This window comes from Corythoichthys intestinalis, chromosome 15, assembly GCF_030265065.1.
Source record: "Corythoichthys intestinalis isolate RoL2023-P3 chromosome 15, ASM3026506v1, whole genome shotgun sequence".
NCBI classification, from domain to species: domain Eukaryota; kingdom Metazoa; phylum Chordata; class Actinopteri; order Syngnathiformes; family Syngnathidae; genus Corythoichthys; species Corythoichthys intestinalis.
In genome coordinates this window covers 40,500,656-40,559,222 of record NC_080409.1, presented here as the reverse complement: position 1 = coordinate 40,559,222, position 58,567 = coordinate 40,500,656, and the positions used below count along the sequence as shown (strand labels likewise).

Genomic DNA, 58,567 nt, shown 5'->3' with positions numbered 1-58,567 from the left:
TGGCCTAGCCAGTCTCTAGATCTCAACCCCATAGAAAATCTGTAGAGAGAGTTGAAAGTCCGTGTTGCCCAACGACAGCCCCAAAACATCACTGCTGTAGAGGAGATCTGCATGGAGGAATGGGCCAAAATACCAGCAACAGTGTGTGACAAGCTTGTGAAGAGTTACAGAAAATGTTTGGCCTCCGTTATTGCCAACAAAGAATACATCACAAAGTATTGAGATGAACTTTTGGTATTGACCAAATACTTATTTTCCACCATGATTTACAAATAAATTCTGTAAGAATCAAACAATGTGATTTTCTTTTTTTTTTTTTTTCACATTCTGTCTCTCATGGTTGAGGTTTACCCATGTTGAAAATTACAGGCCTCTCTAATATTTTCAAGTGGGAGAACTTGCACAATTAGTGGTTGACTAAGGTGACTTATCTGCCCCACTGTATTTTGTGGACTGACCAAAGTTGAATTGTTTGGGAGTAACACACAACGTCATGTGTGGAGGAAAAATGGAACAGCTCACCAACATCAACCCCTCATCCTTACCGTGAAGCATGGTGGAGGGAGCATCATGATTTGGGGCTGTTTTGCTGCCTCAGGGCCTGGACAACTTGCAATCATTTATGGAAGAATGAATTCAAAATACTATCTGGAAAACCTGAGGCCATCTGTCAGACAGTTGAAGCTAAAAAGAGCATGGATGCTGCAACAAGACAATGATCCAAAACACAGAAGTAAATCAACTTCAGAATGGTTTCAGAAGAACAAAATATACGTTGTGGAGTGGGCAAGTCAAAGTCCAGACTTGAACCTCATTGAGATGCTGTGGCATGACCTAAAGACAGCGATTCGTGTCAGACATCCCAGGAATCTGACTGAACTACTGCAGTTTTGTAGAGAAAAATGGGCCGAGATTAGTCCTGATCAATGTGCCAGACTGATCTGCAGCTACAGAAGCAGCTACGAATTAAGCGTCTGGTTGAAGTTTTTCCTGAAAAAGTGGTGGGGGGCACAAAATATTAAATGTGATGGTTCACTTACTTATATTTCCCCCTTCTGTCATTGTTTGGATACTATCCTCATTAAAATATGAAAACCTATAAATGTTTGGCTGGTTTTAGTTAAAACAGACACTACTTTTTCATCTGTGTGATTTTGAGAAAGATCAGAGCACATTAGATGGTGATTTTATGCAAAAATGTGAGAAATTCCATAAGGTTCAGATACCTTTTCATACCACTGTAAATACGGTGATTGTTTTTTAGAATGTTATTGTTGGCTATACCCAGATTGTATTTCTGTTTTATTCATTTTAATATTATGTTATTATACACTACAGTTCAAAAGTTTGGGGCGCTTAGACCCCAAACTTTTGAACGTTAGTGTGTGTATATATATATACATATATATTTTTTTTATACATTTTATTCATTTGTAATGTCTCCAATTGACTGACAACCAGTTCAGCATGTGCCCCGCTTCCTGCCCGTAGTTAGCTGAGATCAGCACTTGCGTCCCTTTGACACTCGTGTGGAAAAGAGGCTCAGAAGATGAACAAATAATATTCAATTTCACTTATTCGTAAAAGTACATTAAAATATTTTAAAATGCCATATTGGTTAAGTCATTGGCTGCCACTAACAGCAATAGACGTCCAATCCATTTGTAGTTGGAGTGCTTGCATCATTCGCCTCCACCCTGTTTTTCTTTTAAATAAACATTTTGTCATACATTTCTAATGGTAATATAATTCCTTACTGTTTTTTTTTTTTAATTAGAATTTTAAAATATATATGGCGGAAAACACTCAGGTCACTTGAAGTTCCGCTCTGAGACCCCCAATTTGGCCAAATTTCAAAATTGTCCGATATGCATGTGTGATACATCATTGGAAAGCTTAAAATATTAATTTTCTGGGGAAAGAAAAATTTTGAACGAGATGGCTTTTTTTTTTTTTTAAACAAACAGCAAAACCCTATCTGGAGGTGAGAGCACGTGAGAGCAGAATTACAGACGCCATGACTTTAACGAGATATTATCGCGTACTTAACTTGTTTCGATCCCAAAACTCCATGAAACGTATCACCGAGTGTCAAGACACAGCTGCGAATGGCCACAGCTGGATTTTTGGGGGGATTTTATGGGTGAAACATGGTAATATAACAAGGATTGTGATGCAGAAATCGCAGACATCAAAGAGTGGTAGAGATATTCTTTTTCATATATTTACCCTTTTAAACTTTTTTTTTTTTTTTTAATTTCTCTTTGTTTGGATCGATTATTTATCATCTAACATGGGAGAAAATGCGACAATAACAAAAAAAAATACAATGAAGCGATAGTTATGAGGTAGATTATACGTGACTTTTTTACAGACACCAATTTTTTCATTGTGACGTAATTCGTTTAAAAGTTTAAAATATGCGAGTGAATAATTTTTTAAAGTCTTTTTTTTTTTTTTTTTTTTTTTTTTTTTAAACGAAATATTAGACACCAATTCATGATTCGAAGCTACTTAAAATCTTGGGGTGGCCAAAACTAAATGCCATAATTTCAGGTTTTCATTATATTATTGCAGTAAAAAGGTCAGGGGAAAACTATCCGAAAGACCTAAGGACACGGCTACTAATATACTTTGGTGTATTGTGTAATATTAGATGTTACTAATGATTTAATGTGCATAGTCCACAACTGTCCAGTCAACATTTTGAGTTCCACAACAATTCTGTTTTATGGTGTTATGTATATATTAGGCATAATGTGTACATTTAACTTCAATGTGCGAATGCACGCAGCAAAGCAAAACGCATAGACTCATTTATCTGTTCACTTGGCTGATATCCTGACATGTGATCAGCAGGGATAGTTAGCTCTGATTGGTTCAAATGTGCATATTTTTTGGAACAGCAAAAAAAAAAAAAAGTATTGAATTGATGCGACTGAGGGCTATGCAGCAGAAAATTGACTAAATCTTTAAGAGCAAGGAAAGAGTTGAGGAGGCTTTGCTCTTATTTATTTGCTCTGATGGGGAGGTTCAGAACATCTTAGCTGTCAATGTGCACTTTGGACTTATATTTGTTCATTTATGTTCGGCTACTTATTCATTTCCTGATGATTTAAAAAAGTCAATGTTTGCGCGATCTTCAAAATATATACCATTTCACTCTGCATAAAATGAGTCATTTGTACTTATTTTTCTGAATGCATGTTGCCTGAATCTTTATTATTAAAAAAATGTTTACATTAACTTCAATTTTAATATAGATCCTATGTTGTTAAGTAGTTTAAATTGAGATTTGACATTTAGTATGTGAGGAAATGTGGGAAAATAAAAATTAGGAGATGGAGGTTGGGGTTATTGCTGTTTTTTTTTGGGGGGGGGGGTTAACTTTTATTTTACAAATCATTGAAAAAATACCATTTTGAATGAAAATCAATTTTTGAATGCGTTATAGAAATAAGTGTGCCAAAACAGTTTTCTTTGCATTTCAGTAGTTTTAGGAGGTTTTAAACCCCTCTCCCAACAAAAGGAATAAATAAATGAATGAAATTTCTGGCTCCGTGGCGACATTCACGTCGGGGAGTTCCGGCAAGAAATTCTAGCCACTTCACCCCTGCATATATTATTTTAAGATGTAACTATTGTAATTTACTAATGTAACTTGAATTAATACATACAGTAAAGGGCTTCCTCTTAACTGTTTTCTGTTCCGTTAATCCGGTACTTCTCAAATAGTGGGGCGCGCCCCCCTGGGGGGGCGCAGAGCGATGCCAGGGGGGGCGCATGTGACCTCGGGGAACATGCTTTTTTTTTTTTTTCTGCCATACTGGAATAAAGTGTACTTGCGCATCCACTCAGTGGGTGGCAGTGGCGCTCTCATTTTCAGAGTGCGTGCAGTATTTTTGAACTAAGGAAGAGCACTCATTACACAGAAAACAAATATGAAGAGCAGTGCGCCGCCGCCATTTTCGAAAGCCGTTTTCCGACCGGACTCACTCACGCAGCGACCCACTGTCTTGTCCGGTTCTCACGCCGCCGCCCGATAAGTGCCATTTTCGGCTTGGGATCGTCACGACGACCGCCCTCACCTACGGTTCTACCTCGGCCGCCGAGAATTCGCTTTGTTCGTGCCGTTTGCCTTTTAGCTTTGACTTTTAATACTGTGGGTGATGAGGAAAGACTGTTTACTGTGTCTAAAAATAATTATAGCGGACCGCCAGAAGCCAAATCAATTAAGACGCCACTTAAAGACATTCGACCTCAATCTCATTGATAAGCCGCTTGATTGTTTTTCAGCGAAAACGTGCCGAATATTGCCAACAATCGTCCTACTTTGTCAGTGTTATATCAGTAAACCAGTGAGCATTGTTAGCATGCTCATTGCAAAATGACTCCACACCATTGCAAAGGAGGTAATACTGAGTGTGAGCAGCAAAAATAAAAACTGTCCTTCTGTCCAAGGATACTCTTTTTTTCCTTTATTCATTTTTGTTTTTTCGGTCAAATTTTTTGGCATATTGTCCTCATGAGTGAATGTTTGTAATCAATTTGAATTTGTTATTATTTACTGATTTTATTATTTTATTTTTCTGTATCAAATGGTCAAAAATGTACCTTGAGTGTATTTTTACAGTTTGAATGTGACTTTTTTTTAAAAAATTCAGGCAAATTGATGCACGTCAAGTCTTCTCTGTTACAAACAAAACAATGTTAATAAAGTTATACTTTATTATAAATTGATCTATGTTACTTTTTTTCTTTTTTAGAAAAAAAGGACACAATATTAGGCAGATGCGTATTTATAATAGTAATAATACAATACTACAGTAATAGACAATACTATTTACAGTGGCGGCAGAGAGTTTGGGGGGGCGCGAAACATTTACGTCTTGCTTGGGGGGGGCGTAGCAGAAAATAATTGAGAAGCACTGCGTTAATCTTTCATCCTCACATGCAAAGTCAGTAAACCGCTATGCCATTATCGATAAAGTTGTAGAGGGTTTATGGCGCCCTCGAGTGTCCGGGCGACGCAGCGCTTTTTGGACTCTCGGCCAGTGCTAACTCCCATCAAGTGCGTGAAGATGGCGGAGGGCGAATTGAACGTGGATAGCCTTATCTCTCGCCTTCTGGAAGGTGAGTAGAAACACACACCGAACTCTCACGAATTCGCCGCCCCGGCGCGTTTCGGTTTTCTCGCGGGCTTGTTCCCCAAACCACTGGAGCCGCCTGTTTTTACGTCGCCATAATAGCAGTGGGTGCTAGCTAGCTAGCCCGTGAGCTTGGCGCTATCTCTCGCATCACGGTGTTTATAAACAGTGGGCTGGTGAACGCCTACATTTAGCCGCAGTTGGTTTTGTCGTGTACTTGGCCTAACTTTACAACGACCAAGTCCACTTTCTTACCTATCACATTGGTAATACGACTAAAATGACGATGCTTCGACATGAGTAGGAGTGGCAAATACGTGTATGTGGAAACGTCCTCAAAACTCTCGAAACTGGTTTAGCTCGCCTTACTTTTCTTCCCGGAAAAGGCTCGTCGTTTACATTACACTTTTTTTTACACCAAGTAGCTAATATTTAGATGTCCAAATACCATCATCTGAATCAACATTAACTCCTTCTAGGAGGACGCTGCCAGTCTACCCCAGTTCCAATAAATTGGACGTTTTTTGCCGTCAATGGCAGCCACTGAGTTGAAACAGTGCTGCATGAGTATACAGTATATTTGAGTTGTGAGCGCATGAACCCTTTAACACCTTAGCCAATTTTGTCCGAATTTGCATGCCTTTGATGTTGCCTTTTATATTTCAAAGAAAAATTGTTCGCAATGGCCAAGTTTTGTCCATTTTTTTCAGGACACCATAACATTCATGTGTAGGGTGACCATATTTTGAATTCCGAAAAAGAGGACACTCAGCCCGGCCTCAAGATACTAGAATTTTACGCGAAGTTCACTCAAAGATGCCTATATCACTGCAATATATTTAAAGTGTGCCTCCTCACTCTGGGTGGAAAAATGCAGTTTGAAAAAAAAAATAATAATAATAATCATAATATATATAAAATGCAGACCCATGGAAATGTAGTCCAGTCAATACACATACACACAGTAGGCGATGTGCCAACTAAACATTTTTATAAATTACTATCACGACAATTGTCCTTGACGAATTGTTATTCCCATTCAATTGATATTCTCATTCCATTTTCTAGATTGCACACAAACAATAACTGAAATCAACTGACAAACTATTCAACCAGCATGTTTCCAAACGTAGCAGTTCAAAACTACGTTTACCATAATGCCTAGCGTGGTTTAGCTTACTGATGATTTAGCTGAGGCAAAAATCAAACTTTGCTATAAAAGTTTACAATCATCGGCAGCGCAACGATGCGACACCAAATGGGATTTTACAGTCAAAGCTCCGACAGAAGTCAACAGTTGCCATTATATACGTATTGATCGTAAAAAACTTAACCACTGGGCAGGCGTTGTGGCCAAATCGTCAAGCCAGTAGATGGCGGTAATGCCTCATGATAGGGGTAAACTGCCAACAAAAACAAGAAGGACTACTCCTTCCCTCCCTACTGCTAGGAGCCATGTCATCGCAGGCAGGCGCTGCCACCCAGCGGCCGGAGGGATTCTCTTCAAATTGGTCCCGTGAAAAATCATAAAAACCGGACATTTTTATGAATTTATAAAACCCGAAGATACTACGTAAAAGTAGGACTTGTCCGGGCAAAAGAGGACGTTTGGTCACCCTATTCATGTTCAAACTGATGTTTTCTTCACTGACCAATTATAATAAAATTTTAGGACCAAAAAAGGGGGGGAAAAAATCCCAAAATCTTTTTTTCTTTTTTTAAAAATTTGTAATGTTGATGCCAATTTGACAACCAAACACGCTCGACCAACCGTTTTGAAGCTTGATAATATTTATTCAACATGTTAGGATAAACATTCAACAGAAAAAAATAAGACTGAATAGTTTTATTTTTGACAATTCAACACAAACAGCATGTATGGTCATATGCGTTTTTGGCCTTTACACATACAATCCCTAGCAAAAAGTAGGGAATCACCAATCTCGGACGAGCACTCAGTCAGACATTTTATCATGTAGAACAAACTCTGATAAAAATAACACTAAAAGAAATGAATAAAAAACATTGTGGTGGTCAGTAAATGTTACTTTTATAGAGCAAGTGCAGGGAAATATACATGGAATCACTCCATTCTGAGGAAAAATATATGGAATCATGAGAAACAAAGCAAGAAACGATCAAAACTACGGCTGCAGCTATCGAATATTTTAGTAATCGAGTAATCGACTGAAAATTCTGTCGATTAATCGAGTAATCGTATAAAACAAATATATTTTTAGGTGAAGAGCAATTATAAACATACATGAGAAAACAAGACATTTCATCTAATCTTGAACCATTTTCAGTCAATCAATGTCTTTATTTTCGATGTATATTGTTGAAAACAGCCAACAATTGCATCTCAGGTGTAACTAGAATAAAAATAAAGACTAATTCACTGCTTTCATTCAAAAGACCTTTAGATCTTATATATATAAATGCTGTTACGCTTGATAACACACATCACTTAAAAGTTAAGATTTTTTTCCCCACGTGTTTCAAATGAATTTCTATTTGTGTCAAGCCATTTTAAAGTTCTAGTTAAGTTTTAAGTTAGTCCAAACTGTAAGTCCTGATAGGATTTTGAGTTCTCGCAGTGTTCAAAATAAATGTATGGTAGAGGCTGTATTGGAGCACATTAGGGACCAGTGCTACTTGGTGTTTTATCCAGCAATGACTACTGAGCTAAAATTGATAGTTAGCATTATTGAGTTTTTATTTTACACCCTCATCACTCCACAATGCAATGTTATGTTAAAGCCTGTATGTAAGAGCCACGCATCGAAAGTGGTCATAAATAATAGAAACCTAGCCCCCCGCAGGGCTAACGTTACGTGAGCTAGTGACAGTAATGTTAATCTTATTTATTAGCGCTTAGCGCTCTTTATTAGCGCTTAGCGCTCTACTGCTTTAAGATGACGGCTGCTTACTAACGCTGTCCAGACGCGGCCGAGTCTGTCATTTCGCATCTAGTTCAACAGACATGTGATCTCTATTAGACTCATCAGACGCTACCCGCTACCAACGTAGCATCATGCGGCTAGTATTTAGCAACGTCGGCGTCGTTTGTAGCGGCTGTCGGCAGCAAGTAAGTTTTTTGTTTTTTTTGTTCTTTTTTTTTTTCTTCTTCCTCTACGCACGTGGCATCAGCGCGTTGTCCCGCATTAAAAGTAGTCCGAGCAAAACGTGATGCTTAGAGCTGTCAAAATAAACGATTACTCGAGGTGAATAAAATTACTCGGATCAGTTTTTAAACTCGAGTTACTCAAGTTGCTCGAGTATTCGTTTCAGCTCTAATCAAAACACATCTCTGGTATTTAGTAGCACCACTTCTGGCTTCTATGACAGCTTGCCGTCTCTGAGGCATGGACTTGATGAGTATTCTTCATCAATTTGGTGCCAACTCTCTTTGGTCGCAGTTGCCAGATCATCCTTGCAGGTCAGAGCCTTGCTGTGGATAATTTTTTATGGTAAATGGTGTTATACTTATATAGCGCTTTTCCACCTTTCAAGGCACTCAAAGCGCTTTACACTATCTCGCCATCCACCTACTGGTGACGCAGATCAATTTCCACCACGGGTTTTCAATAGGGTTGAGATCTGGGCTATTTGCAGGCCATGACATTGACAGATGAGTCTTTCTCCAAGGAATGCTTTAACAGTTTTAGCTCTGTGGCATGATGCATTCATTGTCATCTTGGAAAATGACAAACATATTTTCAATTGAGGGGATAAGAAAGCTGTCTAAAATTTCAATGTAAACTTGTGCATTTATTGAAGATTTAACCAGTGCCATCTCCCCAGTGCCTTTTCCTGACATGCAGCCCCATATCATCAAGGACTGAGGGAATTTTCATGTTTTCTTCAGGCAGTCATCTTTTTAAATCTCATTGGAACAGCACCAAACAAAAGTTCCAGCATCATCACTAGGGATGGGAATCGAAATCCGATTCCAATTCCGAACCGGTTCCTAGTTTTTCGAGGCCTCGACATCTCGATGAAAAAGCCTTAACGATCCCTTTAACGATTCCTAAAGACGCATATTGCATCGTGACGTGTCTTGTTGTCCAGACGCATCAAACTAGCATGGCGCCAAGAACCACTCGCTCCAAAGTTTGGCTACACTTCACCAGGAAAGTGGGTGAAAATGAAAGGTTACGATGGTTTAGCACGAGCATTGCAGCTGTAAACATAACAATGACAGCACGTAGGTTGAAACGCTCGAAAATGTGTCTTCGCTTCATGAGGAAAAATTACAACAAAGCGACTTGCAGTCATTGCAAGATGGAGATAACTGCATTGGGAGGTAATACGACTGTACTGTCCTCACCGAGACGCTAAGGTTCAGTCCTGGCTATACAGCTAGCTAAACTCCCAAATGACGATGCAGAAGACGTTGGTATAATTTGCTGACTTTATTCAACCATCACTTGAAGAGCGAAACTAAAAATAGAAATGAAACAAATCAATTTCGTCCCCAATAACAAACAGGTTTGCATCAACGTAAATCAGAGATGATTAGCTGCTAATACAGTAATAACAAACGGTTAGCATGCGTTTGCTAGCATTAGCACATCGTTCAAACCACTACACAATTGGATTTAAGTGTCCGATCGCAAGTGGAAACACACAACAAAAACATAAAAGATGATCCATACAGGTGTTGCCTCTCTAGATATTTTACAAACAATAATTAACATTATTGTTGTATTAGGGATCAAGCCAATGATTGTGTTTTGCCTCTTGACTGACACTGTAGTTCTCCTTTAATCCACAGTAGGGCGTAATGCAGAGAGAAAGGAGAGTGGACACAGGCGTTCAGTTCGTTGCTCAGACTGGCTGTTTATTGGCATAAGCTTCAGCAACTCCTTCACAACAAACATAAATATCATATAGTGAAAATTTAACAAAAATAATATTCATATTTCTCAAAAAATGTTCATTTTTCACTAAAAGAAAAGTGCTTCAATCTGTATTAATGAGGCCCAATTCTCACACAGTTAAACAACAATGCAAAGAGAACTGGCATTCATTAATTCACAATGAAAATAGATATGCAAAATACACATAAAACTTACTCAGACTTTGCTCAAACTCTATTTAAACATTTTAGCAACTCGTTTAGCTCAACAAATACACTGGATGGCAATATTTAGTCACAATATACAAACTATGATGCTGGGAGTCATTATCAGGAGTCTTGTTTGTTGTGAAGACAACACTCAAATGAATGTAAATCACAATGGACCTGCACTAAACCGGAAACTACGGTGTCAGTCGAGGGAAAAAACACACTCATTGGCTTGATCTGTTATTAATTTAAAACTTGCCATTGACACCTTGTGGTTTATTTAAATCACTACCGAACATAGTTAAAGAGTGACACTGTCATGTACGGCAGCGTGGCCATGTGACGACACCGCACTGCTTGTCAACAACAATAACGAGCTACTAGTTTATTTTTTGATTCAAAATTTTACAAATTTTATTCAAACGAAAACATTAAGAGGGGTTTTAATATAACATTATTATAACTTGTACTAACATTTATCTTTTAAGAACTATATGTCTTTCTGTTCGTGGTACCCTTTAAGACACATGAAAATATTAACAAGACTACATTCTAAAGTTACAAATAAATTTGGAACAGGTTTATAAAAGATATACAATGTGAAAAAAGAAAGTATGATTAGTATCATCATTTTTATGTTCTTAATTGAGAGCCTTGCTGTTCCCAAATGTGACATTTACTCTTTTTTTTTTTTTTTTTTTTTTTTTTTCTGGGAGTGGACCAAGCTGCATTGGCATCGTATACAATGTCCTTGGCACACATTAATGTAATTTCTCAGTGTCACTGCTTTGATGAATGAACATTAACAGCAAAATTGGTATTGGTTGTCAGGAAGGACAGTTGTTTATATGGCAGGAATGTCAGCCGAGTTTGCGTGTGAGTCAGAATGCGCTTCACATAGAGAAATGAAATATTTGTATGACAATCACCTGAACTTAAGCCTGTCGCGATATGCAATGATTCAATTAATCGAACGGTAAATATAAATGAGGGCGGTAATTTTCCCGGCTGCAATTTATCGCTGCGTGCGAGTTTTCGCGTGTGCTGCGTGCACTAGGCACACGAGTGTGTGAGACTCCAGTTCCTTTCACAGATGTTTATTGGTCATCAACACACCGTAGAATTTAAGTTCAGACGTACAAAATAAGGAAACACATCTATATTAAACATTGTATAATGCTAGCACTGCTACATTGAGGCTAATGGAAAAAAGAAAATGCACTAACTACTTTAGCCTGCTATAAAACATTGGCAGTTATCTCCAAAACGCAAACTTGCGATTAAAAGGTCACACTTCAAACATGAAAACTCGCTGGTTTACAGCATTTGCAAATGATGCCGGAAAAAAGTCTATTACTGACACCACATGCATGATGAAAATAAAAGACATGTGCACCTTTTTTATTTTTAAACTGAGTGTAAGGGTTATCGGTTTAGCAAACGTACTTCCGGTGAACATTTCAAAATGAATGCACGCCATGTTCAACATGTTTATAAAGATTTCTGAAGTTAATCTCACATACGTCAGATTAGGGCTGGGCGATATGGCCTTAAGTACGTATCACGATAAATTGAGCAGATTTACCTCGATAACGATAAATGGCGATAAATTCGCCCAAGCAAACTGTTATATAATTTGAAAATTTGAATCAATGCATGGAATACAAATTAACAGTTTCTCATTAAATTTATTTACCAGCTTTCAATTTAACAATTGCACATGCAGTCTAAACATTAAGTATTAAAAAAAATCTTGTAAACAATAAGAATTCTTGTGTGAACATGTATAACAGCTTGTATGACTTGAAAAATATCATCACTTGAATTTCATTAAATTCATTCCGCATTGTTATACACTAGATAGTGGCATACGTTTAGATATTTAGAATAGATACAAATACGACACATCCACCCGCCACCCAGAAATTATACTTAATTAAAAAATAAAATGTTTCACAAACCTTTCCTTTCTTTTATTCGGCTCAATTATTTACATCTTGGAAATCCTTACAGTATGCAATAAATAATATTCCTGTTCCCAAGCACTGTGCTTACTGTAGTGTAATTTTTACAAAAAATAAACAATACATAGTTACTCCCCGTCATCTAGGACGAGCCACTTACAAGACTACCACTGTCGTGTATTACAAATACTGCTTTGAACACATCTTCACAGACAAAAGCAATGACACAGGCTTAAAGAGGTCAACTTTAATTGTGTAAATCACACTTAATAACGACACGATCTCCTGGTTGATATAGACGACATCCACTTAATTCTATTGAAGATATGTAATGCTGAGGCAATTTGTCAACTTTACTTTTAAAAAGAAACGTGCACTGTTTATCCAGTAGATGGGGCTCTTGCAGTGTGTCAAACAGTGATTCAATTTAGGGCAATTGGCTTAAAAGTGGTTCATTGTTTCAGAAAGCCTCGGTTTTTCCATCCCTATCTGGAACCCGTCAAGAGTTTACTTAATGTCGGGTGAAAGTTTGGCGAAGCTAACTTAAGCCCGACTTCATCCCGTTTACTTGTAGCGTTAGCCGCTAGCGTTAGCTGCTAGCGGTAGCTAACGCTAGCGGTAGCCTACCGGGCTTCTGTTTGATTGGCTTCCTGAAAACCATGTGACTCCAAACGTAAGCGCACTGTCTGCTTTCTTAAAGGGGAATGAACATAGCCGAACAACACAGAGTCAAAGCGGGATGAAAAGACTATATTTTCTTGTTTTATTAAATTACCGAATTTACCGACATGGTCAAAATTACGTCGGTCATCGTGAAGAATTTCGGTAACGGTAAATTTTCGGTTTACCGCCCTGCTCTACGTCAGATTCTACATTAAGAATAACTTTAAAATGACACACATCATGAAAAATCTGATCGGCAATGGATAATTCGGCTTCAAATTTGCTTACATGGTAGGGCTGGGCGATATGGCCTTAAACATGTATCACGATAATTTGAGCAGATTTATCTCGATAACGATAAATGACGATAAATTCGCCCAAGCGGACTGTTATATAATTTGAAAATCTGAATCAATGCATGAAATACAGATTAACTATTTCTTGTTGATTTATTTACCAGCATTCAATTTGATATACTGTATTTAACAATTGTACATGCAGTCTAAACATTAAGTTTATAAAAATGTATTTTAAGCAATAAGAATTCAAGTATGAACATTTATAACAGCGTGTATGACTTGAACAATGTACATTGTCAAAATCAATATGCCTGTGCAAACATGTAATTGTAACACAAATGACTTGCAGCTTGAACAGTACACTTCAAAAAGACAACTTATTGTTAATGGCTGCTGTGACATAATTATTAAATACAAGTGTTTACTTTATGGTTTAAGGGTTTTTTTCCCCCCAGTGCATTTTTTAATAAATGCACGCACAATAAAAATAGCTGGGGCCATTTCTCGGTCATTATAAGTTTTGCCGTTGGATTGTACTTTATGATGAATGCTTTACCATCACAAAAGCTATCAGGGGAATCACACACAGACAGATACAAAATAACGCCACATAGTAATTGCTAGATGCAGTCCGTGCCCAATCCACTCATTAAGTTCAGCCGTTTCGACAAGGTTAGAGCCGCTATCCGACTCCATAACGTTCATTTGTAGCGTTAGCCGCTAGCTAGCGTTAGCCTGGCTACCAGTAGAAAGCACTGAAAGCACCATCTCCGGAAATCGTGAGAACAAAGGCGGACAGCGGGTGAAAGCCCGTCTGGATGCCACCAAGAGTCTACTAAATGTCGGTTGAAAGTTTGGTGAACCTCCCTTAAGCCACACTCCATCACGTTTTGCTTGTAGCGTTAGCTGCTAGCGTTAGCTTACCGGGCTTTTGTTTGATTGGCTTCCTGATGATCACGTGACTCCTTACGGAAGCACATTCACTGCTTTCTTAAAGGGGAATGAACATAGACGAACAACACAGAATCAAAGCGGGATGAAAAGACTATATTTTCTTGTTTTATTAATTTACCGAATTTACCGACATGGTCAAAATTACGTCGGTCATCGTTAAGAATTTCGGTGACGGTAAATTTTCGGTTTACCGCCCTGCTCTACTACATGGGCACTTTATAGGACAAGATGACAGTCATTTTGAATAAATTCAACACTTTTGATGGGCTCTAATTGGCGGCTAACAAAAATTCATTCATATTCTGCACTTAGCTAGCTTTCAAATGACTCGTTATGCATTGTATGTTTTTTTTTATTATTTTTTTTATTTTTTTAAATATGATTCTTAATATAGTTTGTGTTTTATTTAAGAATGACAATTTATTGCATTTGAATGGGTGATTTATTAGGATGTATTGTCACTACAATAGTGGTTAAACTGGTCTAAAAATAATTGACAATAATATCGCATATCGGCAATAATTTATGAGACAATGTATCGGCCACTAAAATTTGTTATCGCGACAGGCCTCCTTGGACTTATACATTTGAATAAGAAATAGCAAGTCCATCCGTTTCTCCAAAGTTAAAATAATATGAACTAGGCTTGAACGATATTGGAAAAAACTATTGCTGCGATTTTTTGGGGGGGTTTGCGATATTATATTGCGATATTTAAAAAAAAAAATATATATATATATATATATATATATTTTTTTTTTTTTAAAGACATTTTCACTAGATGACTTGAATAGCTGTTTGGAAAGACTTTGGATGACTCACAATGACCACAGTGTACAGTGATCCCTCGTTTTTCGCTGTTCATGGGGACCAGAACCCGCCGCGATAAGTGAAAAACCGCGAAGTTGCGCACCCCGCCCCCCAAATTTTTATTTTTTTGTGTGTGTGCTCAATGTAGTTATTCAGATTTAGCATTGGAAAGAGAAAGCACTTCAAATGTAATAATTATGATCCGTTTTAAACATAACTGTCCAACCAAATCATTTTTGAACAAGAATAAAGTACTGTAGTAGAACAATGCTTGGCTTTATTAAATTCTTCTGTTTATCTACCTTAGCTGTGACTCTTGGTGGACATGTAGAAATTACCAACTCATGATCACTTCTGGCATTTAATTTATATGCCTCAAACGTCTCCACACACACACACACATTCATTCCAAAGCGGCTTCCTTGCAGAAACTGTTTAACAAGTTAAACGATGATTGACAGCTGCTGCGGTGTGATGTCCGCTTCTTTGGCAAGATCAAAGATACCAGCATCGTTAACTTTAATAAGCAAGTGTTGCAGTGACTGTGAGGTTCAAAGAGCTGGGAGAGGGAGGGTGTGAGGCTGTGTGCAGAGCAGAAAGCAGGGCATATGTGGATTTAAAAAAAAAAAAAAAAAAAGTATCGCATGTCCTTGCGATGGGACTATCGCACGCACACACACATCGGGATGGCGATGTTTAAACGATAGCTCGTTCAGGCTTAATATGAACTATTATCAAGTAACACAAACATTGTTAAGATTAACAATGTTAGTAGCTACTAAGGCTGCAACAACTAATGGATTAATAGATTAGTTGCCAACAAATTTAATAATTGATTATTGCTGGCAACTATGAGCAGTCCCGTTTGGGTCCTTGTTTGTGTGTAATGTGAGGCTGCGCGTGCGCCAGTGATAAGAGCAAGAAAGAGAGAGTTCACTGCTACACTCAGGTTGGGTTGCTGAATCAAAAATATTCAGAAGTGTCGAGAGTTAGATCCTCTTTTGAGTTGTTGGATCCAGTGTGCCTCTGTCAGAGGTGAGTAAATAAAGCCAATTGTATTGTTTGTATTCTTCGTTGATGAGACGTTACTACTTTGCCCGGAGCGCTAAGCTAGTTAGCGATTATGCTAATCAGTGTCTCAAGTGTCTGTCTGTATATTGTTTTGAAGAAGCAAATTAGCCCTTGAGTTTAACTTAGCATTTAATTGTATTTTGAAACAATGGAGTTAAAATAACTTTCTGTGCTCTCCAGTAAGGGGATGTCGCCCAGGCAAGATCGTGCAGATGACCGAAGCGGAGGTGCGGGGCCTGTGCATCAAATCCCGCGAGATCTTCCTCAGCCAGCCCATCCTCCTGGAACTCGAAGCGCCGCTGAAGATCTGCGGTCAGTATTCTGCCTCTCGCTTAGCCCGTTTTGTCCATTTTTTTTTTAAACACATAAATCCATTTTTCCGCGTACTAATAATGTTTTTTGTAGCACACGTTCAGAATCTCTGGGTTATGATTATATTAAGGGTCTCTCCCCACAAATAGCAAATGAGATTACTTCCATGTGAGAGTGTTGCTCAGGCAGAAAGCAGCATTGTGAGTCTTTGGCTGCGCCACTGGGGACCTCCCACTCTGTGTGTGTGCGTTAGTGTGTGTGCGTGTGCGCTATTTCTTGTACTGCAGCTCTGAGTTGTCTTATATAATCACCCTGCATCAAAGAACACCCACTTGGGTCACTCCCTGCATACGAAGCAATGCACACAACGTCGTTTCATTCCATACACCTAAAGGAGGCACGTCGTGCATTCCAGACAATTATTTGCTTTGCTTTGTGTCTTGTGGACGTCTCATCGGTCACGAGGAGAAACAACATTTACTTGAGACTACAAGAAGCCATGACAGTCGTTCAACTCCTGATCACATATTGATGCAGTTTAGCACAGGCTTTCTACTGACCATTTTATCGTCACAAAACAGCAGTTACAGCAGAGAAATCTGCGATACGGGTAACTCACGATTAGATCCTGCGACAAGATGTGGCCCACGATAATGATAATGTCACGATACACAATAGCGACGTTATTCGATATACGGTAAGAAATTTCTTCAACGATATATATGATCAAAAATGGAAAAAAAATATATTAAAGGAATACAGCTGTAGTTTTGTATTTATTCAATGGCAAAACTTGTACAATGTGCAAAGAAATGTCCATTTGCATAGTGTCTCACTCCACGTGTCTGGTAAATCTAAGCAATGCATAGCTGGACATTTTAATGTGTATTAACAATAATGTGTATGAACTAGGGATGGGAATTTGGACTAATTTCCCGGCCGACTAGTCTCAGATTTTATTTGCGAATAGTCGACTAGTCTATGAGCAAGAAAACTCATATATTAAATAAAAAGTTTTGTGTAATTATGAGCTATTTTAGCACAAACATGAAGGGCAAGTTGTTTAAAGTGCATGTGACACGAAAAAGCATGTTTATTTCATAATACACGCGGTATTTTATGCTCCTGAATGATATGGACCGCTTGGATGTGTTTGGAAGCGATCGCTATTTTTATTTAGTTTTTTGAATCCCGCGCCATGAAAATGAGTGACTTCCGGCTTCGGTCTTGCATTGAGGAGGAGGGTGCTGTGACGTGTACGTTAGAAGACATCCTCTTCACGCTACAGTGTACTGTTGTGTATGAGGACGAAGGATTAATACGTTTATTTTTCGCATCACGCCAGCCAAACGGCTGCAGAAAAATCTTTCTGTTTGAGGGAGAGGCGTATGCGCCATTTTGGAGTTTCAAAAGTTTCCCATTCACCGTGGATATTTACTGTGGGACCATTGGACTTACGAGGAAGTGAGTAAACATCTTGTTTTGTATTATGTCAAATACGAATACAGCGATTACAAAGTAAACACTACAAACTTCCTTTAAATAAAGGACTACTTACGTTTGATCATTGATAGGCATGTAAAAAGCTCTCCTAATGCTCATTAGCAGCAGCACGTTAGCTGCACAACAACCACAGCCACCCTCCTCCAGGGAACGAACTGTTAATTGCTCTCCGCCGGGCAGTTTGCTGATCCGCGAAGACAATCGACAACCGGGTCGTCATGTCAAATAATCCAGGCTAGTTATGTGTGATTTTTCGCTTCGAAGACTTTGAAACATCACTCGGTTCGGGTTAGCATGTCGGCTAGCTGTCACGCCTTCTGGTTTGTTTACATTCTCCGAAGCCGGGAAAGGGAAATGACATATGTCCGATTTAGGTGTCATAAAATATCGTTCGGGAGGTGCGACAGTAAAGGTGAAGTCGACCGTTTTGACCATTATGGAGTAATTTTACCATGTCGTCCTGAATAAATGCATTTTTATTACTTCATATTCCATTCAGCACAAGACTGTTATTTGTCATGACCATGCCATTTATTTAGCAATTGGGGAAAATACTTGGATAAAAAGAATATCCTGTAAAAATATAAGTAAAGAGACAGAAACAATGACATTTTGCCGCTCTCTTCGTCGCGTTTTCCTCGTTGTGAGTAGTTCCCCCTCGACGGGCTGACTGGTCCTTCTCAAGCCATTTATATAGCTATTGGGGAAAAATACTTGGATAAAAAGAATATCCTGTAAAAATATTGGAGTAGAGAGACTGAAACAATGACATTTTGCGGCTCTCTTCGTCGCGTTTTCCTCGTTCTGAATAATTCCCCTTCAATGGGCTGAATAGTAAAACCGATGAGCCCAGTCTACCGCTGACGTCATCCACCTGTTGGGGACGCTAAAGCCCTATAATGGTAGGCGTAGCTAACCGGCAGATTAAAAGACTAATTTCTCGTCATCTGTGCTTTGCTAAATTGTTGTATATAGTCGATTCGTCTCAAAATATGATTCTATTTCACATAATAATGCCATTTAAGACTTTTTTTCTCGTGTCGTATTCTATTGATGTCACAAAAACTGACTTGAGACACGAATTTCTAGAGATGACATGACTGTCAGCCCCCCCATTTACTGCTAAATGGACCTGAAGGGGTGCCATTCGTTTGTGATACGTTTGCGCTAGTTGTAAAGTTGGGACACCCCTCGGTTATTTAGCGAGTTGGTACGCTCCATCAGCTGCACTGGAGGGGCTGCACTTGACGTCATCACTCGAAATTATCTCTATACATATATTATCTTTATATCTATAAAACGACAGCAGCGCAAACAAAACTTTTTACAACACAAACGTAGCACAAACGATTGACATTGTTATTTTTAATATAAATTTCCATCTGATGGGGGGGGGGGGGGGCTAACTTCACGGAGGTGGTAGACTGATTGGCTGTTGTCATGTAGTTTTAAGCCATGCTTGATTGAAGAAATGCTCATAATTGATCACCAAACCCACCAAAAATTCTGTACAATTATCGATCACGATCACATTATTTTCCAGTCCAAGGTTTTGTAAAAAAAAAAAAAAAAAAAAAAAAAAACTCACACAGGCCATGTCTACACCTAGCAGGGTTTTTTCAAACCGAGGATCCTGCCCTAATACGTCCTGAAAAACTAATTACGTCTTCACAAGCACGTTTTACAAATAAAAAAGCTTTCACAGCCAACCGCATTAATCAGTTTTTAAGTACATTCATAACAATGCGTGAAAAATTGTTGTCCATAATATCCCCATCCTTCGCAAGTGTTCAATGTGAAGCACTGCAAGAGTTTGTAAACAAATGGAAGCAAAAAGCACCTGTCTAATAATTAAAGCGAAATGTAAATGATGTAAAGGTTGGTCTCGTGTGTGATGTAGGAACAAAGTTTTCACAGTTAAATCTTTGGTTATCAGTGTCCACATGATGGCGCCACAAACACAGAATTCGCATATCTTCACTTTGGACGGAGTTTTTAAGAACTAAGGCTCTCCGAAACGATTATTACTCCCCTATTAGTCTGCAGACTTTAACGATTAGTCGACTAGTCTAATTAAAAAAAAAAAAAAAATTAACTAGCAATTCAATTTATGTTGATGATTATTTATTTACAAAAACATTTTGGAACACTAAAATTCTTTATTAAAGTACAAATAAACACATAACTAACGATAATAAATCACAAACAATGAGGTCAAATGGTGATGGCATTAACTAGTGCAAAAGAAAGGAATGTAAACAGATTCAGAACACGGACTTCTTTTCCAACAGGATTCAAAACAATTCTTACTTTCTCTTTTTGTGGTTTGTCTATATTCTCATCATTAGAGTGTGCACCAGCAGAGTAGTTAAATAAATGTCACATATCACTGGAATGAAGTACGTGGAAAAAAACTCAATATTGCACGTTGATATGACGCTACGACAGAGCATTAAGGATAAATAAATAATTTTTTGAAAAAAAAGAATGAGATTAAAGTCGTAATATTGCTACGAGGGGAAAAAAGTTGCATTATGATGTAGGGGTAGTGTAGCTGTAAGCTTCTACGCACTTTACATTCATTTAAGTTTGCTGGGAGCTACGACGAAGCATTCGTAGAAATTCTTCTGTTGATTATAATTTGATGCAGATAAAGCTAAAATACTAAGGATTTCCTTATTTGTAAAACCGATTGTAAAACACAAGATGCTTTCGCTATTGTTGATTTTAATGAAGGTAGCAACGCGCTACGTAAAGTATGCAGCTGCTTATTCAGCTACATTAGCCTGACATTAGCCTGTAATGCTCTGTCGTATGGCCCACATAAGGGCAACTTCAATAAAAAAATGTCGTTATACGGACTAACGATCTGCCAGCCTGTTGTCTTCTGTCAGCTTCCATATCTGGGTGACGGCGCTTCAGGTGTTCATTCACGGCCGACGTGCTGCCATGGTATGCAAGCTTGGTTTACAGTGTACCCTCCTTTGTTTCGTTGAAATAAGTCCATGCTTTGGTCACTATGGTGCACTTTTTTGGCTTTGTGCCGCTTTCCCCGCTTGAATCCTGAGCGTCCGCCATTCTCAGCATTCCACGCATATATTTTTTTTAACACTTTATCAACTGTCAACAGGATGGTGTGGTCGTCTACGCATTTACGTCATCGAGGATGTCGACTGGTCGGGACAGCTCTTTTAAGAGCTCTCGTTTTCAATGCCCAAAATGTGCGTGTGCATGTGGATGATAGGCCAAACCGTAGAAAAAGTTCTTTTTTTTTGCCAAATGCCCTGCTACGTGTAGACATGGCCACAGACCACTACCTTTTCATTGACTCCTATCAACTGCCTTTGACGACGACAGACCCTCCAATCCCTTCCCTACCAACCGGAAATTCCGTCAGTGCTGTCAGTGGGAGCGATTGAGTTAAAGTGAAATGTTGTCAACAAAAAAACAGTCCAGTTGCCTTGATTCAACCCTGTGGATCTTTAGTCATAACTGCTCCTTGTTGTCACAGTTCTGCGGTCGTCTGCCACCATGGCATCCATTTGGCAGCAAAAGAAATGTCCACAAAGAGCACCGAGACATTCTTTACAACTTCTCCATTTATTCATTTATCCATGGCGTTTTGTTTGTGTTCAATACAAAAAAAGCAAAATTAAGACTCAGTAATGTCTCGTTTTGGTGCCAGAGGCAGTTTTCCCTCTAGTCACCGCTATATTATTGGACACTGTGTAAAAGTAGTAGTCACGCAAGTTGCAATTTTGACCATTCGGATCTGTATGGTCATGGCATAACCTGGCCTGTTATTAGTTTATTTTTTGGGTGGATTTGTGTCACGGTAGCATGATTTGATGGTTTGCCGGAAAGGCCCTGGCACATTTGTCAACCACAACTCAGCCTGTTATTACTGTGCTGACCTTCGGCGTAGAGCTCTTGGCCTGAATTAGAGCAGCTCTTACCCTGGGATGAAAAAGGAATCCGGGTTTGGCCTAGTGATTGACCAAAGGAACCCCTGTACAGATCTGTTTTTGTTTCCTCAAGAACCTGCACAGTGGCACCATCAGAATAAATGTAGCCAATAGACTGTATAGGCTGAAACGTGTCCTATAATGTCTTCAGGGGACATCCACGGACAGTACACGGATCTGCTGCGTCTCTTTGAGTACGGTGGCTTCCCCCCGGAGGCCAACTACCTGTTCCTCGGCGACTACGTGGACCGAGGCAAGCAGTCATTGGAGACCATCTGCCTGCTGCTTGCCTACAAGATCAAGTACCCGGAGAACTTCTTCCTGCTCAGGGGCAACCACGAGTGCGCCTCCATTAACCGCATCTACGGCTTCTATGACGAGTGTACGTTCTGATAAAACACCCGACCGTGTGCGAATACTTCTCACCGCACAATTAACATTTTGTATATTTTCTCCACAGGTAAGCGAAGGTTTAACATTAAGCTTTGGAAGACCTTCACAGACTGCTTTAACTGCCTGCCAATTGCTGCCATCATCGACGAGAAGATTTTTTGCTGCCATGGAGGTCGGTTAATTGTGGCCAAAACTAATGCCAGTAAAACTTGAAAAGAAACGTGAAAAATGTGGGTTTTTTTTGTTCGTACCTTCAAGGACTTTCACCAGACTTGCAGTCAATGGAGCAGATTCGTAGGATTATGAGGCCGACTGATGTGCCTGATACAGGTAGCCTGCAAGAACGTGAACACATTGGCTGCAAATGATGGTGATAGATGTCCAACCCATATGAAATGTTCAGTTCAAATTAGGGCTGCAGCTATCGATTATTTAGTAGTCAATTAATGTATCATCTAATTAGTTCACATAATCGAGTCATCGTATTAGGAACATTTAATCCCTGGCAGAATAAATTTTAGGAGATGTAAAACAAAGGCTTGCTAAGATTGCACTTTCAAAAGAGCATTAAATGCGAATAGAAAAACTATAATTAAAAAAATACCTGAGTTTAACCTCAAACTGTCGTTAAAAAAAAAGAGGATCCAAGTACAACAAGAGAACGATTGGCTAACTTGCATAGCAAAAGTCCGCTAGTTTACCGTAATTTCCAGACTATTGAGCGCCCCTGATTACAAGCCTCAGCCGCATGTGCCCACATAGTAACATGAGATATTTATGAAGAAATACACAGAGCTTTTTGTGTTTTAATAACATACTTTAACGAATCGAGTTATAAATATAGCACGTGATTTACGGGAGTAAGGGAGGTGCGGAAGAGCGAGAGACGTGCCTTTCTGTTGTCGTGGGGGTGTGTGCGCGTCGGCTGCTGCAGACAGCAGTTGTGTGTTGTTCCAGGAGTTTCCAAAATAAAGAATTGCAACCTAACTAAGCGGGTGACTCTTTGTCAACGTTACAATACCTTAACTTTTCTTTCCAAAGTGCGCCAGCAAAACAGCACTTAGCTGACTCCTCAAGCTCACTCCTGAGCGTGTGTCGTCCTCTTCGTCACGCAGCAGACCGGCTTTTCGAAACCCGTTGGTGATGGTGGATTTTTTTTACACTGCGCCATGCTGTCAGATTTGTGCAAAAGTTGCTCTTCGCGTGGGCTCACCACCTGTGGGAGGGGCCAAAGGGGTCGGGTGCGTAGAGAGTTGGGCGGCAGCCAAAGGCGGGGGCCTTGGCGGTCCAACCCCCAGCTGCAGAAGCTAATTCTTGGGACATGGAATGTCACCTCTCTGGCAGGGAAGGAGCCTGAGCTGGTGGGTGAGGCAGAGAAGTTCCGACTAGATATAGTCGGACTCTCCTCCACACACAGCTTGGTTTCTGGTACCAATCCTCTCGAGAGGGGTTGGACTCTCTTCCATTCTGGAGTTGCCCACGGTGAGAGGCGCCGAGCAGGTGTGGGCATACTTATTGCCCCCCGGCTTGGTGCCTGTACATTGGGGTTTACCCCCGTAGACGAGAGGGTAGCCTCCCTCCGCCTTCGGGTGGGGGGACGGGTTCTGACTGTTGTTTGCGCTTATGCACCGAACAGCAGCTCAGAATACCCACCCTTTTTGGAGTCCTTGGAGGGTGTGCTGGAGAGCGCCCCCTCTGGGGACTCCCTCGTTCTACTGGGGGACTTCAACGCTCATGTGGGCAATGACAGTGAGACCTGGAGGGGCGTGATTGGGAGGAACGGCCCCCCCGATCAGAACCCGAGTGGTGTTCTGTTATTGGACTTCTGTGCTCGTCACGGTTTGTCCATAACGAACACCATGTTCAAACATAGGGGTGTCCACATGTGCACTTGGCACCAGGACACCCTAGGCCGCAGTTCAATGATCGACTTTGTAATCGTGTCATCGGACTTGCGGCCACATGTTTTGGACACTCGGGTGAAGAGAGGGGCAGAGCTGTCAACTGATCACCACCTGGTGGTGTGTTGGCTCCGATGGTGGGGGAAGTTGCTGGCCAGACCTGGCAGGCCCAAACGTATTGTGAGGGTCTGCTGGGAACGTCTGGCAGAATCCCCTGTCAGAAAGAGTTTCAACACCCACCTCCGGCAGAACTTCTCCCTTGTCCCGGGGGAGGTGGGGGACATTGAGTCCGAGTGGGCCATGTTCCGCACCTCCATTGTTGAGGCGGCCGATCGGAGCTGTGGCCGTAAGGTGGTTGGTGCCTGTCGTGGCGGCAATCCCCGAACCCGCTGGTGGACACCAGCGGTAAGGGATGCCGTTAAGCTGAAGAAGGAGGCCTATCAGGCCTTTTTGGCCTGTGGGACTCCGGAGGCAGCTGACAGGTACCGGCTGGCCAAGCGGACTGTGGCTTCGGCGGTCGCCGAGGCAAAAACTCGGACATGGGAGGAGTTCGGCGAGGCCATGGAAAACGACTTCCGGACAGCTTCGAGGAAATTCTGGTCCACCATCCGGCGTCTGAGGAGAGGAAAGCAGTGCACCATTAACACTGTGTATAGTGAAGATGGTGTACTGCTGACCTCGACTCGGGACGTCGTGAGTAGGTGGGGAGAATACTTCAAAGCCCTCCTCAATTCCACCGACACGCCTTCCTTTGAGGGAGCAGAGTCTGGGGACTCTGAGGTGGGCTCTTCGATCTCTGGGGTTGAAGTCACTGAGGCGGTTGGTAAGCTCCTCGGTGGCAAGGCCCCAGGGGTAGATGAGATCCGCCCGGAGTTCCTAAAGGCTCTGGATGTTGTGGGGCTGTCATGGCTGACACGCCTCTACAACATTGCGTGGACATCGGGGACAGTGCCTCTGGATTGGCAGACCGGGGTGGTGGTCCCCCTTTTTAAAAAGGGGGACCGGAGGGTGTGTTCCAATTATAGAGGGATCACACTCCTCAGCCTCCCCGGTAAAGTCTATTCAGGGGTGCTGGAGAGGAGGGTCCGTCGGGAAGTCGAATCTCGGATTCAGGAGGAGCAGTGTGGTTTTCGTCCCGGCCGTGGAACAGTGGACCAGCTCTACACCCTCGGCAGGGTCCTCGAGGGTGCATGGGAGTTCGCCCAACCAGTCCACATGTGTTTTGTGGATTTGGAGAAGGCGTTTGACCGTGTGCCTAGGGGAGTCCTGTGGAGGGTGCTCCGGGAGTACGGGGTACCGAGCCCCCTGGTAAGGGCTGTTCGGTCCCTGTACGACCGGTGTCAGAGTCTGGTCCGCATTGCCGGCAGTAAGTCGAATTCGTTCCCAGTGAGGATTGGACTCCGCCAAGGCTGCCCTTTGTCACCGATTCTGTTCATAATTTTTATGGACAGAATTTCTAGGCGCAGCCGAAGCGTTGAGGGTGTCCGGTTTGGTGGCCTCAGCATTGCATCTCTGCTTTTTGCAGATGATGTGGTGCTGTTGGCTTCATCAAGCCGTGACCTCCAACTCTCACTGGGGCGGTTCGCGGCCGAGTGTGAAGCGGTTAGGATGAAGATCAGCACCTCCAAATCCGAGACCATGGTCCTCAGCCGGAAAAGGGTGGAGTGCCCTCTCCGGGTCGGGGATGAGATCCTGCCCCAAGTGGAGGAGTTCAAGTATCTTGGGGTCTTGTTCACGAGTGAGGGTAGGAGGGAGCGGGAGATTGATAGGCGGATCGGTGCAGCGTCTGCAGTGATGCGGACTCTGCACCGGTCCGTTGTGGTGAAGAAGGAGCTGAGCCAAAAGGCGAAGCTCTCGATTTACCGGTCGATCTACGTTCCTACCCTCACCTATGGTCACGAGCTGTGGGTCGTGACCGAAAGAACAAGATCCCGGATACAAGCGGCCGAAATGAGTTTCCTCCGCAGGGTGTCCGGCCTCTCCCTTAGAGATAGGGTGAGAAGCTCGGTCATCCGGGAGGGGCTTGGTGTCGAGCCGCTACTCCTCCGCGTTGAGAGGAGCCAGTTGAGGTGGCTCGGGCATCTGGTTCGGATGCCTCCTGGACGCCTCCCTGGAGAGGTGTTCCGGGCATGTCCCACTGGCAGGAGGCCCCGGGGTCGACCCAGGACACGCTGGAGAGACTATGTCGCTCGGCTGGCCTGGGAACGCCTTGGAATCCTGCCGGAGGAGCTGGCTGAAGTGGCTGGGGAGAGGGAAGTCTGGGCTTCCCTGCTAAAGCTGCTGCCCCCGCGACCCGACCCCGGACTAAGCGGAAGATAATGGATGGATGGATGGATGCTCTTCGCGTGCGGCCAGTTTTGGTAAACGAGCTTTCATACAAACCTTCAATTCAACTCGGCATGTCATATCCATTTCATCTAGCATTTTCCATGATGCGGGTCTGCTCATTTTACTAATGCACAAAGATGAGGGTCTGCTACTTTTATTGGTGCACAAAGCCAAAGTTAAAAAATACGGGTAAGAGTGCAAACTAGTGTCTTCCTCGAACACGGTGTTTTACGCTTACATTTTATGAACGAGTGCTCCTGGTGGTCGTTAGAAAAATTGATAAATTGGCAGCATCATTGCATACGCCGCTGGATTCAAAATGAGGTAAAAAATTAGCGGCTTGTAGTCCGGAAATTACGGTAAATGCTATAAAATGCTAACTTTTTTTTTTTTTTAGATTGCTCTGAACAAATCATTCAAATGCATATTCCTACAAAAAACAGCTAAATATGCCTATAAACTAAATAACGAATGAATAAAAAAAAAGCATATTCGCTAGAACAAAAACTAATGTTGGTCTTAACAGGAAGCAGCTGGATTCAGTCATGTTAAATAAGTTATGTCATATTCACTTGCCACTAGAGGGCAGTATATCCACCAAATCAATATAACTAAATGCAAACACTTTGAAAACAAACCATTACAACGCCACTCTAATCAAACGAATGCTCATAGCAGCAAAATTTGATCCGAAGCTTTTTTCGAATGTCGTATGCTTTACATACAGTACAAGCCAACAGTTTGGGAACAAATCCTGGAATCGGGTGTAATCCATGTCTTGTACATTGTAACGCGTGGTAGGTAGGATACGTGCATAAAAGTACCAAAAAGGGGAGAAGCTTCCGCATATGTACATTTATTCACACAAAAAATAATATTTTCACCTTGACCACTCGTCACTCGGGAGCTCAGCGGTAAGCACACATGTGTTCCCAGACAAACTCCAACATAAAAGTAAGGTCCATGTCAGTCACTGTTGTCACTGTAGCGTGCCAAAGTGCTTTAATTATTTGGTATGATTTGGGGAAAACTCCCAGGAAGAATAGTCAACAAAAAAAGATGGCAATAGTAATCCAAATCCGCGTTTTTTTCACTCACTCGAAGATCCAGGAATTAGACCGATCTCATGGCAATGTTGCAACCGCGATCAGGCCGTCGGATCCACAAAATAGACTGATCCCAAAAGCCGCTGTGGGACCGACAAATCCAGAAACTAGATGGATCCGAAACCAAAATTGCTGCCACGGTGGGACCGTCGGATCCCGAAATTAGACGGATCCCTTACTTGACTGAGAATCCAGGAAAAATGTTCGGGCGCCAGTTGTAACGCGTGGTAGGTAGGATACGAGCATACAGGGACCAAAAAGGGGAGAAGCTTCCACTTATGCACATTTATTCACAAAAAATAATAATTCCACCTTGACCACTCACGTCACTCCACTTGTTACCATTTGACTGGAAATTGCATCCAAAAGCAGCACATCGTGGCATTTTACTAAGCGAGTTTAGGCAGCAATACGCAATTGTTGTACGCTACACATTTGGAAACATCCCATTCACGTCATCACTGCGAGCCCGCAAAACATGGCGCCAACTATCGGTCAAAATATGTACTAAATATGATAAAACATTGCCATTAATTCAACATTTTATGTGCTTCTAACAACATATTTTAGTACAAGAGAACAATTGCGGTTTATTAGAGCCTACATGTACAGTGCCTTGCAAAAGTATTCGGCCCCCTTGAACCTTGCAACCTTTCGCCACATTTCAGGCTTCAAACATAAAGATATAAAATTTTAATTTTTTGTCAAGAATCAACAACAAGTGGGACACAATCGTGAAGTGGAACAAAATTTATTGGATAATTTAAACTTTTTTAACAAATAAAAAACTGAAAAGTGGGGCGTGTAATATTATTCGGCCCCCTTGCGTTAATACATTGTAGCGCCATCTTTTGCTCCAATTACAGCTGCAAGTCGCTTGGGGTATGTTTCTATCAGTTTTGCACATCGAGAGACTGACATTCTTGCCCATTCTTCCTTGCAAAACAGCTCGAGCTCAGTGAGATTGGATGGAGAGTGTTTGTGAACAGCAGTCTTCAGCTCTTTCCACAGATTCTCGATTGGATTCAGGTCTGGACTTTGACTTGGCCATTCTAACACCTGGATACGTTTATTTTTTAACCATTCCATTGTAGATTTGGCTTTAGGTTTTGGATCATTGTCCTGTTGGAAGATAAATCTCCGTCCCAGTCTCAGGTCTTGTGCAGATACCAACAGGTTTTCTTCCAGAATTTTCCTGTATTTGGCTGCATCCATCTTCCCGTCAATTTTAACCATCTTCCCTGTCCCTGCTGAAGAAAAGCAGGCCCAAACCATGATGCTGCCACCACCATGTTTAACAGTGGGGATGGTGTGTTCAGGGTGATGAGCTGTGTTGCTTTTACGCCAAACACATCGTTTTGCATTGTGGCCAAAAAGTTCAATTTTGGTTTCATCTGACCAGAGCACCTTCTTCCACATGTTTGGTGTGTCTCCCAGGTGGCTTGTGGCAAACTTTAAACAAGACTTTTTATGGATATCTTTGAGAAATGGCTTTCTTCTTGCCACTCTTCCATAAAGGCCAGATTTGTGCAGTGTACGACTGATTGTTGTCCTATGGACAGACTCTCCCACCTCAGCTGTAGATCTCTGCTGTTCATCCAGAGTGATCATGGGCCTCTTGGCTGCATCTCTGATCAGTTTTCTCCTTGTTTGAGAAGAAAGTTTGGAAGGACGGCCGGGTCTTGGTAGATTTGCAGTGGTCTGATGCTCCTTCCATTTCAATATGATGACTTGCACAGTGCTCCTTGAGATGTTTAAAGCTTGGGAAATCTTTTTGTATCCAAATCCGGCTTTAAACTTCTCCACAATAGTATCTCGGACCTGCCTGGTGTGTTCCTTGGTTTTCATAATGCTCTCTGCACTTTAAACAGAACCCTGAGACTATCACAGAGCAGGTGCATTTATACGGAGACTTGATTACACACAGGTGGATTCTATTTATCATCATCGGTCATTTAGGACAACATTGGATCATTCAGAGATCCTCACTGAACTTCTGGAGTGAGTTTGCTGCACTGAAAGTAAAGGGGCCCAATAATATTGCACGCCCCACTTTTCCGTTTTTTATTTGTTAAAAAAGTTTAAATTATCCAATAAATGTTGTTCCACTTCACGATTGTGTCCCACTTGTTGTTGATTCATGACAAAAAAATTAAATTTCACATCTTTATGTTTGAAGCCTGAAATGTGGCGAAAGGTTGCAAGATTCAAGGGGGCCGAATACTTTTGCAAGGCACTGTATTTAAGGTAGAGGATCACTTTAATAATGTTAAGCTGTGGCTGTGGGTTTATGCTCACCTAAAGCACTGCATTTATTTTAATTTTATTTAGAATGTTATTTTTTCAAATGTGTTCATCATTATACTTATGTTTCAATCTGCTAATATGTTTTCAATACCGTGAAACCCTGATATTTTTGCTTAATTTTACCACCATACCATCAGAATCTCTCACCGGCACATGCCTATTTCAGACTTGCCCTGATGTCTGTCGTGTTACATTAATGTTTATTAATTTATTTCCTTTAAAGATCTTAACTAAATGCAAACGCTTTCAAAACAAACCATTAGAACGCTACTCTAATCAAACGAATGCTCATAGCAGCAAAATTTGATTCGAAGCTTTTTTCGAATCACATTACTCGAGTTAATCGATTAATCGTTGCAGCACTAGTTCAAATGGATTGGATATTTATCACGGTCAGTGGCAGTGAATAATTGTGAACGGTTCTTCTAAAAACATGTTTGTATTTGACTTCTGCGTTATACAGGCCTGCTCTGCGACCTGCTATGGTCCGACCCGGACAAGGACGTGCAAGGCTGGGGCGAGAACGACCGCGGGGTCTCATTCACCTTCGGCGCCGACGTGGTCAGCAAATTCCTTAACCGTCATGACCTGGATCTTATCTGTAGAGCCCATCAAGTGAGCGCAGCAGCAACTCCAAATGCCATAGGCGTTCTCTACGTCGGGAATAACTTTGCGCGTCTTTCCGGTAGGTTGTGGAGGATGGGTATGAGTTCTTTGCCAAACGCCAGCTGGTCACGCTGTTTTCAGCGCCAAACTACTGTGGGGAGTTCGACAACGCCGGCGGTATGATGAGCGTGGATGAGTCGCTCATGTGCTCCTTCCAGGTATCTACATACATAAGCTCCTTTCAGTCTAGGCATGTGCCGATAACTGGTTTCAACGTATACCGTGGTATGAAAATGTCAGGGTTTCAAAACTTTCCGTCATACCATCCCTAAGGTATTAGCTATTTTTTATGTCGCATAAATGGTAAATGGCCTTACACTTGTATAGGGCCTTTCCACCTTTGTTTCTTTACACTGTATCCTCAAATACCTACTGGTGAAGCAGCACCAGGAGCAACGTGGGTTTCAGTATCTTGCTCAAGGATACTTAGACGAGTTCATCAGAGGGAAGAATAGAACCCACAACCACAACTGAGCCACGCCATCCCGCCAAATGCTGGGAGAAATCCCTTACTTGCAGCTACAAGGCCTAACCTTCCCCCACTGGTTGTTGCTCAGTCTCAGCGAGTCAGCTGTGCTACACAATGGCTGGAAGAGGTGAAACTCCTGAACTTTTTCCCCATCGAAGAAAACGAAATCGCTGTTATGGGAATACTTCGGGTACAGAAAAGTTACGTTATCGGCTTAGAGGAGGGCCAAACGATAGGTAAAACATGTTTGAGGAGGGTGGCTGCCGAGGAGGTAATACCTCCAATATGATTTTGCATTTATACAAAATTAAAGGTTAGTAAACACTAAGCCTGTCGCAATATGCAATAATTCCATTTGTCGCACGATAAATAAAAATGAAGGCGGTAATTTACCCGCTGCGATTTATCGCCCACGTGCACGCGTGCGGCAGACATGCTGTTAAAAGTTCGGATTCCTTGTTACAAACTGCGCAAAATGCATCTTTGTTCCGGGTCCGGCAAAAAATAGTGCCGGAGCCAATCGTTCCCATTATATCCTATTGTTCAACGTATACTGGCCGCGTCAGTGCTCCAGATTGACTGCGGACCATCTCTGGCATGCCGGTGTTGTTGACGTGTGGGTGCTCCCGTCAGGGGTGACATTTCATAAGGGGCGGCTATTTTTCGGCAGAACACCGGATATTTGAGTGGCAAATTAAGAGCTTCAAACTCGTCCTGTTTATGAAAGTCGATTGTCATATGCTGGTGTTGTGCAGTAATGAGCAGACGTGACTTCTGTGGCGTTTGCTAACTTTTTTAATGCATGCACACACTAGATATTATGAAATGGCAAACTACATGTGCTACGTCCCATGCCATTGGCTATGTGAGCCCAGAGTGATTATGGGACACGTAGTCCATATACTACATGAATGAATTATAAACCGCCATGACTGAATGGAAGTTAAGAAGGCCAAATCAATCTATATCAGTGACTATAGGTAATGCTGCAGATATTGTTAATTCAGTACGTGACACAGATGGATTGTGACCACAAATAAGATGTCTTGTTCATATAGTAAACCTAGCTGCTGAGAGAGCTGTAGCAATCAAGTGTGCCCCGCCTCGCTTTACAAACAGTAAAGATTGTTCTCAGCACTTTTATACTAAATTTCTTCAGAACAGTAACAAGTAAGCACATAGATATTATGCACTAAAATGCATGTTTATATGATGGCAATTTAATTTTTGCTCGTTCGCAAAAAAAAGTTTTTTGTTTTTTTTTCCCAGAGCATTAAATGTATTGAATCTGATCGAAAATCGTACCGAACCGTGATTTAACTGTATCGTTGCATCCCTATGGAACACCATTGCAGAAGCTATGAAGGGAAAAGGTTTAATTTGCCTAAGTTATTAAATACTGCACTTGTATTTTTTTTTCTTGAAAAACACATTTTATTTATTCTGTGTTTCTGTGCGGTGTTAATATTGTCTTTTACTTAAGAGGCATGGTCTATTGTTTTTAGTTGTGATTTCTTATCGCGTTTAAATGGGTGTACTTGATCTATTAATGTATACTGTATTCTCACTGTTATTGTAATTTGATTTAAAAAAAACTGGGGGGGGCGCAATAATATCGCATATCGCAATAATTTATTAGATAAATTATCGAACACTAAAATTTGTTATCGCAACAGGCCTAGTAAACACTATTATGAACGTTTCCTGCCAGCTACAAAAGAGTTAACTCCAGTGTGTTTAGTCTGTCTAGCGGTGGTAAAACGTGTTTTTTTCTCTCGGGCAACTGTCTGTGTTGGGAAAGTGTGTGTATAATGTATAAAACATCATACGAGTCATACACATGTGCTTTTTATGGAAAATAATTCAATTATTTTTGTTTTGATTTTAATAATGTTAAGCTGTGGCTTTGGGTTTACACTTACCTAAAGTACTGCATTTATTTTAATTTTTTTTAGAATGTTATTTTTTCAAATGTATTTAACATAATACTTATGTTACAATCTGCTAATATGTTTTCAATACCGTGAAACCGTGATATTTTTGCCTAATGTTACCATACCATCAGAATCTCACACCGGCACATGCCTATTTCAGACTTGCCCTGATGTCTGTCGTGTTACGTTAATGTTTATTAATTTCTTTCCTTTAAAGATCTTAAAGCCCTCAGAGAAAAAGGCTAAATATCAGTATGGAGGGGTCAATTCTGGTCGGCCTGTCACTCCTTCCCGAACCACTCAGGCCCCAAAGAAGAGGTGAACGTCCAGCCTTGTCACCCCCCTGCGCACCCCCGCCCCGACGCGCACACACACAGTAATACCGCAAACGCTCCCCTTCCGCAAAGATGCAGTGGAACCTCCAGAGGTGATGTTTATATTTCCTAATTGTCCCTTAAGAAATATAAAGTTAATTTATTAATTCATCTCTGAAAATGAGCTACTTATCCTTTTGCAGAAGTGTTATTAAGTGTATTTATGTGAGCCTGGTACCATTGGTCAGTTTAACGCTCATGTTGGACAGGAGTAAGTTTCATTTCTTGTTCTCTGGTATCATCACAATAAAAAAATCTGAAATATATTATCACAGATGCCCACTAAGCGAATGTCTCGCGTGGTACCCTTTCGGAGGTTCCACTCTATTAAACTTTCAATTCTCTCCACTGATATCACCCCTTCCTCTCCATTGACAGCTCTTTTCTCAATGTGTACACGTGCATAAATTTGCTGTGACCAATCTGTTTATATTGACACTTATATCGTTTGCCTGTTTGTTAATATTTTGATAGTATTAACACGCATCGTTGTGGGGCGGAGGGAATGCTTGTTTTATTTTCTTTCAAAGACATTAAAAGTCAAAATGGTGTCGTTTTGCTGAATGAGCGTCTACTATTTAGCCGTTATTTCTGCTGAATGGTGTAAACGCGCAACGTTCATGATTATTAAAGTTCGTGCATTTAAACCGCTAACAACACCCGACGTCTCCCTCGTTGAGTTGCAAAGAATGTGAATTGACCGGTGTTTATGAAAGGTTGAACTACCCGCTCTTCAGACATGGATTCCTTTGTGCCTCCACTTTTAAAGATTCCACAGACAAAGAGGAACCTCCCTCAGTTATATCTTAGTTAGAGTGGTTTCAAATCCCCAACACCAGTCACAGAAAATCCAAATTGAAATTGTCGGTTCACAAAAAATTGGTCAATAGTGGCGAAGTTCCTCTGTATGTATTGTTGTTTGTCATATCAGGATCATTTCCCTACTCATATCCTTTTTTAAATAGTGAAACATGGCATCAAATCCATTGATTTTTTTTTTTTTTTTTTCACATATGGTCAGTATTTTGACTTCATTATTTTGAATAGAGATGTGTGGCATGTCTATGATAAGTGCTTAAGCCAGCTTGTGGATTCCTGTCAATGTTTAAAAAGAATACTAAATGGTAACGTGAATCATGTGATGACACAAATGGCATCTTTTGGGAGCTTTGAAGCCAAGCATCGCCCATCCATCCCACTCCTATTCCTCATCCTCCTCGTCCCATCTTTTTGGAGGAAGATGACGGACAGAGTGGGAGTGGGCGTCAGCTGGCACCTGACCTGGCATTGCTATTGTGATCGTGACGCCACCTGGTGTTTAGATGCAGTGTACTACAGTATATCTTTGCTCTCTGGGGCATTCTTCTATCTATGGTTGTTTTTCTTTTTTTGTTTTCCTCTAGTCACACACTTTTTAAATCATTTCCTTTTAATGATGACGACATTGAAATGAGTGAGGTATTAAACCAGTTTTGAAATTTGTACGAATTTGAAAGTCAATAAATGGATGGAAACAAAAGTTATGTGTGTTTTCTTATTTTCAAATGTTTCTGTACTGTTTTTTGTTGTTGTTGTTGTTGTTCTTAGATTAGCACACAGAAAGTCGTCAGTGGGTTGAACACTAAATGTTGTTTTGAAAACCACCAAACAGACAAGGCTGAAAAAGCAGTTTCTGCTCTTGCACCCCTCCTTAAAATAAACTGCTGTATTTTAAGCCAGAAGAACTGTTGCGTTTGATAGAAAAATATGTCTATATGCTGCCATAGCAGATTCATGACACATTAAGTTCCCGAACTTTTTAATTTGACCGTTTTACCCTGGAAACCCCTGTTTACAGACGTCGCCCAACCGCTTTTGTTTCATCATGGCCATAAAACGAAGTTAATTAATTATGTTAATTATTCACTTTCATTTTTAGCTTAGAATTATTAATTGATGTCTAATTTTTAGTTTTTAAAATGACTTTAAACGCATATTTTAAACTTTTAAACAAATTATGTAACAATAAAAAAATTAGTGTCTGGAAAAAAGTCACGAATACCTAACTCATAACTCGCTTAATTGTATTTTTTTTTTTTTCCGTTACCGTTGCATTTTCCCCAATAATTTAGATAATAAATAATAGATCCAAACAAAGAAAAATTGAAAAAACATTTAAAGATGGAAAATATATGGCGGAAAACACTCGGGCCTCTTGAAGTTCCGCTCTGAGACCCCCAATTTGGCCAAATTTCAAAATGGTCCTATATGCGTGTGTGATGCATCATTGGAAAGCTTAAAATCTCAATTTTTCTGGGGGGATAAAAAATTGAACAGGAGGGCATTTAAAAAATATAAACGTCAAAACCCTGATTGGAGGCGAGAGCACGCGAGAGCAGAATTAAAGACGCCACGATTTTAACGAGACGTTATTGCGTATTTACCTTGTTTCGATCCAAAAACTCCATGTAGCGTGTATCACAGAGTGTCAAGACACAGCTGTGAATGGCCACAGCAAGTTTTGGGGGGGATTTTATGGCTGAAACATGGTGATATAACAAGGGTCGCGATGCAGAAATCGCAGACAACAAGGAGTGGTCGAGATTTTCTTTTTCATATAGTTACCCTTTTAAACATTATTTTTCCATTTTTCTTTGTTTGGATCAATTATTTATCATCTACCATATTGAGGAAAATGCGACAGTAACAAAAAAAATACAATTAAGCCATAGTTATTCTTTCTGATATTAGTAGGAAAATATCAGTCGGTCTTGGTGTTAATTTCAGTAGAATTAAGTAAAACTTCAGAAATATGATTACATAAATAATGGTACCGTATAAGCATTTCTAGTTTGCAAATATGAATATAGCAAAATCTTCTCACAACACACGTATTAAATATAGGGCTGTCAAACGATTACAATTTTTAATCGAGTTAATTACAGCTTAAAAATTAATTAATCGTAATTAATCGCAATTCAAACCATCTATAAAATATGCCATATTTTTCTGTAAATTATTGTTGGAATGGAAAGATAAGACAAGACGTATACATATATTCAACATACGGTACATAGGTACTGTATTTGTTTATTATAACAATAAATCAACAAGATGGCATTAACATTATTAACATTCTCTTAAAGCGATCCATGGATAGAAAGACTTTTAGTTCTTAAAAGATAAGTGTTAGTACAAGTTATAGAAATTTTATGTTAAAACCCCTCTTAATGTTTTCGTTTTAATAAAATTTGTAAAATTTTTAATCAAAAAATAAACTAGTAGCTCGCCATTGTTGATGTCAATAATTACACCATGCTCACTCATGGTACTAACCCATAAAATCAGTTGGACCCAAACGCCAGCAGAGGGCGCCAAACACCAAAAAACAACAAGCGGACATTACAGACTGTACTGTCATTTTAGTCTGTTTGAGCGGGACATGTGCGTTAATTGCATCAAATATTTTAACATGATTAATTAAAAAAAATTAATTACCGCCCGTTAACGTGATCATTTTGACAGCCCTAATTAAATATATTTAAATACTTACTAAATACTTAAACCATAAAATTGGTGCCCACGTAGGTGGACACACGGTCTTTAAGAGGTTTTCTTTTTTAATTACCAATAATAGTTGTCCTATGGTGTAGAGTCTGTAGACTAGTGTAGATTGTAGAAGACAAATATTTGTGTAGTACTTCTTGTAGTACTCTTCAGATGTTATGCAACTCCTGGACGCAGAGGGCAGTGTTAATTTCTCCCAAGCGGAAGCACTTTCATTTGCACTGATTCACATACAAACTGGAGGCCCGACTGTAAAGAAGCTTTCTGCATCCAGTATGCTTATATATCTGGGAAACTGACCGGAGGTGGTCGCTAATATAGCCAAAAATGACTTACGTGCAATGAAATGAAACCATTAATGTTCTATTTTATATGTTTAACTCGCCAAGAGGTACGACAGAAGGAGTGAAGGTGGTGAAAGCAGCCATATAGAACACATCTTTGCGTCATCGTTGTTTGTCAATGTCAGCGGTGGTGACTGTCCAAAGTTCATCAATGAAGGTAATAGTTGAAGCCTGTGAGCATAAATTAGCTGTTTGCTCTTATCATAATTAGTGGAGCTATTTGGTGGGATACGGTGACAAGTATGTTGAAGGGGTTTCCAACGCTCGCTATAAATGCTGAGCAATAGCGCGGCTTTGAAATGTCAAATTTTGTACTCAATTTAAAACACTTTCGATTTTTCGAAGAAAGATGAAAAATTATAGTATGAGAAGATTTCAGAAAAGTAACTGTAAGGGTAGTACGTCTATACAAAAAATAAATAAACATCCCTGCTTTGTTTGACTCAATCATATGGTTCAATGACATCATGCTGACTTGCATTATTCTCAGTTTTTAGCAGCTTGTTTTGTACGTTTGTGATTGTTTGAATGAAAAAATAAAAAACGTTTTTGGTAAACACTTTGTGTTTAGTAGTGCTGCAATGATTAATCAATTAATTCGATTAGAAAAAAAGCTTTGAACCTAAATTTGCTGCTTTGAGTATTCGTTTAGTTAGAGTGGCGTTGTAATGGTTTGTTTTGAACGTGTTTGCATTAAGTTTTATTGATTTGGGTGGATATACTACCTTCTAGTGGCAACGACGAATATGCCATAACTCGTGTAACATGCCTGAATCCAGCTGCTCCGTGTTAAGACCAACATAAGGTTGTTAGTTTTTGTCAGAGCTAATATTTTTTTAATACATTCATAATTTAGTTTAGAGGTATACTTAGAGTTTTTTTTTTTTTTTTTTTTTTGGTTGTTGTTTTTTTTTGTGGCAATATGAATTTTAACGGTTTGTAAGAGCATTGTGGAAAAAAGCATTTTATAGCATTTGCATATTGCAAATTAGCCAATTGTTCTTATGTTGTAATTAGATCCTCATTTATTATTTTTATACCATTTCAGGCAAAGCTCAGGTATTTTAATTTATTTTTAAATGAAAGTGCATTTTCGCATCGTTTAAGAAATATTTGGCATCTTCTGAAATATATAATGAAACGCATGAAATGTCCCAAATCCGATTACTCGATTATTCGAACTAGCTAGTTGACAGATTAATCGACTACTAAAATAATCGATAGCCGCAGCCCTAGTATTTAGTATTCGCTTATTTATATAGTTGCCGAAATTACGGTCTGCCACCATTTCATTCAAGGACCTTCGATCTAATACAATGTTGTTTACGCTTAAACAATCAGTTACATTACAAAATTGTTGGTGCTAGGTAAGCCTGTCGCGATATGCAATAAGTCAAATTATCGCACGGTAAATAAAAATGTGGGAGGTCATTTTCCCGGCTGCGATTTATAGCCGTGTGCGTGTGCATACATTTGTGCGTGCCTGTGCTGCGTGCACTCGGCACACGTGCGTGCTGATTACATACGAGACTCCAGTAGCTTTCACAGATGTTTATTGGCCATCAACACGCCGTGGAATTAAAGTTCAGACATACAAAATGAGGAAATACTTCTATGTAAAACGTTAGCATTGCTACATTGGGGCTAATGGAAAAAAGACAATGTACTAACCTCTTTAATCTGCTATAAAACATTGACAGTCTTCTCTGCAACGCAAAATTGCGGTTAAAAGGTGACCTATCAAACATGAAAACTAGCTGGATTAAAGAATTTGCTAGTGATGCGAACAAAAGGGGGGGGAAAATTGCTGATACAACATGCATGACGAAAGAGAAGTGCATTTTGTTTTTGTTTCTTTTTGACTGAGTTCAAAACTTATGGTTAGTGTCTTTGCAAACGTACTGTTGGTGAACATTTAAAAAAAAGAAGCAAGTAATGTTCAGATTTCTGGAGGCAATGGCATATACTTCAGATTCTACACTAAGAATAAATTTAAAATGACAGCCATCATGAAAAACCTGGTTGGCAATGATAATATGATGTAATAAATGATAATAATTCGGCTTCAAATTTGTTGCATACGCACTTTGACAGTGGGTTTCTCACCTATTTCAAACTCTGCACCTAACTAGCTTTAAAATCACTCATTATGCATTGTGTTTTTTTAATATTTTTAAATTTTAATATAGTTTTGTGTTTTATTTAAGGATAACAATTTAATGCATTTCAATAGGTGATTTATCAGGATGTATTGTCACGATATTCAAGGTGGAATATGTAAAAAAAAAAAAAAAAAAAAACAGGCAATAATATCGCAAATCGCAATAATTTATGAGACAATATATCGCCTACAAAAATTAGTTATCGCGACAGCCCTATTGCTAGGGTTTGGTATCTGTCCCTCGCTCATGACTACAGCATAAGTGTGACATAACTAGGGGTGGGCGATATGGCCTTAAACATGTATCACGATAAATGGAGCAGATTTATCTCGATAACGATAAATGACGATAAAGTCGTCCAAGCGGACTGTTATATAATTTGAAAATATGAATCAATGCATGAAATACAGATTAACAGTTTCTTGTTGATTTAGTTACCAGCATTCAATTTGATATATTTAACAAATGTACATGCAGTCTAGACATTAGGTTTATACAAATGAATTGTAAACAATAAGAATTCAAGTATGAGCATTTATAACAGAGTGTGTGGCTTGAACAATGTACATTGTCAAAATCGATATGCCTGTGCAAACATGTCATTGTAACACAAATGACTTGCAGCTCGAACAGTACACTTCAAAAAGACAATTTATTGTTAATGGCTGCTGTGACATAATTATTCAATACAAGTGTTTACTTTATGGTTTCAGGGTCCCCCCCCCGTGCATTTTTTAATAAATGCACACATACATGAACCCCCAAACAAACAGACAGACAGACAGACAGACACACATTAAAGCTATATTGATCTTCTGCAAATGAAACACTTAAGATTTTATGATAGCAATAATGACACAGAATTAAACACATACAGAAAAATAGCTGGGGCCATTTGTGCTTTATGCTGAATGCTTTACCATCACAAAAGCTATCAGAGAAATCACACACAGTCAGATACAAAATAACGCGACATAGTAATTGCTAGATGCAGTCCATGCCCAATCCACTCATTAAATTCAGCCGTTTCGACAAGGTTAGAGCCGCTATCCGACTCCATCACGTTCATTTGTAGCGTTAGCCGCTAGCGGCCGCTAGCGTTAGCGGCTAGCGTTAGCCTGTGGCCTGGCTACCGGTAGAAAGCACTGAAAGCACCATCTCCGGAAATTGTGAGAACAAGGGAGGACAGCTGGTGAAAGCCCGTCTGGATGCCACCAAGAGTCTATTAAATGTCGGGTGAAAGTTTGGCGAACCTCCCTTAAGCCACACTCCATCACGTTTTGCTTGTAGCATTAGCTGCTAGCGTTAGCTTACCGGGCTTCTGTTTGATTGGCTTCCTGATGATCACGTGACTCCCTACGTAAGTACATTCACTGCTTTCTTAAAGGGGAATGAGCATAGACGAACAACACAGAGTCAAAGCGGGATGAAAAGACTATTTTCTTGTTTTATTAATTTACCGAATTTACCGACATGGTCAAAATTACGTCGGTCATCGTGAAGAATTTCGGTGACGGTAAATTTTCGGTTTACCGCCCAGCTCTAGACATAACACTGATCCCTTCTCTCTTCCCAGATTTTCCATCTCCACAATGAACTCAGGCGCACTGGGTAAAGAATGGCCCGGTTCCGGCGTAAGGCTTGCGCGGCCCTGCTTGCTGTTTTCCTGCTCATACTCATCTTAACCGTCGCGCTCAAGTCGTTAACACCGGAGGAATCTGAGTTCACTCATGGAAACGCGCCCTCGCTGGAACTGAAGGGAGACACAAAGCGGCCCGACGTCCGATCCGAGCGGCTCGGGATGAGCCGAGCCCCCCGACCGGACGAGGGTGAAAAATTAACAGTCACCCTTAGCAAGTTCCCCCCGCCGAACTACTACCTTCATGCCTTCTACTACATCTGGTATGGGAACCCCAGCTTTGATAGCAAGTACCTCCACTGGGACCACCCGCGGCTGCCCCACTGGGATCCCAAGGTAGCTCAGAGGTACCCGCAAGACAGGCACACTCCTCCTGATGACATCGGGGCAAACTTCTACCCGGCACTGGGTGCTTACAGCTCAAGGGACCCGGCCGTCATGGAAGCGCACATGCAGCAGTTGCGAACAGCTGCCATCGGTGAGATGAAAAGCGTGATGATGACTGAGCGTGTATGTGTGCTAAAAATTGACCGATCTTTAGGTGTCATTGCCGTTTCCTGGTACCCTCCTGGAACCAACGATGACAATGGCGGACCGGTAGACAACATCTTGCCTATGTTGCTTGACATGGCACAGCGCTACTACATTAAGGTGACCAGGAATTCATTGGAATTTATCCACTGTTTTGCTGCCATTGACGACAATGGACATCCAATCTAGTTGAACTAGAAGAGCCTGACAGCGCTGCCGGATTCCCAGTTTATATGGATTGGACGTCTATCATCACCAATGGCAGCCAATGAGTTAATTTACATAGAAACTACAATTATAACTTGATTGTTTGCATTAAAAGAAAGCAAATTGTATTTTCTTTTCTAAGACTGCCACACATATACAGTGGTGCCTCGACATACGAAAAGCGTCCGCCACATTAGAACCCGGTTTGTTACGTAATTATTATTATTAGTATTACTACTATGATATTATTATTCCAATTTTTAAAAAAATATTTCATTTGTTTTGCTCTTTGTAATTGATATTTGCAATAGTAACATCAGTATTTATTAAGGATTTGGTGTAGGTTTTCGGGCTGTGGAATGAATTAATGCTCGATATACAACCATTTTGACTTACAAAGTCCTGGAACGAATTACAGTGCCCTCCATAATTATTGGCATCCCTCGTTAAGATGTGTTTTTTAGCTTCTAATAATTTTTTAAAATTCAAATAATATGGGACCTTAACCCTTTAACTCATTCACTCCCAGCCATTTTCACCGGAGCAAGGCCCTTCGCTCCCGGCCATTTTACTGGATTTTGACTGATTTTGCACGGCCCACAAAAAATTCTGTTCTATTGCTATATAAACATGGAACCCACCAAAAGAAAGATTAGACTCTCTTCTTTCAGCAGAAAAAAAAGTAAGTTCATACGTTATTTCATTCTTAAGAAATCAGCATTAGAAAATAGCTTAGTTTGAGCATTTTTCCAATTTCTGATGAAAAAACGGAGAAAATGAGCTTTTTGTAAACGCAAAAATTTCAAACATAATTTTGACTTTAACACGGCTATTTTTTGCTTCAGTGACATCCCAAACATCTGAATAATGTTTTCCTTTTACAAAATAACATGAACAACCAGCCAAATAGAGCTTTTCATAGCAAAGTAACAATTTATTCACACTTACCTAACTGAGAGATGACGTTTGGTGGCTGCGACAGCGGTTAAACTTTTCCCTCATTGCCGACTGTCTCGTAAAGATGGATTTTTTTTAAAGTCTTTTTTTGTGGTGACCACTGTCTCGTTCACCAGGGGAACTTATGTTCCTGGGGGGGAACTGGTTTGGCCGTGCGCGTTTCCGTGCAGGACCCTCGAGCGTGCGGTGGACGTGAGCAGCAAGCTGCGGAGGGGCTCTGCTAGCTTCCCTAATAAAGTTGTACTGTTTGAATTGAGTTGTGGGCTCTTAACAAATGCGCTACTGCCCTCCAGTGGCCAGTTTTATTGCTTTAAAATGTGTTTTGAGGCTTGTTTTTTGTTTTGGCGATAGATCGAAAGCTCTAGATGCTTCTTGTACAAAAAAACGCAAAAGACGTATAAATACGTAATCGGGACACTGAAGCATTTGGAAATAGAACGTATTTATACGGTTCCGGGAGCAAATGAGTTAACACCGAACGTGTCGGCAGCGACGCGTTTACGCATGTCGTCTTTGAAGCTTCATCACACTGTAATTACGTCACCCACGTGCCGCTGGTTGGTCTCATTTGAAAGTGCGGAAGTTGCTGTCCACACCAGTTTTTATTTGAAGTCAATCAACCAAGAAAAACGGGAGAAAATGTCATTCGAGTTTTATAAGTTTTATTGCACTCATAAATATGCATTAAAACGCTGCATGGACCATGTATCTATCTCCATATTTCCATTATTTCTTGTCCTTTTTCAAAACCGAAAGCAGCACAAAAGACAACGTATCCCAAGAGCCGTTGTGATGTCAACAAGGACGAAGCGAATGTGGACATTTTTAATAAATTTCCGAGCGAGGCGCCAACTAAGGAAAAGGAGGCATGCGAAACAAGCAACGGCCGGTGTTGTACCGGTTGGATTGGGCGAGCGAATTTGACATCAAATAATGTGTGTCACAATTATTAGCACCCCTGGTGTTAATACTTTGTACAACCCACTTTTGCCAACAAAACAGCACCTAATCGTCTGCTATAATGTTTCACAAGCTTGATTTTGTGTCTGGTGTAGGGCTGGGCGATATGGCCTTAAGTACGTATCACGATAAATTGAGCAGATTTACCTCGATAACGATAAATGACGATAAATTCGCCCAAGCAAACTGTTATATAATTTGAAAATTTGAATCAATGCATGGAATACAAATTAAGTTTCTCATTAAATTTATTTACCAGCTTTCAATTTAACAATTGCACATGCAGTCTAAACATTAAGTATTAAAAAAAATCTTGTAAACAATAAGAATTCTTGTGTGAACATTTATAACAGCTTTTATGACTTGAAAAATATCATCACTTGAATTTCATTAAATTCATTCCGCATTGTTATACACTAGATAGTGGCATACGTTTAGATATTTAGAATAGATACAAATACGACACATCCACCCGCCCCCCAGAAATTATACTTAATTAAAAATTAAAATGTTTCACAAACCTTTCCTTTCTTTTATTCGGCTCAATTATTTACATCTTATGATTTTGGAAATCCTTACAGTATGCAATAAGTAGTATTCCTGTTCCCAAGCACTGTGCTTACTGTACTGTAATTTTTACAAAAAATAAAACAATACATAGTTACTCCCCGTCATCTAGGACGAGCCACTTACAAGACTAGCACTGTCGTGTATTACAAATACTGCTTTGAACACATCTTCACAGACAAAAGCAATGACACAGGCTTAAAGAGGTCAACTTTAATTGTGTAAATCACACTTAATAACGACACGATCTCCTGGTTGAAATAGACGACATCCACTTAATTCTATTGAAGATATGTAATGCTGAGGCAATTTGTCAACTTTACTTTTTTTAAAAAACGTGCACTGTTTATCCAGTAGATGGGGCTCTTGCAGTGTGTCAAACAGTGATTCAATTTAGGGCAATTGTCTTAAAAGTGGTTCATTGTTTCAGAAAGCCTCGGTTTTTCCATCCCTATCTGGAACCCATCAAAAGTTTACTTAATGTCGGGTGAAAGTTTGGCGAAGCCAACTTAAGCCCGACTTCATCCCGTTTACTTGTAGCGTTAGCCGCTAGCGTTAGCTGCTAGCGTTAGCCTACCGGGCTTCTGTTTGATTGGCTTCCTGAAAACCATGTGACTCCAAACGTAAGCACACTGTCTGCTTTCTAAAGGGGAATGAACATAGCCGAACAACACAGAGTCAAAGCGGGATGAAAAGACTATATTTTCTTCTTTTATTAAATTACCGAATTTACCGACATGGTCAAAATTACGTCGGTCATCGTGAAGAATTTCGGTAACGGTAAATTTTCGGTTTACCGCCCTGCTCTAGTCTGGTGAACCATTTCTGTGTAGATTTGGCCATATGTTTGGGGTCATTGTCTTGCTGAAAGACCCAGTGATGACCCATCTTCAGCTTTTGGGCAGAGGGCAACAGATTTTGATTTAAAATGTCCTGGTATTTCAAAGCATTCATGATGCCATGCACCCTAACAAGGTTCCCAGGGCCTTTGGAAGCGAAACAGCCCCACAGCATCACTGACCCACCCCCATACTTCACAGTTCCCACTCCAAAGGCCCTGGGAACCTTGTTAGGGTGCATGGCATCATGAATGTTTTGAAATACCAGGACATTTTCAATCAAAATCTGTTGCCCTCTGCCTGAAAGCTGAAGATGGGTCGTTTGGTTCCAAAAAGCTCAATCTTGGTCTCATCTGACCAAAGCACACGGTCCCAGTTGCCTGGCGTGCCACGAAAGATGCGCATGCTGAAAAGCAACTCATACCCACTGTGAAGTATGGGGGAGGGGGGGGGGGTCAGTGATGCTATCGGGCTGTTTCGCTTCCAAAGGCCCTGGGAACCTTGTTACGGTGCATAGCATCATGAATGCTTTGAAATACCTGGACATTTTAAATCAAAATCTGTTGTCCTCTGCCCGAAAGCTGAAGATGGGTCGTCGCTGGGTCTTTCAGCAAGACAATGACCCTAAACATATGGCCAGATCTACACAGAAATGGTTCACCAGACACAAAATCAAGCTCCTCCCATGGCCATCTCAGTCCCCAGACCTTGTTTTGTTGGCAAAAGGGGGTTGCACAAAGTATTAACACCAGGGGTGCTAATAATTGTGACACAACATTGTTTGATGTAAAATAATTATTTCTTTATGTGGGATTTTTCCCCCACTGAATAAATGCACTTGTATTGAAAGTTGGATGTTTCTCTTTTTTCCATTAAGGTCCTATATTATTTGAATTTAAAAAATTTTAGAAGCTAAAAAACACATCTTAACCAGGGGTGCCAATAATTATGGAGGGCACTGTAACTTCGTATGTAGAGGTACCACTGTTTTTTGAAAGTCGTCTTCTCAGTTCACAAATTATTTTTGTGATTAGATAAATTACTTATTTACAGGATATTTTAGCTTTAGAAAGGAGATGGTATTTACTGGTATTTTACCCTTTTTTCAACATTTAAAACAAAAAAAAATACTATTAAGAGATTTAGACAATTTTTGTTAAAGTCTAAACCATTAATCGAATAGCAAAATATTTGTAGGTTAATTCAGTAATCGGTTAGTTGTCAATGAGTCGATTAATCATGGCAGCCCTAGTCCTCAATGAGATTTAAAAGAAGCAAATCGATTCTTTACTTGCCCACAGGTGGCTTTTCACATCGAACCATACAAAGGAAGAGACGAAGTCAACATGTACACCAACATTAAATACATCATCGACAAGTAAGTCCAACATCCTTTTCATGAAAATGTATCTTTGTGACTAGATTGTTTTTTAATTTATTTTTATTAGTTTTCCTTGCCAGGGGATGTGATAATTAATTTTCAATATTAGCAGAAAATATTGATTACAAATGTTTTATTATTTCATGAAAAACAAAAATGAATTTAACCATAAATTAAAATACCTGAGCTTAAAATCATGATAAATGGGAATCAAAGTACAAAAAAAAACAATTGGCTAACTTGCATAGCAAAAGTCCGCTAGCTTAAATGCTATACAATGCTAAAGTTTTTTTTTTTTTTTTTTTAAATCCTCATAACAAATCGTTCAAACACATATTCCGACAAAAACAAACGGCTAAATATACCTCAAAACTAAATTACGAATGCATAAACAATCGAATTAGCTCAAACAAATACGTACAACCCTATGTTGGTCTGAAGAGGGAGCAGCTGGCCATGTTAGATGAGTTATGACATATTTACTGTTGCCACTAGAGGGCAGGGTTCCATCCAAATCAATAAAACTAAATTCCAACATTTTTCAAAACAAACCATTACAACGCCACTCTAAACGAATCCTAGAAGAAGCAAAATTTGATTTGAAGACTTTTTTTCCTCATCAAGTTATCATCGAGTTAATTGATTAGTAGTTAGCCGATAACCGATTTTTGAGCCGAAATTCAAAGACTGAACTCCATTGAAATGCCTAAAGCTTGGGTGCCCAAGTCCGGTCCTCAAGAGCCCCTATCCAGCTTGTTTTCTATGTCTTCCTTTTTCAGCCGATGGCCGCAGTCAGTTATTGTTTGTTTGTTTTTTTTTAATCTAGCGGCATGACTTGAACATGATATTTACTCTTGGTCCGTTCCTCGTTGCGTCCCGAAGACCACGCTGACTGTGTTTTAGTTCTTATACCTGGTATAATTAAATAACCGGAATTTTGATGTTTGTGAATCGTTCTCGAATCTTCCATGGCCGAATCGCGAATAATCTAAGAATGGGAAATTTTGCACGCCTCAAGTGAACGCTAGTGCAGGAGACAGAAGCGCTGCTGCATCTGAGGTGAAATAACCCAGTTTTAAATGGATTTTGTCATATCAGCCGGTCAGATTTGAAAAAACGAGAAAAAAAAAAAGGCCGATACCGATTTACCTCAAATTTCGGCGCTAATAATCGGCTCAGGCGATAATCGGTCTATCTCTATTATAAATTATATAAATGACTTTGTCTCTTCATGTATTATTACAAATATTTATTAATATGATCTTGTAATATTTTAATGACAATAGTGTGTTTAATGCCCATTCTTTTTGGACGTCAATCGCCAATGATGTTGATGGCAATATTTCCACAAATTCCGGCATTTTCCTACAGGTACGGCGAGCACCCCGCTTTCTTCCGATACCGCACTGCCACGGGAAAGCTCCTCCCACTCTTTTACGTGTACGACTCGTACCTGCTGAACACGGAGCAGTGGGGCCGGCTTCTGCGGCACACTGAGAGCGGCAGCATCCGAGACACGCCATACGACGGCGTCTTCCTGGCCCTGTTGGTGGAGGAGAAACATCAGCGCGAGGTGATGACGGCCGGTTTCGACGGCATCTACACCTACTTCGCTACCAACGGCTTCACTTATGGTGCCACGCAGCGCAACTGGGACGCCATCCGGGCCTTCTGCGACGACAACGGCCTCTTGTTCGTTCCCAGCGTGGGGCCTGGCTACGTGGACACTGGCGTACGGCCGTGGAACTTCCAAAACACCCGCAACCGCATAAACGGCAAGTACTACGAGACCTCTCTGAGTGCCGCGCTGCAAGCCAAGCCTGACTTGATCTCTGTCACATCCTTCAACGAGTGGCACGAGGGCACGCAGATTGAGATGGCTGTGCCCAAACACGGCCCGACACTCTATCTGGACTATTTGCCCAACAAGCCTGCCATCTACTTGGAGATAACGCGGAAATGGGCCGCCATATTCGGTGGTGAGCGCAGGAGACAGCGGGAGTGATGATGCAAATGAAGAACAGTTTTACATTAACTGTGTGTGAAATCACATGCTACAGTGGCCGAGAAGTGTCAAGAGAAATGCAAAGTCCAAACACTTTGCAAAAAGACAAAGCAAATTGCCAATTGCCTTAACACAAACACCAATTTCAAACGGTTTGCAAAAGGAAAATGCACGAATGGAAATTGGCCAAAACACAAATGCAGATAGCCACAGCACAAATGCAAATATCCACAACACAAACCCCAATTGCCACAATACGAACCCCTAATGCCCGCAACAGGAATGCAAACGACTCGCAATACAAACTAGGCCTGCAAGCAGGACTGAACGGGCCTTCGCAGTTTGGTGCAACTCGGACGTCACGCAAACTCGGACAGCACGCAGGTCAGGATTGTGGCAGATTGTCCCCCTCGTGTAATCTCATGAGAACCTAACTTGCTCGAAACTCCCCTCAATTCAAGGGGGCGCCACCGAGCCATTTTGCTATGGTTTTTTGTAATGTCGCAAGATTATCGAAATTTACGCAAAGTCGCATGTACGTGCAAAATTTGGTCAGTTTTCGTGCATGTTCAGGCCTCCAAATATAAACTGTTCTATAAATTGATAAAAATGTCACATTCGATCCAAAATACCCGATTTCCTGTTAGATTTAGAATATGGGTGCAAGAGACTTTTTGGAGCAGTTTTGCACAAGGTATCGACTCTATGTTGAAAAAACCTAATAGGAGAGGCCTTTTTTAAAACTCCTTTCTGTCACCACTAGTTGGCGCTGTAGCGTTGATGCAAACTCCTACAGGACCCGTCAGCGTATGACTCTCAAGCACGGGAAGTTTGGCGCAGATATTTTGTATATCTGCTGAGTTATGACTGTTCAAAATTTTTGGCGAGACAAAATGTTGACATTAATTATCACTTTCCTCTTGGACCCTTCTGCTTCAACCAAACCTCAATATTTTTCATCAGGCACCTGAACACAGGTTAAGGCTCCCCTGATGCAGGTTTGAGGTCAATAGTTTTTTTTCCCTTGGAAGAGGAGCCTGTCTCGTAAAAAAGGCATTTCCTGTTCCCACTAGGGGGTGCTAGGCCTAATGGGTAATATTTCAATGCACTCTTTTTAAGGGTGGGATACCGCACATAGATTTCATATATGAAAAAGATTGAACGTTGTGTGAAGGAGCTATTAGTCATTTACTGAATTTGTCATGTTGCTGAAAAAATGGCCAACTTTGGCACCACGCCCAGGTCAGACCCATGAATGAAAACGCACCATTTTAACAACTTAAGATATCATATGTCTCCTGAACAGTCTCACCAATTTTGACCACGATCCAACAAACTCCCTTTGCAAAAAGGTCTCAAATGTGCACCCTGTCAATCGATAAAAATTTCCTTTTGGGTTTGGAATATGGATGCCAATGCTTTTTGGAGCAGTTTTGGACTAGGTATAGACTCCCCAAATTTCATCGCTCTAAGCTGACAAACCCTAATGTTATAGGCCAATTTTAAAATGTCAAGGGGGCGCCACTGAGCCATTTTGTTGCATTTTTTTGCAACGTTGCAAAATTATCGAAATTTAAATTTTGCCGCATGTATGTGCAAATTTTGGTGACTCTTCGTGCATGTTCAGGCCTATAAATTGGCCGTTTTCATTTGCCCTGGAAAAAAAAAAATCCTTTGCATTACAATAGGGCCTTCGCACGCTTAGTGCTCGGGCTCGAATGACTCTCAACACAACTGCAAAAAGCCACAGCACGATTGCAAACGGATAACTCAAAAGTATACTAAATTCCTTGGAAGTAGACATTAGGACTACCTCCCGCCCTGCTGGTGCCACAGTAGAGATGGTCACAAAACCATATACTCTATACCAGAGGTCGGGAACGTATGTCTCGTGAGCAATATCTGGCTCTTTTAATGAGTGCATCTGGCTCTCTGCCAACCCGTGATTTTAAATGTGGAACCAGGCGGCTTGTTTGACATAAACGAGCTGTGATGAGCTGATGGTCCAGTCACACATTTTTCTTGGACCTTCAAACATACGTTGCAATAATATGCTTCAATTCAGTGCCCATTGGTGGTCCTCCCGTCGTAGATTGCACGGAGATGGGCGTAAGTACTAGCGGTGCAACGGTTTGCGGTTCAAAGCCGAACCGCACCTTTTCGGTTTTGCAATTAATGTATTCCGAACGCTTGTGGAATAAATTGATCGAGCTCTGTGTGCCTGTGTGTGACGTGAAGCACCGCTGTGGAGAAATTCCCGCCCCGCAAGTAAATGTCGGATCGCTGTCAAGCACCTGTGTAATAGAAGCCGAGTAACGCCCTCTCTCGCTTACGAGCGAAGTGAAAGTGAAACAAGAAAGAAAACAAATAGCTATGGCGAGCGGAGGAGTGGAGAGACCGAATTTTGAGGAAGCACCGGCTTCTTTCAAATCTGCGTTGTGGCAGCATTTTGGTTTCCCCGTGGACTACAATGCGGAGGGAGAGAAAATATTGAGAAAAAAAAAATGGCAAGCATTGCTCAGCGCTTGTTTCCCATGCTAATGGCAACACTTTTATAACATGACTCCGGCACCTCAGCCGGCATCACCCACAGATATCACTTTCTCAGGGCAGGACAACCCCGAAGATGACACCAGTGAAAACACACGGCGGGCTTTGTTAATTTATTTGCAACGTTTGACCCGTGTTACATTGTTCCCTTGCGGACATATTTCTCCAACAACGTAATCCCCGACATTGATGAAATGGCACACTAAGCCATCGAAGATGATTTCGCTAAAGCACATAGTTTCGCCCTGACCGCTGATAGCTGGATGTCCCGTGCTACAGAGTGCTACTACCTAACTGTGACGGTCCACTGTAATTCATACCTGTTGAGTTGTACGGTCTCGTCATAATTTGTACAAGTCAGCACTGATTTTTAATTGTGTACGCCGTACGTTACGTTCACAATCTGCACGTTTTTCGTTCATTACGTTTTTTTTTTTTTTTTTTTTTCATCCGTTCGGATTTGTTCACCGTTTCTGCAACGAGACAATGTTCGTTAATACGTTGGTTAAATGACTTTGAGAAAAGTCAGACACGCAGAGGGAAGAGTGTTGAGACGCTGTAGCAAACACGATGCTAGGCTCGGTGGCTTCAATATTTCCCTACTGTAGCCGACAGCATACAATCTACGCCTAGATATCTCATGCATATAGAACTACATGCGAAATGACAGACTCGGTATCGTTACTAAACAGCCGCCATTTTAGAGCAGTAAACTTCTCAGAAAGGCTCTGTTGTAGTAAATCTTCCGAGCGAACCTAAGCAACTTTTTATCTAAAGTACTCCTAAATCGGCAAAATCTTGACTTGAGTCTATCGCGTTCCCTGGTTGCGGTTTCCACTTCAAGGAAATATATGCAGTGCCACACCATGATTCTATTTGTTATTTTCCAAGGGGTGATTTTTCAACGATTGTAACATACCAAGTAACAATTTCAGACTTTCGTTGTTGTTTTCTAAAGATTTATTTCAATCACAACTCGGCGACCGCTCGTAAAAGCCGAGCGTGTGTTCAGTCCTGCTTCCACATGATGCGTTCCAATGTCCTCACGAAAAAAAAAAACTGATCACAAAGTCGGCTCGGACAAGCTGGCAAGAAAATATGTAAATAAAAACAGTGTATAGACACACACACACTGTATGGCTCTCGTGGAATCATAATTTAAAATATGTTGTGTTTTTTGGCTCTTTTGGTCAAAAAGGTTCCTGACCCCTGCTTTATACCGAAGTGTACGGAGCCCCCCCGGTGCCAGGATAGAAAAAATAAAAAATCATAGCTAATCTGTACCCACAGTTTACTAATCTGTACACACAGATTAGTAAACTACAGACCCACAGTTTAGCAATCTGTACCCACAGATTACTAATCTGTACCCACAGATGACTAAACTGTACCCACAGTTTACTAAACTGTACCCACAGTTTACTAATCTGTACCCACAGATTACTAAACTGTGCCCACAGTTTACTAATCTGTACCCACAGTTTAGCAATGACCCGGAAACAGTAGTCACCAATGTTTGGCGGGGACTCCGAGTCCAAACGCCGAGGGACCGACCGAGCAAGCATCTGCACCATTTGCCCTCGGCGAACAAAGGGGTTTTAAAAGGTAACTATTGCAAGTTTTCTTTGGTAAGCGTCTTTCAGGTGTCATCAATCAATATGGCATGTTGTATTTGCACATTTTCTGTGCTGCTGTCGTGTCCCTGCGTGCTTAATTCAAGTAGTGTTCATTTGTGAGTTAGCTATCTTTAGTAGCCGCATTAGCGGCTACTAACACACAACATGCCATATTGATTGATGACACCTGAAAATGTAGACGGCTACGAAAGAAAATGTGCAATAGTTACCTTTTAAAACCCCTTTGTTCGCCGAGGGCAAAAGGTGCAGGTGCTTGCTCCGTCAGTCCCTCCGCGTTTGGAGTCCCCGCCAAACATTGGTGACTACAGTTTCCGGGTCATTGCTAAACTGTGGGTACAGATGGCTAAACTGTGGGTACAGTTTAGTAATCTGTGGGTACAGATTAGCTATGATTTTTTATTTTTTCTATCCTGGCACCCGGGGGGCTCCGTAGAAGTGCGCATTTGTGAGCAAATTTCTTAACTTACGTTTTGAGGCTGGATTGTCCTCTTACATCCTTGAGGCGGCTTCTTGCGGTCGTATTTCGAGCCATTTGCATTCATGTTGTGGCAATTGTGGTTCATGCTTTTGCCAATTTGCCATCGTGCTTTGGCAATTGAGGATCGGGTTGTGGCAGTTTGCATTCTTGCGTTTTTCTTTTGCATTCGTGTTGTGGAAATTGGGGTTCATGCTTTTTCCAATTTGCAGTCATGCTTTGCAAATTGGGGCTCGGGTTGTGGCAGTTTGCATTCTTACATTTTTCTTTTGCAAAGTGTTTGCAATTGGCATTTGTGTTTTGGCAATTTGCATTCGTGCTTTTTTTCTTTTTACAAAGTGTTTGGACTTCACCGTATATTAGGCATGTAGCGATCACTGATTTGAAGGTATCATAAACCGCAGACACTAGCCATAACGGGCAGAGCTGCGAAATCAACAGGGGGGAGGGGAATCTAAACGAGACAGTAGACCACCCAAATATGAAAAAAAAAAAAAAAAAATTCAAGTTTTTGCCAACCCCAATTTTTCGAGATGGTACACAGAGTGTCCCCACAGATAATTTGCAAATCACGCTACTGGTGGCCCACCATGTTTAAATATATATGGCGGAAAACACAGACAAGGCTGAATAAGCAGATTCTGATGTTGCTCACTTCTTTACAATAAACTGCTGTATTTTAAGCCAAAAGAACTATTGTGTTTGATAGAACAATATGTCTATATGCTGCTATAGCAGTTTTATGGCGCATTAAGCCCCCGAACTATTTTTACTTTGTCCGTTTTACCCTGGAGACCCCAGTTTACAGACGTCACGCAACCGCTTTTGTTTCAACCAAGCCATAAAAAGAAGGGAAGTAATTATATTTATTATTTGAATGTCTCATTTTTAGCTCAGAATCATTAATTGAAGTCTAATATTTAGTTTTTAAAAAAGACTTTATGAAACTATTCAATCACATATTTTAAATTTCTAAACAAATTACGTCTCAATGAAAAAAGACGGATATCTACCTCATAACTATCGCTTAATTGAATTTTATTTTGTTACTGCCGCATTTCCCCTGATATTTTAGATGATAAATAATCGATTCACACAAAGAAAAATTGGGGGGAAAAATCATTTAAAAGGGTAAATATTTGAAAAAGAAAATCTCGACCACTCCTTGATGTCTGCGATTTCTGCATTGTGGCTCTCTTTATATTACCGTGTTTCAACCATAAAATCCCCCAAATGTCCGGCTGTGCCCATTCACAGCTGTGTCTTGAAACTCATTGAGAGACGCTGCACGGAGGTTTTGGATCAAAACAAGGTAAGTGCGCGATAATGTCTCATTAAAGTCACGGTGTCTTTAATTATGCTCTTTCATGCTCTCAACTCGAGTTAGGGTTTTGGTTTTGTTTTGTTTTTTTTAAATGCCCTCCTATTCACATTTTAAGCTTTCCAATGATCTATCACACATGCATATAGGACAATTTTGAAATTTGGCCAAACTGGGGGTCTCTCTATGTTGACAGGAATTATGAAATAATGACTTATTTGTCATTATAAGCCATTTATTAACAATTAATTAAACGTAAAGTCTAAGAAGAGAAGCCTGGCACCCCACCAGACTTATGAAGCACTGAGGGACACCCTGGTGCATTTGTTAGCATTATTTATGAAACTGCAATATTTTTGCTCAGTTATCACCCTGTTCCAAACTGAGTTTGACTCATGCCTTATCGACATTACTGTAGGCAAAGCCTTAGCCTTATTATGAATAAGTAGCGACCAGATTTAACCTGGTTTAGCAAAATGAGTAGCAAGTAATGGATTCTGAAAACAAAATTGTTGCAAATTTTTCAAATTGACCCTTCTTCATTTAACATTTCAAAATATTAATGTGAGGCGCAGTTTTTATTTCCCACCATCCAAATGGTCACTTTTAACCTGTTCTACACTGTAGTATCTGTGACTTTGAATGTGCATAGCTTTAAAAGGCAGGACCTGGCCTGTTGCGTGAGTGTTTTTATGTTTTATTTTTTTCTTTGTTGCTGTTACAATTTGTTCAATAAAACAAAAGTGCACTAGTGGCTGTGTCACTTTGACAAATAAACATTGCAGGTTGAAATTTTGTCCACTAGAGGACAGAAGAATTATTTGTCATCAGAGTTGATGGTGTACTTCTATTAGAACAGCGTAGCTGGTAGTTGATAATGTGATGTTTCAGTGCCATTAACGGCGATAAACGTTTTTAACGGGTGAAGACATGACTGGATTAGCCTACTTAGTCTGCCACGAATCCCTTCAAGGGCCTTTGATAAATCTAATATATGTTGTACATATTCAAGTTACATTTCCCTAAAAATAATAAAAGATCCAAAAGAATTTTGATGTTTCTGACAATTTTGTTGCTGAAATTTTTCTGAAATTGGAATGAAAACCAAATATCTAAAAGATGATGTTGACGGATGTTTCGCATTACCATCGATTTGATTGGATTGACTTAAAGAGCGTATGACACCAAAAAGCATGTTTATTTAATATTTCACGCGTTGTTTTATGCTCCTGAATGAAATGGACCGCTTGGATGTGTGTGGAAGCGATTGTTTTATATATTCAATTTTTGAATCCCGCGCCATGAAAATGATTTACTTCTGGCTTCAGTCTTGGGTTAAGGAAGAATGCGAATGTGACGTCACTCGGTACAGCATCTCACAATACAGCATTGCTGTATAGCATGCAGATGGACTGCAGATTCAGCTGATTTTGCGGATTCGCGTCACGCCAGCCAAACGGCTGCAGGATTTTGTACCTGCACCAGGGAGAGGCGTGTAAGCCTTTTTGGGTTTCAGAAAGTTCCCTTTCACCCCAAGATCAGCCAAAACAAGTGTGCGAGAAATGTGAGACATTTGGGACTTAGGAGGAAGTAAATATGGTGTTTTGTATTATGTGAAATAATGGGATCATGGCAGACGTTTTAACATGGAGGTGGCTTGCATTTTGTGGCTGACAATGCTCCTTGTCCACCGAGAATGCCACTCTGCCGACGACCGACGGCTCGTCGCACCCCCCCCCCCCTCCCCCCTCCCACCTGCTGGGAGAGCACTATACTCAGCTTATTGCCCTTTTCATGTGCCCGGTTTGCTGTCAAATTTTCCAAAGCCATCAGAAATTGCAACTTTGTGTTAAAAATGGCTGCGAATACAGCGATAACCAAGTAAGCACTACAAACTTTTAGATGAAGGAATATTTACTTACGTTTGATCATGGACGGAGACATGTAGAAAAGTTCTCCTTAGAAACATCCTGCCTTGTTAGCTGCACACAACAACTGCATGCCGCTCTCTCACTGTTTACATCTTTGCCATGTTTTTAAGCCTCAATTTACGCCATATTCTAGTTGACCATGTGGCAGCTACGCCCTCCTCCGACGTCAGCCTGTTTGTCCGGCAGTCATTTTCCTGCTGCTTCCCTGGCAAACGAGCCTGCCTGCAGCAGGTGAACGACAGCTCTCCTGCCCGGAGCAGGGGAACGACGAGCTGTAACTTGCTCTCCGTTGGGCAGGTTGCCGATTGGCGAAGACAAACGACAACCCCGTTTTGTGTGATTTTTTTCGCTTCGAAGACTTTGAAACATCACTCGGTTCAGGTTAGCATGTCGGCTAGCTGTCACGCCTCCTGGTTTGTTTACGCTCTCCGAAGCCGGGGCAGGGAAATGACAAAAGCAGGACTAACTCTGGTGGCATAAAATATCGTTTGGGAAAGTGCAAGAAGTAGACAGTTTTGAACATTGTGGAGTAATTTTGCCGTGTCGTACTGAGTAAATGCACTTTTGATATTTCATATTCTGTTTAGCACAAGACTGTTGTTTGTCAAGGTCATACCATTTATTTAGCAATTGGGGAAACATTTTGAAATAAGAGTACAGAGATTGAAACAATGACATTTTGCGGCTCTTTGTGTCGCATTTTCCTCGTTCGGAATCTTCCCTCTCAATGGGCTGAATTCTAAATCAGATGAAACCATGACCCTGCCGACGTCATCCTCCTGTTGGGGACGCTAGAGCGCGATAATGGCAGGCAGGGCTAAAAGGCAGATTAACAGACTAATTTCTCGTCATCTGCCCTATGCCAAATTGTTGCATATAGTTTAATCGTCTCAAAATATGATTCTAATTCACATAATAATGCTATTAAACACTTTTTTAAATCCTGTCATACGCACTTTAACATGAGTTTGAATGTAAGTGGCAATGAGAGGGTATGCACACTGTTGCACATATAGTCATTCTCGATTTTTATCACAATAATTTGAGCAAGGGGTTTGTCAGCTTTTTATGTATACCCTGGGCAACAATTATATTTATTTATTTATTATTATTATTTTTTTAATGCTGATTAAAATTGGCTTGCTTATTCCAAAATCAGACATTGTCTTGCATACAATATATGAATCAATGTACCTATGCAGTATGTTTTATCTTTCGTTGTAATAAACATTGCTTAAAAAAATGGCGTCAGGTTTTTTTTCCCCCCAGCACTTCATTTTTTTAAACTTGTAAATACAGAGTATTTATTCTTGTTACTACTTGCACACAATTATAATTACAGTGGCAATTACACCTTTTTCATATTTTACTGTGTCTATATATATTTTTTAAAATATATCTAATATTAGCTACTACATTTGCAGAGGTGGGTAGTAATGAGTTATATTTACTCAGTTACATTTACTTGAGTAACTTGTTGAGAAAAATGTACTTCTTAGAGTAGTTTTACCACAAAAAACTTTTTACTTGAGTAGATTTGTGAAGAAACACTACTCGTACTCCACTACTTTGGGCTACACTAGATTCGTTACATTTTTTACAGTAACTCCCTACGTGCAGCTTGTCCTAAAAGTTCTCTAAAAGGTCTTCAGCTAGTCCAAAACGCAGCAGCAAGACTTTTAACAGGAACCAGTAGAAGAGAGCACATCACCCCTGTGCTCCAGACCCTTCACTGGCTTCCAGTCGAGTTTAGAATTAAATTTAAAATCCTCCTTCTTACATTTAAGACCATTAATGGGTTGGGGCCATCTTGTCTCACCGATGCTCTGGTTCCATACCGCCCCAACAGAACACTTCGCTCTCAGAATGCAGGTCTACTGGTAGTTCCCAGGGTTTCTAAAAGTACTGTTGGAGCTAGAACCTTTAGCCACCAAGCCCCTGTTTTATAGAATCAGCTTCCAGCCGAGACAGTCTGCACATTTAAGATTATATTAAAAACGTTCCTATTCGACAAAGCTTATGGTCAGGCTATTTGAAGTCGGAGTAGACTCGCAGTTTAGTCTAAGCTGCACTAGAAGCTATAAAGCTGGGGGAAGTACAGCCACTGAGTTCTATCTCCTTTTTCTCACTCTACCTACCACTTGTCTTACTTTATTTCTATTTTGCAATGTTAATATCTAGTTGTCTAGTCTTTCATCACTAGTCACCCTGTGTCCCCTTTCCCCCCTCCCCTCTTGGGAGGGGCTATTTTTCAGCTGCAGCCTCCTGACTGTCCGGA

The 58,567-nt window shown here is 40.5% G+C and overlaps 2 protein-coding genes across 2 annotated transcripts; both read left to right on the top strand.

The window, feature by feature from the left end:
* Positions 1-5,000: 5,000 nt before the first annotated feature.
* Positions 5,001-34,764, top strand: LOC130931509 (serine/threonine-protein phosphatase PP1-beta catalytic subunit-like). Its single transcript, XM_057860387.1, has 8 exons — positions 5,001-5,133; positions 16,160-16,291; positions 21,911-22,141; positions 22,220-22,324; positions 22,411-22,482; positions 30,258-30,409; positions 30,484-30,618; positions 33,081-34,764. The coding sequence occupies exons 1-8, from the start codon at positions 5,004-5,006 to the stop codon at positions 33,183-33,185; spliced, it is 1,062 nt and encodes a 353-aa protein (XP_057716370.1). The 5' UTR covers positions 5,001-5,003; the 3' UTR covers positions 33,186-34,764.
* A 2,262-nt stretch (positions 34,765-37,026) lies between these two features.
* manea (mannosidase, endo-alpha) lies at positions 37,027-52,266 on the top strand. The gene is made up of 5 exons (XM_057860383.1): positions 37,027-37,284; positions 40,866-41,406; positions 41,470-41,579; positions 46,291-46,367; positions 47,742-52,266. Exons 2-5 carry the CDS (start codon positions 40,908-40,910, stop codon positions 48,373-48,375), a joined length of 1,320 nt encoding a protein of 439 aa, XP_057716366.1. The 5' UTR covers positions 37,027-37,284; positions 40,866-40,907; the 3' UTR covers positions 48,376-52,266.
* Positions 52,267-58,567: the final 6,301 nt, after the last annotated feature.

What these genes read in the sequence shown, in the direction of transcription:
- manea (XM_057860383.1), top strand. Translation starts at nt 40,908, where the DNA reads ATGGCCCGGTTCCGGCGTAAGGCTTGCGCGGCCCTGCTTGCTGTTTTC. An exon ending in GTTGCGAACAGCTGCCATCG is followed by an intron (nt 41,407 to 41,469) that starts GTGAGATGAAAA and finishes ACCGATCTTTAG; the next exon opens with GTGTCATTGCCGTTTCCTGG. An exon ending in CACAGCGCTACTACATTAAG is followed by an intron (nt 41,580 to 46,290) that starts GTGACCAGGAAT and finishes ACTTGCCCACAG; the next exon opens with GTGGCTTTTCACATCGAACC.
- LOC130931509 (XM_057860387.1), top strand. Translation starts at nt 5,004, where the DNA reads ATGGCGCCCTCGAGTGTCCGGGCGACGCAGCGCTTTTTGGACTCTCGG. An exon ending in AGCGCCGCTGAAGATCTGCG is followed by an intron (nt 16,292 to 21,910) that starts GTCAGTATTCTG and finishes TAATGTCTTCAG; the next exon opens with GGGACATCCACGGACAGTAC. An exon ending in CGCTCATGTGCTCCTTCCAG is followed by an intron (nt 30,619 to 33,080) that starts GTATCTACATAC and finishes TTTCCTTTAAAG; the next exon opens with ATCTTAAAGCCCTCAGAGAA.